At 41.1% G+C, this 72,089-nt stretch overlaps 1 protein-coding gene across 2 annotated transcripts; it reads right to left on the minus strand.

The window, feature by feature from the left end:
- Nucleotides 1–28,385: 28,385 nt before the first annotated feature.
- Nucleotides 28,386–40,136, minus strand: LOC148014322 (Oxidoreductase family protein). 2 transcript variants are annotated; one of them, XM_087666217.1, is made up of 3 exons: nucleotides 34,627–39,946; nucleotides 31,956–32,491; nucleotides 28,386–29,376 (listed from the first exon to the last, which is right to left on the minus strand). In XM_087666217.1, the coding sequence occupies exons 2-3, from the start codon at nucleotides 32,418–32,420 to the stop codon at nucleotides 28,747–28,749; spliced, it is 1,095 nt and encodes a 364-aa protein (XP_087522343.1). In that variant the 5' UTR covers nucleotides 32,421–32,491; nucleotides 34,627–39,946; the 3' UTR covers nucleotides 28,386–28,746. The 2 variants fall into 2 exon arrangements, with proteins under 2 accessions (XP_087522343.1, XP_087522342.1); XM_087666216.1 differs by lacking the exon at nucleotides 34,627–39,946 and adding an exon at nucleotides 39,979–40,136 and having other exon boundaries at nucleotides 28,387–29,376.
- Nucleotides 40,137–72,089: the final 31,953 nt, after the last annotated feature.

Raw genomic sequence — 72,089 nt, forward strand, 5'->3', positions numbered from 1 at the left:
AGTTATTTATTAAAGAAAAATAGAAAAAAAATTGCCCAAAAATGGAAAAAAATGGGTTTAAAAATAGGAAAAAATAGGAAACGGGCTGAGGAAAATTAGGAAAATTTATATCTATGTTTGTGCAATGTATAACGATGGCAAAGCATGAGGTGGGCCTCGGTTTTTTCCCGTTTCTATGTTTTGTGTGCATTTATTGTTATTTTAAAAGGGAAAAATGCATAAAAACCCTATTTAACCGACCAATGATACAAAATGCTAAGAGTTAGATGAGGAGGGGTTGAAACGCTAAAAGATAAAGAAAAGATTTGATTTATGCATTGCACTTGCAATACAGGAAACGGTTTGAATAAAGGGAATGGTAGTATGAGCATATGGCTCGGTGCCTCCTTTCAACGCAGCACGCGCTAGTAAAATTCATGGAAAGAATGCTTTATGCACTATGCACGATGATGTTCTTTCTTTTTTCTGGTCACATAGCCATACATGATTTGCATTAAGCATAATTGGCCCTTTGATGTGCTGCTAAGCATATAACGCAAACGAGCACAAACTCCTCTCAAGATACCAATGATGAGCATGAGAGGTTGTCCTAAGCTGCAGGTTATTCGTTGGGTCCTAAGGGGAAATTGTAGTGAGGAATGGTACATCCTAGAATGTAAAATATTGGTATCTTGAGAGGAGTTTGTGCTCGTTTGCGTTATATGTTTAGCAGCACATCAAAGGGCCAATCCTTGCGATGTAGGAGAGCTGCAGTGGGGCTCCGACTATTAGTCGACTATTAGTCGGTGGAGTGCCTCCCTATGTGCGTGTGACGAGGCATTATGCCTATGTACTTTGGGATCTCCCTCTGAGGAGTTTAAGGGAAACGTTGGACTATAAACTATAAACGCATGAATTAAGCTTTACAGCAGTTTGTCCTTCAGCATTAGATTGACGCTCCTGGTCTGCGAGGCCGTGAGGGTGTTTATGTGTCATGAGCATGAGGTCTGGCTAGTACCATAGCCAGTGGCGGCGCATTTCAGGTCCCATCAGTGGTGCGTCTGCAGGGAGTTACCTATAAGTGGCGGTTTTCGAATCTAGGGTTTCAAGGGACCCTAAATTATCCATAAAATGGGGTTTGTTCAAGGATGGAAAAACTTGGCTTTCCCCATACAAAACTTACTAATGGACTTAGTTAGTTATGTAGAGCATCAGTCCTCTGCAGAAGATAATTTATGTGATGAAAAGAGTAGCCCATTAGTGGTTACCCCATCCTCTAATACGATGGCATGGGCTGAGGTTCGCCTAAGTGTGGTCTCTACACAAGAGAAATCATGTTTAACCATCCATCAACCTAGAGGGCATGAAACAAGCATGTTGGAAACTAGGGTAGTTATGGCATCAACAAGTTATCATGCTAAACCCATGATGCCATGGGAAAGTGCTGATATACGATGGAATATGCTTGTGGTTGAAACATCCCGTGTAATGGGCCACCATGACGACATAGTAGGCATCGCAAGGATGTTAGAAGCCCTAGCTGTCAAGGGAAAATCGTTGCTTAAAAGGCATGGTTCCCAAGTTTTAAGAAGTGGTAATGATAAATCTGCTTTAGATTAGGACCAAAAGCTCTTATATAAAACCGTTATGGACTTTCCTTTTAAAGGGAAAGGTATGGAAGACCCTCTAAGAGGGGATCAAAATGACATGTTGAAACTTATAGGGCTCCCTAGACCACTCAATGAGTTAGCAGAAAGAGATGTCAATGAGGATATTAACCTCCCCACAGCGGAAAGGGTGGGGATGGAAGAGGTTAAAGATCCTAAGAGGCTGGACCCAGATCATGATGAATATGAAGATTTTAATGACTCGGTGTTGATCCCAAAAGGGAGGACTAAATGTCCTCCTCTTTATAGGGATCTCCCAGTGTTTTATGGGTTGCCAAATGAGGATCCGATGATTCATTTAAGAGAATATGACCTAACTTGCACTGCAAGTGGGTTCGATGATATACATCGGATGCTCGTATTCCCAAGTAGCCTAAAGGTAGAGGCAAGGAAATGGTACTAGAGCCTCCCAAGAGGGTCGATCAAATCATTTGAGGAGTCTTGTGATAGATTTCTAGATGAGTATGAAAAGAAGCTCCCTATGATTCACGTCTTAGGGCGGCTTATGCAGTTTAGACAGGAGTCTTATCCTTCTGTTAAAGAGTATGCTAGAGCCTTTGATAGGACTCTTAGGCTTTGGCCAAGAAGAGCCAGTGCACTACCAGATGATGAGCTATGTGAGCTCTTTCTGAATGGCCTAGAGTTTAATACACAAATCCAAGTGGGACTGTGGAATCCTAAGTCGTTAAGGGGAGCAAAAATGTATGCCATTGATTATGAGGATCATATTCAGAGATGTTGGAAAAACTTTTGGAGTTTTCCCCGCTCAGTACAAGTGCATCCTAGCTTCCAACCATTCCTACAAGAAGACAGCTCACTTGTTGATACCAAGGTAGCCTATGAGGGGAACCTTGGTGGCCAAAATTTCAAAGTAGAAAAATGGCCATCATATGAGTAGTAATGACATGCCTATCAATGAAAAGGTTACAAGCCATGTAAGTCCCATTAGGGCTTGCAACACTTCCACGAAAGGTAGTTGTGATGGCAATATGGATCGCACCAATGGGCCTATGAGTGTTGATAAGCATTCTGTGTGTGGTTCTAATTTTGTTGCTAGTAAGGCTCTTGTGAGACCTTTGGTGTTGGAATCATGCTTCCGGGTGGATGTTATTCCCTCTAGTGAAAGCATGGTTCTTATGGAGGAAAATTTGCAGTATGGACGTAAACAAGTAAAGACATCTTTTGTAAAGAGGATGCAAAATGCTAAAAGTCCACCTGTGCTTCACAAAGGTCATAAGGATGTGAGGCCATTTGTCCATAGGGATAAGTTTGCATTGAGTTCGTTAAACCAGTGCAGCAAATTGAGGGAATGCAAGAATATTAAGGGAAATGTGAGTTGGGTTTGGAGACCTAAAATCTCCAAAAGTATGGCAGAAGTGTCAGATGTAAGGCCAAGGATCCCATCTAGATATATTTTGTCGAACCCCCAAGAGGATAAGACTGGATATACATCTGACAATATACACTGCCTTGGGATACACCCATGTGATGTGCCTAGGCTTGAAGCTCTACCTAGTTTGGGTCGCAGCACTGATCTATGTGAAAACCCAAATAGGGGAGCTTCGAATGAGTATAAAGCTATGATTATTTCTGCCAAAGGAGCCACTCAGCCGCTTGAACGACCAGTTTATTCGGATGACAATAAATGTGGGCATGCAAGCCCACTGAGGCCGTTCATTCAGCTCATAGTGCCCAAGAAGGGATCGACCTTATTGATGAGTTATTTTTGGAAAGGCTTGGACTTGTAGCTCTACCAAAAACAAAAAACCAAAAAAAAAATCTAAGATCAAAAAATACAAGATCAAGCTTTTAGCTAACTTGCATGAGTAGCATGGGGTTAGTCGACCTATGATATGCTATCCTTGGCACCTTGGGTAGTCTGATAGGGTGTGATGTATATGCCAAGGACATCAATATTACGTGGACTAAAATGACCTATCTAGTTTTAAGCTAGGAAGGCTAAATGCTTTGGATATTACGTCCAGATTTCGTTAGGCCAAGAGGGCCAGTTGTCTATTTAGTACAGGTGCAGTTAATGATTTCTTGTTTTAGTTCTGTGCTAGACAGGTTCGAAAGAAGAGCTTGGAAGGAGCCTTTTGTTGCGTGGACGCTTCTCGTGGCCCTATCCAAATGATATCTCACCTTTACGAGTAACGTGCTTTCATGCTGTATATGTTTGTCTACTTGTAGGGTTTTTTTTCCTTGTTGGAGACCGGCGTCCAAGGCATGAAGTTCTCGGTTTAGGTTATGTATATCTAAGGGAGGTTTGAGTAGTCGTTGCCTCCTGTAAAGACATTGTCAGACATCGAAAGACCTGTTTTAGAAGGCACTTCTAGTGATCTGTTCTGCTAGCCTGTTAGGCAGCCGTTCTAGGAGTTCTTGTTAGTTGTGAGGCAGTTAGAGAAGCCTGCCAAAAGAAAAATAATGATGATAAGCGAAGAGAAACCCTAAATATCTTAAAAACCCCTAAATATATACAAAGGTGTGTAAAAAGGGGTTCTAACCCCTATCAAAAAATCAAAAAGAAAGGAAAATTTATGAGCAATTGATCATCGCCTTGTGAAGGCCTGGTAGGTTCCTGGGGACGAGTCAGACCCGGGGCTGATGCCTTGTCTTCCTAGGGGTGGCGTCTTGCTGGACAAGAAGAAAGTAAGGAATGTTGGAGCAAAAATAAAAGTGAGCGCTAGAAATGGATTAAGTGTCGCCTTGCGAGGGCTTGGTAGGCTCTTGGGTACCGAGACAGGACCTGAGACCGATGCCCTATTCTCCTTGGGTCACTACGCTCAGCTCCCTCTTTTTTACATGCCCGAGTATAAAAAATAAAAACCTAAAAGAAGCAATGTGTTAAAGAAAATACTTCTTGATCAGGCTATAGGAGTCCTCGCCTAGTAGGAGCTCATGGTTGTGTTGCCCTTAGTTAGGTAGGCAGTTCAGACCACCACTTAGGGCAACCTCTTTGATAGTTCTTTTTAGTCTGGCCATGTTAGAGCAGTCGGTTAGTGACTAGCTGCGGACCTTCTATCCAATTATGCTAGGTCTACTCCTTGTGGATTTCATACCTTGGTTTTGTAAAGGGGTAGGGTGAGCATTATGTTGTGTTTAGTATGTATTTCTTTTATATCAGCTTGATGCTTCCTTTGGTTGTTTTTTTGCAGATCTGTTGTGGGATTCGACGGGCTGAGTCGCCCTATCCTGTGGTCGCCAATGAGAGTGGAGTTTTGAGCTCGGGATGTGCCTAAAATTTACCAAAAAATCCAAAATTTAGGGGAAAAATATTCAGCATCGAAGGCAACGGCTCCAGCTAGGACGATTTTAAGCACAAAGTGAAATACGACTCTTAAAAGGCACCTCAGTGACACTTATTGATTTTTGATAATTTTTCAGACTATTGTGTAAGTTGTTAGGAGTTGCCAGCCAATGCAGGATGTCAAGTCGGACGCCCAAGATTTTTCAGAGCTCGATTTGGAGTCCGAACGGGAAAATGGCCACAAAATGGTCAAGATATGAAAAGGTGGACACTTGGGAGGCCAAAATTGGGCATGCCTTTTGAGTTTGGACCCCCTCCCCCTTCAAAATTTTAAGCATACAAGATAAAAAAACGTGGAGAGAGAATAAGGGATGAAGGTGCCATCTTCACGTCCCATTTTTGTGCCTCCATGGATGGAGATGGAGATGGCAGGATGTGAGTATCCCATACAACCGATCTTGGGGCTGATCTTCTTCCTCTTGGCCGATCTTATCACCTGTCTTCACCCGTACAATGGTGGCCTGAATGAAGAGAGCCAATTTTAGTCTTTCTCTCTCCTCCCTCTCTCTCCCTTAAGGGGCTGTTCTTGTGTGGATGAAGACAATGAAGAATAGTGGAGGAAAGCTTGTCCGGATGAGACCGGATTGCTTCCGGATGGATGAAGACATGAAGAGTGCTGTTCTTGAAGATGCTGAGCATTAAATGCATGCTGGAAATCAGTCCCGTAATCAAGACCAAGAAACCCAGACCTGAAAATAAGTGGTAATGCTATTTTTATAAAGAAAAATGATCTTTTTATGCTATTTGGTTTATGAAACTTTGTTCATATGGGATGAAAGTTCATTATGATATTCTTTGCCATCAGTTTCAACTATTTACAACCTGAAAATCAGAAAATATAAGGCTACATGGCCGGAATTAGTGTTAAAACCCGTAAAACACGCGTTTTAAGGGTAAAATTGGGTTTTTTGCTATATAAATGAGAAATATGATATATCACACCAACTAAATTTGAGTTTTTTTCTGTCAATGAACTTAAGGGTCATAGCCCACAATCAATTTTCATTTTCAGTCATTATTTATTAAAGAAAAATAGGAAAAAATAGGAAACGGACTGAGGAAAATTAGGAAAATTTATATCTATGTTTGTGCAATGTATAACGATGGCAAAGCATGAGGTGGGCCTCGGTTTTTTCCCGTTTCTATGTTTTGTGTGCATTTATTGTTATTTTAAAAGGGAAAAATGCATAAAAACCCTATTTAACCGACCAATGATACAAAATGCTAAGAGTTAGATGAGGAGGGGTTGAAACGCTAAAAGATAAAGAAAAGATTTGATTTATGCATTGCACTTGCAATACAGGAAACGGTTTGAATAAAGGGAATGGTAGTATGAGCATATGGCTCGGTGCCTCCTTTCAACGCAGCACGCGCTAGTAAAATTCATGGAAAGAATGCTTTATGCACTATGCACGATGCTAGTCTTTATTTTGTCTGGTCACATAGCCATACATGATTTGCATTAAGCATAATAATTAAAAGGTATCAGAAAAACCTCCTGGATGCATGGCACATGTCTTCCTTAGGTTGTGACCAACGATGAGCGTGAGAGGATGTCCTAAGCTATAGGTTAGTTGTTGGGTCCTAAGTGAAAATTGTAGTGAGGAATGGTACATCCTAGAATGTAAAATATTGGTACCTTGAGAGGAGTTTGTGCTCGTTTGCGTTATATGTTTAGCAGCGTATCAAAGGGCCAATCCGTGCGATGTAGGAGAGCTGCAGTGGGGCTCCGACTATTAGTCGGTGGAGTACCTCCCTATGTGCGTGTGACAAGGCATTATGCCTATGTACTTTGGGATCTCCCTCTGAGGAGTTTAAGGGAAATGTTGGACTATAAACTATAAACGCATGAATTAAGCTTTAGGGCAGTTTGTCTTTCAGCATTAGATTGACGCTCCTGGTCCGCGAGGCCGTGAGGGTGTTTGTGTGTCATGAGCATGAGGTCGATTGGATAGACTTCTCTTGGCTAGACTGTAAAGGACACGGCTTCCAAAGACGCAATTACGATTCTCGTACTTTACATAAATGCCTCAACTTGTTTAACATTAAAAAGTAATTTTCCATAAATATTTCTTTGGTTTGAAATTTTTATCAAATATTTTTAAACCTCAATCTTAATTTTGGATAGTTTAGAATTTATGTAGGTCTACTTTTATATTTTAAAAATAAAAAGTAGTTAAAAATGATTTAAATGGATTAAAATGGTATAGATAAATTTTTATAAAATATTTGGTTAAATAATTATGATATGTGATATTTTTTTAACAAAGAATGTATTGCTACAAGTATTCAAAAAAAATTCAAAATTTTTGTAAGATGTTTACTATGTCTTAAAAATAAAAAATAATCATTTAGATTAATATTACAGTATTTTTTATAAAAATCATATTTTTAATTCAAAAAAAATAAGATCTTCTATAGAAAACCTAATAATATAGTTTTGAAATGTTCATGGGGTTAGAGAAAACTCAGCTGATTCTTGTTTAATTTTAATAGTTTGAAACAATATCTAAATTCAAACCAAGGTGTACCATGTCTACTTAAACGAATGTCAATAGCATGTATTTTAGTTGCCCATCAAGAAGTAATCAGACTATTGCTGCCCATAACTTATTAGAATAATTGGATATCTATAATCTTGAACTACTTGGGTCTACCTCACACAGGAGAAGCTCCATCTCAACCCCACAAGGATCAACTTTAAAACAAGAACCTGATATAAATATTATAGTCTCATATCATCCATCTAATGTCAACTTCTAAGGTGACTACATTGATATCATCCCTCTGGCTGAAGCAAACCATTGTTGCACTTGGTTCAATGAGAGTGAGAAATGAGGGGGAGTGATATGCATCAACCCCCTAAAACGGTCGTGTTTGGGTTCTAATAATGACACATTGGGATAGTCAACATTTGGCTCTTTTTAGACTCACCATTGTAACACTTAAATTGTAATGGAAGCCTCTCAATGAACTGCCTTTGGCAAGACTCATCAAGCATCTAGCCACCACGTCCCTCTCAGTTTTTCTTTAGTTTTCTAGTTATTCCTAGCATGATTTAAATTGACATATAGTAATCAAATTCCTTAGTTAGCCCATTAAAACAATGTTCCTTCATGTAAATTAGGCACGGATAAAAATACAAAGAAAAATAATCTTTTCAAAAAAATATGCATATATAAATTCAATGTTTTTTTCAATAATCATTCTAGTCCCTGTTTGGACTCCATTCAAAGGCCAAAATAAACCACCAAGTGTACTTGCAGTAGCTAGATCGGGGCCTCTATGAGATCCACCTAAAATTCTCAAGCAATTATAGGTAGAACTCCCTGGCTCCTTGGTGCCTCCTAGCCTATGAGAAATCCCTATGGAGATATCTCTCACATGTGATATTGATCCTAGAAATCCAAAGCAGTAAATCAAGCTCCCTTGGTCCAAAGCTAGCACAACCATGCTTGGGGGAGGCATACTATGCTCAATCATAGATTTAACCTATATTTAAGTATTCTTTTTTTTTTAAATCACAAGCATTTGATCAAACAATATTTTGATGCAACAAGCAAATGCTTTTGTGCATGTGTGTTTATATAAGTCCTAAGTTTACAAACATTGGCTCCATAATCTCATGTCATGAATTTTGGGTCTTATTAATCAAGTTAGTCCCATCTAGGTAACAGTTACTCATTGGTTTAAGTATCAGAAATTATTCCTATAGGATCAATCCCTTAGTTTTTAGCCCTAGCAAGGAGCTTATCTATCCTAAAAATGTTGATTTAATACATCCCATCATTCCCTTTGGAAGTGGCTAGATTATAAACTATATATCCCATAGCCCATCGCTACTAAGGAAAAAAATGAGTTATCCAAACTCATAATTTCTTTCTAGTAAGAAGATATCCCATTTATTTTAAGACTGGATGTGAGGACTAAATGTGCCATCATTGGAGCATAATTCTAATCAAATTTCCTCCTAAGCACCTAGTGTTAGTCCTTTCTACTTGATGTCTTGGGCATCCATAGGATTATTGGACTACCTAGTAGCTTTCGTTACTTAACATAAGTATTCTTCTAACCATATTTTTATTAATAAGACTATTACAAAAAATGAAGGAATAATCTGAACTTGGGGTTGCGAAACAAGGGTGTTGCTCGCACGTGCTACCTTGTGTCCAACTCTTGAACTTCTTCACTTAGGGGCCATATTTGTCTCAACACTTCCCAAATTCCTCTTTCTCCAATCAAACTTGAACTTTGAACCGAGGTTTGTAGAAGCAAGTGTGGGTGGGGTTTAAGATAATAAGAAATTTGCTTTAGTGGGGTGGGTTGAATAATGAGATTATGATGGAACCTTTGAAGGGTTGGGACATATTCCAGAGATAGGGAATATGATAAGAGCAAGGTGATGATGTCAAGGGATAAAGAGGGATGGTAAAGGTAGACAAGTTGCTTCAAGGTAGACAAACTGGGTGACAAGAATGGAAAAGTACTTCGATTGGAGTAGGGGATCTCCGCATGATGAATGTGAACCAACATTCAATCCTTAAGTAGAGAGCAAGATCCTTGAATTTAACACCCAAGGCCCTAACTTTCCCCTTTTCTATATTGTTATTTCCTTTCTCTTAGTTTTCTCTCTCCCTCTCTCTCTCTCACTATCTCCATTGTTTCTCCATCTCTTTTGCTCACACAAGCCAAGTTGTCATTTTTTAGACATGTGTGTACCAAGCGAGGCAGGCAATAGGTCAATTGTGACCAAGCAAGGGAGGCAATAGGTCATTTTTGACCAAGATGACAAGTGAAGGTAGTCAATAGGTTAGTTTTTGACCAAGCGGACCAAGCAAAGCAATAGGTCAGGCATGAGCAGGCGACAACTTTTCAGGCCTACAACAGCAGTCAATCGTAGGCAAGCGATGACCTACTGGCAGCGACGACCTACTAGCAAAGACCACATGACAACAAGCACGCAAAATGCACGATAGGTCAATGGCATCATGTTTCAGTGTTTTTTTCGTTAGATTTTTTATTAATTTCTACAATCTATTTTCCTTTTCACTAATGGGGGTTCGCACATATAAGCATAGTTCTCAAAATTGTGTAGATTTGTGCTTGAAAATTTGGGGGGTTTTCGCACATTTGATGCTATTCATGCATAACAATGACATTAGACCCAAAAATTACAGAAATTATGCACATTGGCCTTGAAAACTTTGGGGCTTTTCATGTATCTGTGAAATTTTTGCTTAATTGAGTCGAATTTACTAACATTGGTGCACACTGAGAAATTTGGGGCTTTTGCAAAATTTTGAAAAATTTTGCTAAATTTGCATATTTTATGCTGTCAAGAACATGTATTAATGCAATTGGGAAAATTTGGTCATTGAAATTTTGGGGCTTCTGCCACAATTTGTGAATTTTGCCAAATTGATGTGCAAAATGCACATTAGGGACATTGCTAAAGTAATCTTGCTACTATAAGAAGTGAAATTCGAGTTTATCATCTCCCACTTGTGAGATTTTGAAGAAGTTGCAGAGAATTTTGGTGTTTTTTGTGTATCAAAAATGCTTTTGGGCACATATGTATGCAGTACACATGTTAGGGAGCTCCTATTAAGTTTATGTATTGTTGAATATTCATGATGCAACAATCTTAGTGATCATCTACATATCTAGGATTGTTGCAAATGTATTTTTTGGTGATATTGCTGAAGTGGGAGTCACCTTGCAGTGGTGTATACATGGAATGTATGCTAAAATCTCAGTTATATTGATGAAAGTCATTCCTCCTACTATTATACATGTATTTGGATCAAATCTTACTCTTATTTCTTGAAATTTTGAGCTAAAATTCAATGACACTAAATCCCTTCTTGAAATCAAGAGGTTTGATGGCACTAGCTTTGATCTTTGGAAGGACAGGATGCAAGGCATTTTGTTTTTCAAGGACTATGATGATGCTCTCTTGGAAATCAAGCATGTAGCTATGACATATGAGGATTAGGCTCTAAACTCAACAAGAAGGCCATTGCATACATTAAAATGGTTGTACCTGATAATGTACTTACAAATATTAAGCATCTTGATACGGCTTACGCCATATGGAAAAAGTTGATGAACACTCATGAAAATACAACTCCAGTAAATCAAGTGCATCTCATGTGCAAGCTTGTGAACATGGAGTTGAATGAGTTTAAGCTAGCATGTGAGCATTTGAGTGCTTTCACAGGGATTTTGAGTCAGTTTTGCAAGACTCTGGTTTGCAGCCATTCAATGATAAACTGAAGGCTATTTTCTTATTGATGACTTTGCTTGATAGTTGAGAGTCTTTGGTTGTTTCACTCAGCAAAAACCCTACTTTAACCTTTGATGGTGTTAGGGGCTCTATTCTCAATGAGGAGATCAAAAGAAAGTCTAGTGGAGAAAGCAGTGGTTCAGCCTATCATCTTAGAGGCAGGTCAAAAAAGAGGGGTAATGCAAGAAATAAAGGCAAAAGTAGAAATAAAAGCAAGGCCAAATAGCAAGATGTTACTTGCTATCTCAGTGTGGGCCTAAAGGGCATTAAAAGCCATTGTCATTACTACAAGAAAGAGTAAGAAAGAAACAAACAACAAGGAAAGAAAAAGAAGGATGACAAAAAAGATGATGACAGCTCTCGCTCAAAAGAAGTTGCAAAGGCAAATTTTGCATCTAGTGTGGTAATTAAAGAGCTCTAGTGTGGTCATTGAAGGCAAATTTTGCATCTAGTGTGGTCATTGAAGAGCTCTCTGACACTAGAGAGATACTTGTTGAAGCCTCGTGTAATAATGTAGATGTTATAGCAGTAGCAGGTGATATGCACATCACCAAAAAGGCAAGTGATTGACGCCTTACTTTTAGCTCATGATGGGCTATCCCAATCATGGATAGTGGACAACGGTGCCTCTTTTCATGTTACTCCCTCTTTAGAGTCATTTTCTAAATACACTGCAAGTTGCCTAGGCAAGATTTACTTGGGCAACAATTATGCATGTGAGATAGAGGGTGTAGGTACCATTCACTTGGCCCTTGAAAATGGCCAAGAGCTTATTTTACAAGATGTCAGATATGTAGCTAGTATAAAGAAAAGTCTATTGCCAGTTGGGTAGCTTGATGCAAGAGGATATTTCACTACCTTTGAAGGTCCACAAGGGATCTATGCTGATTGTTAAAGGCAGCAAAAATGGGACTTTGTACTATTTGCATTGTAAAGCAGTACCTGGCAAGTTTTTGGCTATGGCTGAAGTTCATTCACCATGGAGATGGAACTTTGACATGAAAGACTTGGCCATATAAGCCAAAAAGGCCTTCTGGTTCTCTCCTCTTTAGGGAGATTTAATGTAAAAGGCTCTAGTCTCAACTTTTGCAATGATTGCATATATGGAAAACATGTGAAGTCTCCTTATTACTCTAGTGTCGTTAAGTTCAATGCTATTGATTTTGTACACTCTAATGTGTGCACTATGTCTATTAAATCACATAGGGGTGCAAGGTGCTTTGTCACTTTTATTGATGATTTCAGTAGAAAGTCATGGGTGTATGTGTTAAAGATAAAAAAGGAAGTGTTGGATGCCTTTAAAAGGTTTCATGCTTTTGTTACCACACAAAAAGGGATTAAGTTAAAATCTATAAGAACATATAATGGGGGCGAGTATGTTTCTAATGAGTTTAAAAAAATTTGTTAGATGCATGGCATTAAGAGCGAGTTGACAACCCCTTACAATCTTGCACCAAATGTTGTGGTTGAAAGATATAATCACACACTTTGTGAGAGAGTCAAATGCATGTTGTCCACAACTAATCTCCTGCAATAGTTCTGGAGAGAGACTCTTAAAACTACAGTTCATATATGCAATCACTCTCCCAACCGTGCATTGGAAAATGGCATTCCTGAAGAGGTTTCGTCTGGCAAACCTGCTTCATATGACCACTTGCATGTATTTGGTTGTGATGCCTTTGTGCATGTTCTTGTAAATCAGAGGACTAAACTAGACCTGAAACCCATCAAGAACATCTTCATGGGATATGGAGATGAAAAAGAGATGGGTTATAGAGTTTGGCTTCCTCATGATATGAAGATAGTACACAGCCGAAATGTAGTATTTAATGAGGCAAAGTTGCTTAAAAATGCTACTCAGGGTGACCTTAACAAAAAGAAGGTCAAATTTTAGCATGAATAGCCAGTCATTTAGCAGCCATTAGTAGCTGAAGATTCTGTTCCCTTTGATTCTGAAAATGAGCAACAACCTATATTGTGCTATAGCCAGAAGATAAGGGATGGTGAATAGATGCACAAAATGAAATAGAATAGCAAGAAGAACATGCTAAAAACAGGTTACATCAACAAGAAAATGCTGAAAATCAGTCAACACCAAGAGATGGTGTGCACATACCTGAGGATGTAGGCCCATTTCCTAACAATACATGTCATTGGGTAAGAAGGTCTACACATGTCAAAAGGCAACCATAGAGGTTTCAACCATCTTTGGATTGCATTTTATTGAATGATGAAGGTGAGCCTCTGATATTTAGAGAGGCATGGTCATGTGAAAACAAGAGAAAGTGGGAGCTTGCTATGCAGGAAGAGATGAAGTCTCTATATGTGAATAACACATGGAAGCTTGTACCTTTGCCCAAGGATAGGAAAGCTATCCCTAAAAAATGGGTTTACAAGGAGAAATGTATTAATGGGAAGCCCAATTACAAGGCACGTTTGGTTGCTAAGGGCTATACATAGAAGGAAGGCATAGACTTCCAGGAGGTTTTTTCACCAATGGTGAAGATGACTATGCTCTGTGTATTGTTTGCTCTCATTGCATCCTTGGATTTAGAGTTGGATTAGATGGATGTGAAGATTGCTTTTTTTCATGGTGACCTAGATGAAGAGCTACACATGAAACAACCTGAAGGTTTTGCTATTCCAAGGAAAGAGCATTTGGTTTGTAAACTAAAACATAGCTTATATGGGCTAAAAGAAGCCCCTAGTAGATAGTGGTATAAAAATTTTGATACCCTCATGCTCAATTATGGATTTAAACGCAGTCGTGTAGATCACTGCTTATACACTAAAAAGGCTAATGATGGAAGTATTATTGTCTTGGTCTTGAGTACTTTGAATGCTCTCAAAAGGCAGCTAAGTTTAGCCTTCTCGATAAAGGATTTGGGGGTAGCTAAACACATTTTGGGCATGTGTATTAAAAGAGATAGAGGGTAGTCATTGTTATTTCTCTCACAGGACAAGTACATAAGCAAAGTACTTGATAGATTTAATATGGCTAATGCTAAGCCTCTTGGTGTGCCTTTACCGCCATATACAAAGCTTTGCAAAGTTTATTGCCCAAAGGCTGATGCAGATACTACTGCTATGAAGGGCATATCGCTATATGCATCAGATTGTGGTTCTTTGATGTATGCCATGGTTGCAACTCACCCTGACGTTGCACATGCAGTGGGAGTTGTTAGTAGATTCATGTCTAACCCTAGCAATCCACATTGGGAAGCAGTGATATTTATCTTTAGATACTTAAAAGGTACATAAGAAAGGTGTATATGCTATGGAAAGGGTACACTAGAGTTGCAAGGATTCTATGATTCAGACATGGTGGCAAGAGATCTTGACACTAGAAAGTCTACCATTGGGTATGTCTTTAGTTTGGGCTGGTGGGGCTATTTCTTGGTGTTCAAGGTTGTAGAAAATTATGGCAGTGAGTACTACTATAGAGGTTGAATATACTTCAGCCCCACAGAAGCTTCTACGAGGTTGAATATATTTCAGCCATCACACAAAAGCTTCTAAGGACGCTATTTGGCTTGGTCATTTGGTCAAGGATTTTGGTCTCTCTTCACGTACTCCAATGCTTGGTTGTGATAGCCAAAGTGTTGTATGTCTAGCTAAGAATGCCATGTTTCATGCACTCACCAAACACATAGATGTTTGGTACCACTTCATTTGACAGGCCTTGGATGATAGTCTTGTCACACTGACTAAGGCCAAAACCCAAGATAACCCTGTAGGAGATCACTAAAAGCCTTGCAAAGGCTCGCCATGAGCATTGCATCCAATTAGTGGGAGTTGGCTAGCTTAAAGGTACCACTTTGGGACTTTAAGTGGGAGGTTGTTGGGTGTAAAGTCCCTTAATCTCCATGTGTATAGACATATACGGGTGTGAACACACCCTTATTTTGTATCCTAACATATAAATACACTTTATACTTTGTGTATAGTGACTTTCTGGTATACTTATCTTGGGATTCACTCTCACTCTTAACATTGCTCCTATGCCATTTTTGTCTCACATTCCATTGTGCACTCATTGTTGAGATGTTTGCAATCACACCTACTTCAGTCTCTTTGTAAGGGGCCATGAGGGCTCAGGACTAGAATCCCATATGCACAGTAGGAGAAGTGCTACCATTCAGTTTCCTATAAAGCATTGTACTTGCACTCTTTTTCAATGGAATGATAGTACTCTTTTATTTCCAGTAAAGTGTTTGTGTCACTGTCCACACACAAGATTGTGTTTATGTCTCCAAGTCTCAATCTTGGAACCTAATTCACTTGTGTGACAATTTGTATTGTCAGTGTCAATGTCTTCATGAGTTCATTCTTCCTCTTTCAACCTCCATTTACGGGCCATATCATTAGGAGCTCTCTTCTAGGAGTTTTTTCATTTATTTTTCAGTAAACAATGCACACTCTGCAAAAAACCAGGCCTGGGTCAGAAACCCTAATCCAGACTCCATAGCCAAAGCTCCAAATTGCATCCTTTACACTTTCTCAAGCTCACTAGAGCTCTTGCAACTCAAAGTCTACTGCCTAACCAGGCCAACAGATCAATAAGGAGGGGAGATATTGCAGACTTGAAAGATCTGGAGCAAGCAACAAGACATTTAAGCTCAACATCAAGTTCAAGCATAGTACCTACATAGTGTGTTTTCACACTACCATTGTTTGTGTCATTTGACACATTGGATTTCAACTCTATTGCTGAAAAGTTTCAAATTTTCAAGACTGATTCTCCATGAAAATTATGAAGACTTAGATTTGAAAGATCTTGAAGGATTTTGAATGCTTGAAGATTCAAGGAAGAAGCTACAGACATAGTGTCGATTAACACTCACCTAGTGCTTTTTGGTACTTGTGCTCAACTCTTCTGTTGCTGAAATCTAAGAATTTTGGTGCTGATTTAATGTTGCTCTAGCCATCTAACATGGGAAAAGACTCTCCAATTGCTCGCTTCAAAGGAGTCGGGTTTCACACCTAGCAAACCCGCATCAAACTCATCCTGATGAAGAAGGGCCTCTAGGCCATTATTACCACTGGAAAAGAAAAGAAGCCTTGTGATGCAGACCTTGTAGTCACTTGGCAAAAGAATGATGATAAGGCTCAAGCCATTATCAAACTGGAGCTAGACGACAGCTATATCCACCATGTGGATAAATGTGATACTTCACAAGATACATGGAAGAGACTTGACACCTTGTTTGGTGCACAATCTAAGTCATCAAAGTATGGTCTCTTGATTGAATTTGTTAGGCTTGAAATGAAGTCCAGCACATCACTTGCCACACATCTAAATTACATAGAAGGACTTCTAACCCAACTTGTAGGAATCAACATTAAAATGGAAGAAGATGTTTGCATTGGTGTTCTACTTGAAAGTTTGCCTCCTGAATATAATAATGTATCAACAACTCTAATCAATATGCCAAACCCTAGGCTTGTTGATATCTAGGCATCACTATTAGAGGAGGAAAAGAAGTTAAAAACTAAGGAAGAACAAATTACCTCTAGAGATGAACAAGCATTATATGTTGGCAACATGTACAAAGGCAAGAAGGATCAGCTTTTCTGTGACTTTTGCAAAAGGACTGGACACACTGAGAAGTTCTTCCATGCTAGAAAGAGGTTTCAAAAGGCCTATCTAGTTGCAGTTAAAGAAGAAGAAGACTATGGAGCAAAGGAAGAAGAAAAAGAATAAGACCACTAGGAGAAGGACAAACCTCATTAGTCCTTCTATTCAGATAGACTCTTTTAGTCTTGTATTGCCTAGCCCTAATGCTTTGGACATAAACTTTAAACTCCTCATGTAGCCTTATATTACAGCCTCTGTACACTTTGTGAGGACCCTATTACAGCCTCTGTATGTCCATCATGTTTATGGTACCCACATTTAGCCTTTTCTGTGATAGCCTCTTGTTTTTTGCCATGTTTATGGTGTGCCCACACTTTGCAGGTGTTGTTTTCACTAAAGCCTCTATATGCTTTGTAATTATGGTTGTGATTGAGGAGGGGTGTTGAGATGTTTGCAATCACACATGCTTCATTCTCTTTGTAAGGAGCAATGAGGGCTTAGGATTAGAATCCCATATGCACAGTAGGAGAAGTGCTACTGTTTAGTTTCCTATAAAGCATTGTACTTGCACTCTTTTTCAATGGAATGATAATGCTCTTTTCTTTCCAATAAAGTGTATGTGTCACTGTCCACACACAAGATTGTGTTTATGAGTCCAAGTCTCAATCTTGGAACCTAATTCACTTGTGTGACAATTTGTCTTGTCAGTGTCAATGTCTTCATGAGTTCATTCTTCCTCTTTCAACCTCCATAGCTTCTGTCATAGCCATGTCCTAGATCCGAGTTTTCACACTCATCCCAACACACACACACACACACACACACACACTCTCTCTCTCTCTCTCTCTCTCTCTCTCTCTCTCTCTCTCTCTCTCTCTCTCTCTCTCTCTCTCTCTCTCTCTCTCTCTCTCTCTCTCTCTCTCTCTCTCTCTCTCTCTCTCTCTCTCTCTCTCTCTCTCTCTCTCTCTCTCTCTCTCTCTCTCTCTCTCTCAAAAAAGTCATACAACAAATCCTTTCCCTCCTCTTCTCTATGGTGCATGGTTGAGGCTTTTATAGCCTACGTTCCCCTCCATCTCACGAGCTTTGAGGTGCCGTGTGCTGGTTTTTCTAAGACGACTAATTCATGTGTTGATTTAGTTATAGATTTTTTGGTTGAGATTAGGATGGCGTAGTTTTCAGTCTACACATTGAGCAAAGGATCAAACCGGCATACTTTGTGTCATGAACGTAATGATGACCATGGAGGATGATGTTCTAGATGATGATGCCAATGTTTTTTGGTTTTGTTTACATTACAAAGTGCCTTAAAGGAAATGAAGAATGCCCAAAAATTAATACATAATTCTATCCCATGTGCTTCTTTTATTAGCCTTATCAAAGAAATCGATGGTAAGTGGGAGCTTTATGCTTGGAATATAAGTGCTCTACATAATATTTGCAAGGATGCAAAGGGATTCTTGATTGTTTTTCTCCAGTGGAAAAACATTCGTGTTCCCCATTGCACACAAAGTTACCTTACAAGACAATGCATCAAAAGGATTGGTTTCATATAGGTTTGATATGCTCCTCGTTTCAACAACCACAACTAACTACAAGGTTTATGACATTCTAAACATCACTCCATCAAGGGTTGAGAATGATCCTAGTGTAAAAGTTCAAGATTCATATTGAAGAGGTAAAAAAAAATGTAAAACATTTAAAAAGGAAGCTCTTGAGAGGATTAAAGAGAAGTAAAAGCTTAAAGATTTGTAAGCACTTGAGGAAGAGAACCAAGATAGACTTGATCAAATTCTTGACAAATATTACTACTTTTGGTTAACAAAACTACTTGGTTTAGATGAAGGAATTGAATGATACAAAAAATTGTATCCTCCTACAATCATTCCTATGCTATTTGTTATTTCTCTTTACTTTCATGTGTTTGATGCTTCATCTAGCTAAGAAGATGCTTTGTTATAGGTGTTTGGTTGGTTCTCTTCCTAAAGAAAAATCTAAGAGTATTTGTTATGATCATTTTAATTTGTTCTTGTAATGAGAGAGAAACAAGACAGTAGAAAAGGAAAGGTCCTATGATCCATAGCCTTCTCCTATTTTGATTGTATTGAAGACAGTCTCTATATACACAAAGTCGTTTTCTTGTTTAAAAAATTATGATTTTCATATTACTTGGATAAGTTACAAATTATGGCATTGGAAAATAATAATTATGAAGACTAAATTTAATACCAAATAATAAAATGAGAATGAAGTGAGCAAAAGTAGATCCAACACTTTTTCTTATTATTAGTTCCAAATCATTATGGTTTCTATTTGAGAGCTCTCAATACAATGAATGGTCTTTTCCACCTATTTCCTAACAACACCCCATCGAACTTGAAATAAAACTAGTTGTATCATCTAGTAGGAGCTCAAGAGTCTTAATAATATCTTCAAAGCTCCATTTCATGGCCACATAGATAAACTAAGTCATATATTGATAGAATCATGTTAGTACTAGGCTAGAAAATTTGCCACAAGACATTTTATGGCCCAGGCCCTATTTGACTTTTTCAAAATCGCATGTATATGAAGTCAAAATTTGATAGAGATTTACTAATTTTATTAGATGGTAGAATCAAAGGTTTAGAATGATTTTCAAAAAAAATCACTATCTACGAATTCTAGATTTTCAAAAGTGCATCAGAGTCGATCAAATAAATAGCTAATAGTGCTATTTGGAGCTATTGAAAAAGTTGTCAATTTTCATCAAAGTGCACTTATATTAATATAAACTAGGTGCTCCTCTGCACCTAAATTCTCCTGGCATTTAAGAAATTTCATGCAAGTGCTTTGCATCTTGGGGTTCATGAGAGGCTAATATAATGAACATAGTCCAATCTTTGAAAGCTTTGGCAACTTAGACTAATTCAATGGTAAATGCATGAAAATGTTATATCTGAGGATGTGGCACTTGCTAATATATAGGGGGTGCAAGATCAATGTCAAAAAAATCAAACCTTGACTATATCTTTAGAGAATCCTTAGAACCATTTTTCAAAGTTTCTTAAAGACAAACACATTTAATGGTGATTTCTATTCACATGGAGGCTATCATGGCATGTTTATTATCCACACACATTGAGCCTATAATATTACATGCATTTGACAACCCATAAACTATATAGAGTCTCTCTCTCTCTCTCTCTCTCTCTCTCTCTCTCTCTCTCTCTCTCTCTCTCTCTCTCTCTCTCTCTCTCTCTCTCTCTCTCTCTCTCTCTCTCTCTCTCTCTCTCTCTCTCTCTCTCTCTCTCTCTCTCTCTCTCTCTCTCTCTCTCTCTCTCTCATATTAGCCATTGGAATCAAAGCCATTGGAAACAAAGCCATAGATTGTTTTAAATTTACCAACAATTCTCTATGGTATTTGATTATGGCTCAAGATTTTCCATCGATATTTGTACCTACAAAGTAAAACCTCATGTGCAATCACTTCCTAGGGGGGAGAGTGCTAGTTTACTATTTGTGCACAAAACATAGAATATTATTGGTTTGGGAGATGGGTTGAACTCCATGCAAGCCCAAAGTGTTGTCCCATACATGCAGACCCAAAACTGTGAATAGGTTATGGTGCAAATATTATGTGAGTATATATGCCTACATAGTCTAATACTTTGTTAGATGATGGCTCCAAGGGTTCATCTATTGATGATGGGCTGATAAATAAATCTTTACACTAGTGAAGATGGGAAAAAGTAGCATGTTTGAGGGAAAAGGAAGTTGTGGATGATGAAGATATTGGAGACACACTAGTGGTGAGATGGACAATAGGTGAAGTCAAATCCAATAAGCTCTTGAAGGACAAGGTGCTTTGCTAGATCAAATAGAAGTGGTAGTTAATGGAATTGGTCCCTTTTCACTTGAAGTACCATTTCCTTCTTTCTTTAAAGCTGATTGTCTAGCACTAGGATGAATGAAGTGGAAAGGGAAAAAGTGCAAGTGACTCAGGGAGACAAGAGGCGAGTCCAAACTCCCTGAGTATGTCTTGACCTTAATGTGCCCTAGGTAAATGTGGGGGGACATGGGAAAAGGACTAGGGGTTTAGAGATGGAGCCGACCAACCAAGGTCATTGGATGCATCCAACTTAAGGACCCCTAGGTGCGGTGCAGTGCATGTAAGTGCATATGTCTTTTTCTTTTCTTTTCTTTTCTTAACTTTTTGTTTCCTCTCATGTTTTTTCTTTCTTTCTTTCTTTCTTTTTGTGTCTCTTTTTTTCCCCTTTTCTTTTCACTGCTCTTTTTCTTGTGAGCAATGACATGTTCATACAACTAGGCATGTAGCCTTATGAAGATAAATGGAAGTAGGAAATATCTAAATGTAGACTACATATAAAAACCTAACTGAAAAGAATGGAGTTGTGCACCAAAGTGTACACATAGAAATGGAAGACTAAGCCTTAAAACTTGAAAGCACATTACATTGTTGTTGATGAAGTGATTACTAAATATGAACATGTCCTTGTTGATGAAGAATTGTGTGCTCATTGATGAAACAAGTTGCAACTACCCCTCAAGAAATAAATGGTGATTAGATGTTGCATTCAATGTATGCTATTGATGAAGAGCCTAGATGTCATGGTCAATGGTGCTTGGATCTCTTTATCTTTAGTTAGAGTCACGCAGATGATTTTGTTGGCATGAGGTTACTAGAGCTTTGAATCTTCAAAGAATGCTTTTATTGCCAATGATGTTGTCTTTATGTGCTGTAGCTTGAATCTAGAGGGATCTACTATTTTCCATGATGTTGTTGTCAAGTCTTGAATATGCAATGCTTTGCTTTGTCACATGTCATTTTTATGCATTCACTTGGTCAAGTTTTGAGAATACCATGTAGTAGATTCAAAGTCAAAAGATAGAAAGAAGTACAAAAAACTTTTCAACATTTCACCATCGTACCTTGAGCAAAAATTGTGATCTTGTAACTTTGATCTTGCACTCACCTAAGATGTAGCATTTTCCATAATTTGAAGGGATTTGGCTCTTGTTAGTGCAACAAAAGTAAAATATATACAAGGAAACTAAGGCTAGTTATATACAAGGGTTAATATTGTGTAGTTTTTGGAATCCACCAACCATAGATATTTAGATTGTAATCCAATTTAGCAAAAGCATCTAGACTAGTTGGTTTTGTAGCTAGCCCACAAATGTAAGTAATTAGATCGCTAAAAGCAAGGATGGTCTTGCAAAGCAACTGGAAATGTGTAACTCCTTCTGTAGTTAGAATCTTATCAAGCAATGGGTAATATTTCAATGTTTGTGGCAACACTAGATTTTGAGAGAGGATGATAGAGCACAAGGAAGTAGTCTCGTAGTAAGTTGGATCTAATTGAAGTGTGCTAATTGTATGACACTACTCAACCGTGTCATAAGACAACTTCCATTGCAAGCAATCTCAAGTCAATGAGAATACCACTTTTGCAAGAATGGACTCAAGGAATTGCAATTCTACTCAAGCTCATCAAGTATTGACTAGTTATTTATTTTAGCCACAAAAGCATAAGAAGAATAAGTCAGCATTATTACAATTGCTTATGAGGGAGAGTCTTCATATATTCATCTTGAACCAAGAGACTCTTGTGGTAGAGACGTTCACTCTCTTCCCAAGTGGGACACCAATTGGAAGCAACGTGAACTGCCTCATCATCAGCAAGGCCTAATCAATGATTGTGAACAGTTTGGCGTAGGTAGCGAATATGGATAGTGGTTCATCTAGTTCCCTAGAACTCGTAACCTTGGATTGATCCTGTTGTTGCCCTGTATTTTCTAAAGCAATATCAATGTCAACTTAGATTTTTCTACCATGAGAATGATAAAATAGCATCATTGCATTGTATATGTTCTATATTTGTTTAGAGGCAAGAGAATTAAGTATTTGGTACATGATTAAGTTCATGCAAATGTCAAGTCACAGGATCTAGCATTTTAGGTGTGGAAGGGTTAGAATTGATGGGCCATGAGAGCTTCAATTGTTGGTCTAAGAGAAGGATTAGTATTTTAGGGAGCTAGGGTTTGGGTCTGGTTTAGCATTTCAAGGGCTAGGGGGTCACGACTTGAGTTTTGGTGGCATAGGGGAGAGGGCATCAAAACTTAGGGAGATTAGTCTTTTTAAGTTGGGAGTTAAGCTTGGTGGGGGGTCACACACACCACATATAAGGTTAAGCTAATGTGTATGTGTAATATCTAAGGTTAAAGCTAATATGTTGATAATAATATATTTGTATAATATATATTATAATGTGTCATTGTGTGTGTGTGTGTGTGTGTGTGTGTGTGTGTGTGTGTGTGTGTGTGTGTGTGTGTGTGTGTGTGTGTGTGTGTGTGTGTGTGTGTGTGTGTGTGTGTGTGTGTGTGTGTGTGTGTGTGTGTGTGTGTGTGTGTGTGTGTGTGTGTGTGTGTGTGTGTGTGTGTGTGTGTGTGTGTGTGTGTGTGTGTGTGTGTGTGTGTGTGTGTGTGTGTGTGTGTGTGTGTGTGTGTAAAATGTAATGCATAAATTTATTTTTATATTAATATTATATGTATATATAATATATATAATTTAATATATAAGTGTATTATACATATTGATATTATACTTATATACATGCTAATACATATATGCATAATATCAATATTATACTTATATACGCTAATATGTCTATATTTAAGCATATTAGATATATTGATATTGTACTTACATACACACTTATACACTTCTTTCCCCCATCTCACCCTTTCTTCTTCTTCTTCTTCTTCTTCTTCTCTCTCTCTCTCTCTCTCTCTCTCTCTCTCTCTCTCTCTCTCTCTCTCTCTCTCTCTCTCTCTCTCTCTCTCTCTCTCTCTCTCTCTCTCTCTCTCTCTCTCTCTCTCTCTCTCTCAAAAGTCATACAACAAATCCTTTCCCTCCTTCTCTTCTCTATGGCGCATGTTTGAGGCTTTATAGCCTATGATCCCTTCCATCTCACGAGCTTCGAGATGCCATGTGCTAGTTTTTCTAAGATGACTAATTCGTGTGCTGATTTAGTGATGGCTTTTTTGGATGAGATTAGGATGGCATAGTTTTCAGCCTACACATCGAGCAGAGGATCAAACCAATGTACTTTTTGTGTCATGAACATGATGATAACCGGGGGGATGATGTTCTAGATGATGATGGTAGCATTTTTTGGTTTTCTTTTTTTAATTTAAGGATGTTACAAAGTCCCCTAAAGGAAATGAAGAATGACCAAAAAGTAATACATAATTCTATCCCATGTGCTTCTTTTATTAGCCTTATCAAAGAAATTGATGGTAAGTGGGAGCTTTAGGCTTGGAATATAAGTGCTCTAGATTATATTTGCAAGGATGCAAAGGGATTCTTGATTGATTTTCTCCAATGGAAAAAACTTTTTTGTTCACCATTGCACATAGAGTTACCTTTCAAGACAATGCATCAAAAGGATTGGTTTGATCATATAGGTTTGATATGCTCATTGTTCCAACAGCCACCTCTAACTACAAGGTTTATGACATTCTAAGCATTGCTCCATCAAGGGTTGAGAAGGATTCTAGTGTAAAAGTTCAAGATTCATAGAGAAGAGGTGAAAAAAATGTAAAACATTAAGTAACGAAACTCTTGAGAGGATTAAAGAGAAGTAAAAACTTAAAGAGTTGAAAGTACTTGAGGAAGAAAACCAATATATACTTGATCAAATTCTTGATAAATGTTGCTACTTTTGGTTAACGAAACTACTTGGTTTAGATGAAGGAATTGAATGATACAAAAATTTGTATCCTCCTATGGTAATTCCTATGTTAGTTGTTATTTCTCTTTACTTTCATGTGTCCAATCCTTCATCTAGCTAAGAAGATGCTTATTATGGGTGTTTGGTTGGTTCTCTTGCTAAAGAAAAATCTAAGAGTGTTTGTTATGAGCATTTTAATTTGTATCTCTAGGGAGAGAGAAACAAGATTTGATCACCTTTTATAAAACATTGGATTCCATCTATCCTTGACTTTAAAATGACAATAGCATCTAGTTGTATAGTTTGCCTTTGCAACTAGATATTCTACTTGTGGTTGGAGAATGATTGCAAATCATGGATGTTTATAGAAGCCAAGTTCATGCTCATAAAAAAGAGAACAATTATAAGTAGCAATCCCTTTAGGCTTGGTTTATTCAAGTTGTTTTGTTCTTAGACTTACGCTCTAAATTATGAAGACTAAATTTAATCCCAAAGAATAAAATTCGAATGAAGTGAGCAAAAGTAGATCCAGCTCTTTAATCATTATGGTTGCTATTTGAGAGCTCTCAATACAATGAAAAGTCTTTTCCACCTATTTCTTAACAACACCCCATAGAACTTGAAATAAAACTAGTTGTGTCATTTAGTAGGGGCTCAAGAGTCTCAATAATATCTTTGAAGCTTCATTTCATGGTCATGTAGACAAACTAAGTCATCTATTGATAGGATCATGTTAGTACTAGACTAGAAAATTTGCCACAAAAGCCATTTTATGGCTCATGCCCTATTTGACTTTTACAAAATCATGTGTATATGAAGTCAAAATTTAATAGAGATTTACTAATAGTAGTAGATGGTAGAACCAAAGGTTTAGAATGATTTTCAAAAATATTCACTATCTACGAATTCTAGATTTTCAAAAGTGCATCAAAATTGATCAAAGAAATAGCTAATAGTGCTACTTGAGCTATTGAAAGAATTGTTAATTTTCATAAAGTGCACTTATATTAATATAACCCACATGCTCCGCACCTAGATTCTCCCAGCAATTAAGTATTTTTTTTACCAATGCTTTACGCGAGGGGTCATAAGAGGTTGATATAAGCAACATAATCCAAGCTTTGAAAGCTTTTGCAACCTAGACTAATCCAATGGTAAATGCATGAAAATGCTATATATGAGGATGTGGCACTTGCTAATATATAGGGGGTGCAAGATCAACATCAGCATAATCAAGCCTTAACTATACCTTTAGAGAATCCTTATAACCATTTCTCAAAGTTTCTTAAAGGTAAACACATTTAATGGTGATTTCCATTCTCATGGAGCCTACCGTGTCATGTTTATTATCCACACACATTGAGCCTATAACATTACATGCATTTGACAACCCATAAACTATATAGAGAGTTACTTCTTTTTCTTCCTCCTCCTCTTTCTCTCTCTCTCTCTCTCACCCACACACATACACTTAGCCATCAGCCATTGGAAATAAAACCATAGGTATTTGTTAGTTCACCAACAATTCTCTATGGTATTTGATTGCAATATGAATGTCGACTTAGATATTTCTACCATGAGAATGATTAAGTACCATCATTACACTTTACATATTCTATTATTTTTTCGAGGTCAAGAGCATTGAGTATTTGCTACATGATTAAGTTCATGCAAAGGTCAAGTAAGGGGGTCTAGCATTTTAGGGGTTGAAGGGTTAGAATTGATGGGCCATGAAAGCTAGGGTTGTTAGATGGGATAGCTAGGTCTAAGAGAAGGATTAGCATTTTGGGGAGAGGTAGGGTTCGTGTTTGGTTTGGCATTTTTGAGGGCTAGGGAGTCACAACTTGAGTTTTGGTGGCACAAGAGAGAGGGCATCAACACTGAGGAAGATTAGCACGAAGGTGCCCCATGGCGCCCCCCCCCCCCCCCCCAAAAACATGAAAAGCTTTCATTAATAGATGTGGAAGATACAACTTGTATATATCAAAGTATTTTTCATGGAAGTTTCAACCTAATAAAAATATCTTTGACATTATTTTGATTAGGAGCATTAAAATTTTCATGCTTTTTTTTTTAATATATCAAAGGTGGCCATTGAGATATGCACTTTCTAGTTTGTTCTATTCCCTTCTATTTTGTTCAAGTGCTATTTTATGTTAAACTTTCTTTAAAGTAAATTCTTTTTAGACTTTTATCATTAAAGAGAAAATGATTTATTTGTAGAGGGTCCAAATAGCCATGAAAGTGACTTTTTTTTCTTCAAGACTAGTGTTGAGCTCTTATTGTTGCATATTGTACTACTTGCATAAGGGAATACTTCTATCTTCTAGGAGAGCCACATGGTTTTGATTATATGCATATTTGTTCCTTGGAGCATGTAACAAAACATGAAGAGTAAACCAAAACAATGTCTTTTTATAATTCTATTTTCATGGCTTTCTGAAAAGATGGAGTTAGAGGAAAAGAGCTACAAAAGTATGTTTGACCACTTTGGATTTCTAACTAGCTATTATTTGCATCTCCAAATGCCCACATTTGCAAGAGAATCTAGAGTTGATATCTATCAAGGTAGCAAATCAAAGATTCATCAAAGAGGCAGTGCTCATAGAGATGTACTCTGCTAGATCAATGCTTACCATCCAAGTGCATCTCCTTGTGTGCATTATGTGCGAGGTGGTTCTCATAGGCACAATTCATTTTGATGATGACACATAAGTAGTTTCTAGTGTATCACATGCAGCAAACTCAAAGGTCTCAAAGAAAAGAGAATAGAGAAATGTGTATTGACTACGTGACTCCATACCTATGGCCAAAACCTAGGCACCACTCAGTACAATGACAACTCAAAGCTTGAGAGAGATTCTCAATCTATCCACTCCAAAACAAGGTAGTGCTTCTCACATCGAGGTATTAACACATATAGCAACAAATTATAACCAAGTCCATCGGAGAAGATGATGGTAGAGGATCCAATAATTTTGTTGGCATGTCTATCATAATCACATCTTGAGGCTTGAGTTCCACACAAGCAAAAAGGGCTTCATATCTAAAGGAACATTAAACACATCTCCATCAGTTTAAATTGTACAGAGCTCACACCTCGAGAGAAAAAACATGTGCAGGCCTTTTGATAATCCTTACATCACTTGTTAATGACGAGCTTTTAGTAAGGAATAGGCCAAAAATCTGTTGCCTACATACGAAAGGATAAAGACAATGCCAATGGATGAACATCAAGAGTCAACTGACTCCGTTGGTTCATTCATTTGATCGTCGAAGTCCCACTTACTAAGGTTAAGTCTCATAAGCATGAATTACCTGGCTAAATCAAGACTAAATCCTAAAGCACCTTCTGATTACAGCAGTGACAACCAGTATGCTTCAAGCATCGACCTCGATGCTGACGGAAAGCCTACTCAAGCCCTCTGCTTTGTATTAAGATGCATAAATTTCAACTTGTGTTGACTGGATGGTGAAGGCTGTAGATATGCACTTGGCCACTTGACCATTTTATGTGTTTTAGAGTAATAGGACTGCTCGAGTATGTTATAGCATACTGAAAGAACTATTGGATCAAAGTTTGTGGATATGTACCACGGCCAATTGAACTGTTTGGAGTACTAGGACTGCTTCGGCATATAGTAAATTATTGGATGAAAGGTTTACTAAGGACCATTGGAAAGTGCCACAATGAGTTGGGTTTAGAATGACACTGATCTAAATGGTGTATATAATTCAGTTTCTTATCCATGGACAGCCTTACAAAACACATTCCCAGAAAATAGGAAAAATAATAAGCAAGATCGGAAACATCCCTCAGAAATATCAACTCTGAATACTGATTATTAATACATGGAGACAGACAACATGAACCTTCTCACCTTCAATCCAAGTCTACCTAAAAGAAAGCTTCTAATTCGTGAATTGCAGTAAGCATTCGAATAGCAGACAAGTTAACCCACAGAGACCTGTTTGCTTCAATATTAGGTTGTTCAAATTAGGTGTCTGGTTTTTATTTTCTTATTTTGAACTGTTGGATAGCACATGTTTGTGAACCCCTCCGATTCTCCATCCGCATCCACTGTAAGCTAATGCCTAAAATCACTAATCCCTAATTCAATAAGGCATAAGAACCGATTCCTGAATGTGTTAACAACTCATGGAGTGAACTATTACTGCTATGAGAATGTTCAGTTTCATGGTGTTAATGCGACTGTTGTGCAACCCTTTTCAATGGAAAGCTTCACAGCATTAAGTACTTGCTGAGTCTTTCTGGTGATCGTGGGCCAGAATGGATCGTGTGCCCCACTTCCATCCTTCACACCTTTTATCAAGCTTGAGAACTTTTGGAGCATCAAGACTTCTTGAGGTTGTTTTGTATCCACTAGATGAGTTTCAATGGGTCTACTCCAGCTTGTATCCAAGGGTCCAAATGTGCCAAGCCTGTGAAAGTTAAATTGGCAGACATCCTCCTTATAGGGTATGACAAAGTCGTCAACTGCCAACGTACCTCTTGTCCCGTACACCAACAATTGCATTGCCATGTTTGCCATAAATGAGCAATGGAAGGTGGCTGTTTTTGCATCTTTCCAAACTAAACGAGCACCACAGCTCAGTATCACTCCATCTTTGTTAAACTGTGCTCCAGGGAGAGCAGTGACAGTTGCAGGAAGCTCATAGTCGGTGGCCCAAAGAATTGCCCTCGCACAATACCATCCTAGATCACCAAGAGCCCCAAGTGCATCAAGCTCTGGTTTTATACGTATATTGTCTGTGAAAAATCCAGGCATGTACTCTTTCATTGGAACCAAGAAATGGGTATGAATCTAGAACCAGAATGAAGCAATTCGTTAGTCCCAAATAACACTAGCATCATAATAATTTTCTGCAAATCAGAGCGCTACCTGTAGGCCCCTATTTCTTATAGCCTTCTACAGATGTTATATTCAAATCTATCCATCTCAACCATACATCTTTTTAAATAAAATGGTATGCACAATTATATTCTCAAAACCAAAAAACTACAGGGTCTCAACAGCACAGCTGGAGCTAATAGTTACACCAAAATATATCTACACCATTCAAGGGACTCCGGAGTCTGGGAGCAATAGGAGGCAGAAGCCAAGGAAGGCATGTATATCAACATCAGGGGTGACCATCCCATAACATGAAAATTGTGTGAGTGCACAATATGGAAGCAAAACAAAAAACGCGCACGTGCGCATACACAAAGTGAGAGAAGAATGCAGATGATGATGATGGAATCAAACTCTAATCTGCAAAAGCAAGAATAGCTGCATAAAATCGGCCCTGCACACGTGGACTGACCACATCAGTGAGGGCGCCTGACTGCAAGGCAGAATGAAGAAGATGCAGGTGATGATGAGGCAATGATGAGGAAGAAGATGATCATGCTGGTCAAGGAGGCACACTAGCAGCAACCACCTAATACTGCCACACATGCAAAAACTGGCCTCCCAGCATGAGAAATAACTGCCCAGCTGCCCAGTGCAAATGTGCCCCTGTCTACCTGGAAATGCAGAGATGAAACTGACTGGACATGCCAAACATGACTGCCCACACAAATGCATGAGATCGACAGAATGCCAAAGCTCCTACTCCATCACACTAATGGCGCTCACAACTAGGAGATGACAGAAGAAACATGTAAAATGCTAACACCCCTCTCAGATCCTGAGAGTGGCTAAAGGCCATGATGATGCATGTGGTGGAGACAAAATGCAATGGAAGGGCCTTCATGAAGATCTCTACAGCATTGTCTTGCATCAGACAGTGGACCAGCTCCAGCTCACCATCAAAGCTCACTCTCAAACACAATGGTACTAGACCTCAATGTATTTCATGTAAGCATGAAACACCACATTCTTTGCAATGGTGAGAGCACTTCGGTTGTTGACCCCAAAGAAGAGTAGACCCCACTTGTAGAGAGTGGACAAAACTGAGAGCTTCACCTAATGTGCTTAGGATGGAAACAGATGTAATCCACAAAGGATTTACAGATAGAGAGAGTACCAAAGCTCCTGATGTCCGTGCCAAACTCCAGGCATAGGCTCACAACTGAAAGATGGCCACAAAATAAGACAAGAAATAACATGTCTGCTAACACCTCTTAGATCCTTGGTGTGGCCAAAGGCCAAAGTGGAGAAGATGGAACAGCTAAGGGAAACAGCTTGCAGAAGAGGAAACTCAAATGTCATGAACAACCTCCAAAGAAAGCTTCAAGGGTCTAAAATGGATTTTGGGATAGCAGTAAATCCAATGGAAGGTATGAACGTGTCAATGTTGATACTATCCATCAAAGATGAAATCCAGACAAGTAGCATGACCTCCTCTACAAATGACAACATGAAGAAACAAGTGGGCTACATGTGAATGGGAGCGGAGAGGCCTTAAATAGGTCACACAAAAGGTCTCCAATTGAGAATGGATGGGCCAAATCCCTAGCAGGACCAAATCACAATAGCACGGAGCTATCGCAAGTGCTGAAGAGCAAACTTGCATGGGACATGGACTGGACATGCTAGTAGAAAAAAAGGATGGCTCGAAGAACAAGAAAATTAGCCATTGCATAATGAAGAGTCCCTATGAAAATGAAAAACCCTAAAAGAGCTCCTCACAATCTTGGTTATTTCCCTCTGCAACCAAATGACGGGCCACGGAATCCACAGCAATATCGCTGATATTGATATCCCCTGCTAAAAGGGATAGCAGGTCCAAGGAAACCACAATAGATTTAGTAGCAAATAGCATATCACACTCACAACAATTCTCAAGAAGGATTGCACTCAAGGACAATTTGCTATGTCAATGAAGAGTGTGGCACACCTACATTGCACACATTTGGCTTCTAAAGCAGATTTTGTATTTTTCAGAATTACTCTTAGTGTCCTTCTGGTCAACCTGATTGTATATAAAGTCCAACCTCCTTAAGTGATTAAACTGGGCTCAACCTAATTCCTCACATGGTTTCACTTGGTCAAAGGATCTACTCATATATCATCCATGTGTGAATCGTTCAGCCTCAGTATTCTACACTTAGGCACAGGCCTCTCACCCTCAATCTCCACCTCACAACTACGTGAATTACTTATAAGACTAAATTGAGGCATTGGATCCACATTGTTGCCACATGGGCAGAGGGTTACATAAAAGAAAGGCTATAGCAGGATGAGGACATCATTGCAGTAGTTTGTTTACATGGCACCTCTTTCCAGTTTATCAAGCCACTTACTGGTATGTGTGGCCTTGTTTGATATATCACATTTAGATACCCTGTTGACATGCCAGTTTTTTATGAAGTGCTGGGAATATCTTCATATACAACAACAAACGCAAAATTTTGAAAAACTCTTCTAACCCTGCATGTACTCTAGTTTGAATTTACCTCAGTAAGTTCACCAAATGCTTCTTCATCTTTGAGAAACTTTTGCATTTGAGCTGTTCGAGGGTTATGCATCCACATCGTGCAATCCATTAATTGTACACCTTGTTTCTCACAAGCCGATATCATTGTGTCAAGATCTTCAACTGTTAATGCTGGGGGTTTCTCCAGTAACACATGTTTCTTTCTATCTACAGCTTTCATCACCCACTCTATGTGCAATGCTGTAGGGAGAGGAATATAAACCGCATCCACTGCTTCATCATTTAGGACACTTTCATAACTTCCGTAGATTTTTACATCAGGTGACAGATTATTTTCCTTTGCAAAATTCAGAGCCTTTTCTAGAGACCTGCTCCCAATAGCATGGAGGCATACACCTGGTGTCATTGAAATTGCCCTTGATAACTTCTTAGCAATGTAGGCACACCCCAGGATCCCAAATCGGACAGGGCCACCATCCATCATTCTGATTTAGCCTTTAAAAGATGCAGCCCTAATAACTTCACTAAAGACTTGCAGAGACAGGTAGCAAGGAGCTGCATAACAAGATCATGCAGTCAAAATTTTCATTGTTAGAAAGAAATGTTTTTTTAGGATACATTTACGAAACAAGCTAATGTATCAAACACAATGTACTTCCATCTACAAATAGAATTTTGTGCAGGAAAGGGCCAGTTATTTGTATTAGAGAAAACGTACAAGCATCAGACAGCTAGAGGCTGCTATAATGCATAAGAATAATGGTGAAAGAGCAATACATGCAGACACGTTGCTGTGGCACATGCTAGTCTTTTTCTTTCCAAGTAACACTTCCAGGTCATACCTAAAATTTCTATAAACCCACATGTTAAAGGCCACAGTTGCATCTGGTAGTCAATACCTCGATACATTTTCCCAGTCACTATGCCAATCTATTGCATAGGTCATTCTACACCTATATGCATTTTCCTAGTCAATCACTATGCCAATCTCTTTACATTACCTTCAACTAGAGCAGAAAGACCAATAAAAAATAGAGTTGTTTTCCCACTGTTTCTGATTGTATTTCTTACAAAGATCTCCCATTAGAAAAGTAATGAAACATGATTTTACCAAACATACTGACAGATCAATACATGTGATGCCAATGGCACATGCAATCATCTGAAGCCTCATAGGATATATAGCACTTGAGAAATTTTGTGAAAAAAACCAAGAATGTAAGGCTTGCTTAGTCCATCCACCCAACACTAAATCATCCAACTCTCCCTTACCATACCCCCACTCCTTGCCAAACCTTGATTCCAAAACCTCTTGCTGCTTGTGTTGTCTCTTTATTCAGTATCCCCCCTTTTTCTCCCCTTCTTTCCATTGCTCTCCTTGCTTCAACACCTCTACTAATAAAGCCCACATTTACTGTGGATCATTGATTTGGTTTGAGGAGTTTACTTTTGAAGGACTCGTATCCAGTCTTGTGTAGACACACCTCAGCCTCAGAGAGTTAAAGAGTTCCGAACACTGTATGCCTCTGATAGAATAATATGTTGGAGTCCCATGTATGAAGAAAAGCATCTCGCTTTCTCCTCGTGCTCAGTATCACCTCCTAATCTCTTCAAACTCCCACAGAGCATATGGATCATCTCTATCCATATCCTAGAAAAAGTCTATGTTGTAGGTGTGCCTTGTAGATTAGCAGTATGATCATGCCACAATCAATGATACAGAGCAAAATAAAATCTGATAAAGACAATCTCCATTAGTCTACTCTACCTCCAATGAGTTGACATCCTCCATAGATGACACCTCTAAACCTTAAAATAGAGAACTGAGTCTAAAATAAGGCCTCAAATGGTGAAGAAACTTGATGAATACAAAACTAAGTCAGCCTCAACTAGGAAACGAAGCCAGTAGAACCTTCCCTGATGCAAACACAACTACAGAAGACAATCCAACTGTGCAAAATGAGTTGCAGTGCTCCCTCCGCCAGATGTAGATGAACAGTGCAAACTTTCAAAACAGTGGCAATGGCAGCAAGTGAGCTTGCTAAAAGCAGCCTTGCCTGATCAAAAGGATGGCATAAGCTTTCTCGTGGCATTTGGCCTAGTATGGATCACAACAGCCCTTTGATCCCTTAAGTAATGACACCCAGCGCTTTGTTCTACCTTTCAGCTATTGCATTTAAGAGCTCACTAAAAGATTTGGGCTTTCTTTTTTAACTTTAATTTTGCAGGCAAGTCCTAAACAATGTCACATTCAAAAAGTAACTACATTTCTAGAGTCTTATGACTGGGGCATTTCTATCCTAAACTTCAAGTTTCGAGAATATTGAGCAGTGCACTTTTTGGATTTGCCATTTATCAAGTTTACAAGTTTATTTTATAAAAGTGAAAAAAAATGTTTGAGTGGATACTCAGCAGCCGAAAAATCCAAAGATACCAACTCACATATCAATTCTGGTGTATGCATCATTCATGATTACAATTTTTGCTTGATCCTAACCAGAAACCTTGATTTTGCATAGTCATGAGAGGTTCCGCAATGTCTATATCTCAAAAATAGCAGGCACAGTAAAAGGTCAAACATGTCTCACAAGAATGTATATGAATGAATGTACCATGCAATTTAGAATCTCCACTTCAACATCAGGTTTCTTCTCATGACTTGGAGCCAACCTAATAACATCACTTCATACCTTTAGATCCAACCTGAATCTAGTATCCTGAAGTCCAACTTGAATACCATCACTCAAGTCCAACTTGAATATAGATATTCTAGGCCATCCAATGAGCTGCATCTTAGAAATAGTCCATCATTGAAATGCTAGGGTTGTTAAGCCACTAAAATTAAGGCATCAATTAACCTCAAATTTGCATGCACTATGCCTAATTTAGACTCTTTAAAACAGCCCCAAAAGCAGTTAAATGTATTTCTGTAAATAGAAAGCTTTACTTTAAACAAAAAGGTTGCCAAAAAGTTATTTATGCAAGAGTATGTTGTGAGCATCTCACTCTATCTTGATTCATTCAACCATGAGAAATCTCCACTACTACCCACACTCCTAGACCGCACAGTTGGAACAAGTGCCACCCTTGCTAGCGCTGGATATTGCCACACTGCTCCTAAAGAACATGGCCAACCTGAGATGATCATCACCAGCCCCTATCTGCTGCTGCCCAACAGGTTAATATCATCGAACTGATCTGCTGAATGTGTTTACCATACAGCAGGCTGTGCTTTGCTGCTGTAACCAGCTGCCAACTGATGCCATCATTGTCTTCATCCCCTAGTGCGTGTGGAGCTGCCATCTCTGCCAGCATACCAACATATTTGCTGCTCAGATTCTCCTACGGCATCCTACTACCCAAAGAACTGTGTTCCACTCCCTCCACTTCTGCCCACAACATCATCATTGCTTGCAACTGCTGTTGCAGCACTTTGGGATCTGTCACAAGTACAACACACTCTGACACCTTTCTTCACTAACCTCTACCTTGTTCCTTGAAACATGGAGGTTCCAGGCCCCTCATTGTATCATTCACATTCTCATACACTGAACTTTCATTGAGCATTCTACAAATCATGTTCATCGTATTGTGGTACATTCTGCATTTCTCTATGCTGGCCCTAGCATTTCTTTACAAGAGTTGCTTGTCTCTAAGCAAGTCATCTCTAACAACTCATCCCACCTAAATTGCCAAATGTCCTCAATTGTACCTACAACTAAAAAAGCTTCCTTGAAGTATGCAGAAAAAGACATTACATTGAAACCCTCCTCATCTCACTAGAGAAATACTCTCTTGAACTTCACCATGTACCTTCTAAACATCTTGCATTTCACAAGTTCTCTCTCTTTATGATATACGATCGATAGTGGTCCAAGACTGGGCAAAATAGCAAAGCAATGGTGGACAGAAGCACTAATGCACCTCACATATTAAGATGCTGATCAGAGCAAGGTAGAAGCAAGCTGCTCACGTAAGAAGCTGATTTAGAATGTGATCCTTTTATCAATGCTACATTGATGGGGCATGCCACATTACAAAAGTCTTTTCTGCTGATCCTTCTATTGAAGCAGCAGTGCTCAGAACTTTTAAGCATCCTCAAGTTGAAGTGCAGCATTTGAAAGGGTTCATGATTAGTCCAAGAAATGACAATACGGTTCACAGCATGGGAGACTGCACTATATGTGTTCAAGGTCATCTAGAAACACCAAAGGATAAGTCTCCAAAACATGAGACAGTAGAGACTCTATTTTTCTATTCGTGTGGTAGTAAAGGTGAGCAACTCAACTATACTACCATTTTTCCTAGATAGATTTGAAGTATGGGTACCATCAAGTTTATGTCTTTGAGCCGAACTTTGTGTGAGTGGTTGGTCAATGGGCATAAATTGGATAAGTGGTCCACACCAGCACAAGCTAGGTCAAGGGGGGGTGGCTGAACAGGCTATAGCCCATGCCAATGATGGGCAAATGAAAGCACAAAAGAGTGGGTTCCAAGAATAGCAAGCTTGGATCTACATAAGACTATGGTTGGGTGGAGAGCTCAACTTTTGCTCTCATTTTTCTTACATGTTATGCCAGCATGAGTTTGTGGTGCCACTTTGCCTCACCAACTTGCATGCAACTTTCAACAAAAGGATGAGAGGGTATTTCTGACAGCAATCATGTGTGTCACATATGGTCATCTCTTGCATGTGAGCCTCGATCTGAGGTAGATGAAGACACTAGGAGCTCTAACAGTGCATCTGTTCGTCAGTTTATTTGTCCTAAACATTTTAAGTGGAGATTTGTCATGCAACATCAACCACATGTTGGGCTACCATTCAGACTGTTGATTCATCATCCTTGGAATATTTGGCAGCTGTGTTGACAGCAGGGCAGCCATTCTCTGAGCTAACATGATCTGATTCAACCTCCTACAGGCTGCATTTTCTATCCCGCTACCTTCTCCACCTATGATTCACAAATATGCACCCTATTAAGCTAAAAAAGGTGGGTTTCCATTTAAACCTTATTTAGCTCGTTTTACACACCCCCAAAACTCAAACTGCTACAAAGCTTCTATGTCCCATAATCAAGCCCACAAACTTTGGTTGGTTCCTCATCTATAAATAGGCGGTCTGCATTATCATCAACCATCCTTGTTTTCCAGATTTACTCCCTCCATCAGCTGGTGCCCTGTTTCCACTGCTATACACACCCCATACAGTGGATATCTAATTCATGGAGTGCTGTCCATCCTGCATCAGCTGAGGCGCCCTGTTTTGCTCCTGCTACCCTTAACATCTAGCTGCATTTTGGAGCTATTGTCCATCATTTGCATCAATTCTCAGCCTGTGCAGCTGCCACCCAGCCTGTATGGAGCTTCCAGCAGCCTGCCATGCCAGCTTTTGCTGTGTTTTCAGTCAACAACTGCCCCCCAGTCATTTCTCATCATCCAAGAGTTATCACCCTGCTTGGGACGGCTGCATCCTGCAGCAAATCAGTGCATTGTGCAGGCCGCCCTGCTGCTACTACCAATTTCAGCCTGTCTAGACTCTTATGTCTGCATTTACAGCAGCTGATCACTTCCAAAGGTTGCCTACTATGTTTCAAGATCTCTTCAACTCATTTGTACCCTGGTCTAGCCAAGACACAAAGGTTTGAGGTTCATTGTATTCACATTGTGTTATTTCCATACACTTTGGGTTTATCTTCTTTGTTCAGGTATTTCTTTACATGGTATTAGAGCTAGGTTCACTCTAAAGATACCTGAGCCTTGATCTAAAAACTTGACATCAAAGAGAAGCACACATAGAAGGGAAACTGCCTTCAACCAATTCATCACTAAAGCAATCTTCTTCAAAATCTATGCCGAGAGCCGAATAAGAGTGGTACTCATAACTATCTCCTATTGAGGCTATGACAAAAGGAGATATGACAAATTCTTTTGGCCAATCCAAAATGCACAAGATTACTCGAAAAAATTAGAAGCTGATTCTTATGCATCAGATATAAGACAATCAATTGGAGAAAGTTCAAACAATCCCAATCAATACTTTTAGCTTATGTGCACAAACCAGAGGACCTTGCATGACCGTCAACGTCATATTGAGTTGAATCCTCCAATTGGACAAGGACACATTGAATACATCCACTTCCAATTTCAACTCAATCAATGAAAGGCAAAAAAGTTTCATTTGCTAGTCTTTCTTCTATTGCTTCTTGTGTATTGCAAAATATTAGGTAAGTTATCAAGAAGATCCTTATCTGTGAGGAAACTCTAAAAGAGGTGATTAGAAGAAAAAGTCAAGTATAACTTCTTCATCTCATACTTCCTCTAGTCAATTTGCTTTCAATGTTTTATCATCTAATTTACAAAATTCATCTTCACATTTTCAATTCAATCGTTTCACCTAATTTACAGACCTTTTCTAGTGCATAAACTTCAATTGCATCCACAACTCACTTTCAAATCCCACCCATCCCAACCTTTCCTTCTACTACACCTTCCTTTATGCATACATCCTTAGCACCACACACCACATCTAAGAGACTGCCATCTTTAGACACATCTCATCCTTCTAGACCCTCTACTCATGTGCAACCAAGTGGTGGAGGTGCACTAGTGGTGGGGGTTTATCCCTCAAACCAAGCACCTTCAAGGATTTATTTGCACTTAATTTGTGCACGTGTGAGATTAAGTTAGATGCATGTCACAATGGCAAACAATCCTAGCTTTGGCAATGGGGAACATGACAGAAGTTGTGCCCATGAAGTTGTGATGGCCAGATGCCAATGGGGTACTTGAGTCAAATCTTGGTTAAGGACATTGAATTTCCCCTTGAAAATGATATTTGATGTCGTGGGGGATAGAGATACTAAATGATTTAATGTCCTAGATTAAGGTTTGTGGAAAGTTTCAACACTTTCAAGTTTGAAGAGGTTAGGAAGTTAAAATTGAGGTTGGCAAGCCTTCAATGTTATTTTAATGAGGGAAGGCCAAATGGCTTGGCAGCTCGTTTTTGCATGTGGTCTAATTACTGCAGTAAGTAGGGTCTATTAGCTGTCTCAAGAAGTGTACCATTCATTGAATCTTAGCCAAACAAGAAGGAGATCTGCTGCAACTCTGAGTAATTACAGCAGATCTATCAAAGATTGCCCATCTGCAGCTGTAGTGACTCACATGCAAGAGGAGATTCAATTTGTGCTTGGAGTAGAGGGACAATTTGGGAACGAGTGCTGATGGTCATTATCGCAAGGGCTGGAAATCAGAATTTTCTCTTCCTTGTTCATTCTCCCTCATCTATATCAAATGCATGCCGAATCTAGCAATGAAAATGGAAGATTCAAGCCTCAAAATTTCTAGTGCAGATCGTATCAAGAATCATTGTTTTGCATTTCCGGGCTACTTCCGTGAACATAAAGATTGTCCATAGAACAAGAAGAACCACCAAGGCGACTCACACTACAGATCGTATCAAGATTTGTAGTTTTGTGTTCACCGAACGGGCTGCTTCCATGGAGACAAAGATTGTCCGTAGAACAAGGAAGCAAAGATTGAACCACCAGGTAAAACAGCTAAGTATACCACATGTCAATATCCTTACATCATCAAAGTCACTTTACAGCATGGTGTTGTGTACATAAGGGCAATGGCTCTGCAATTAGCAGCTTTAGCTCAAATATTTGCATGACCTCCTTGCACTTGACATTGCAAAGGAGCCGCACCCTTTCCCATTGGAACAAAGATAAATGATCTCTCCCTCACTTGCACTAAGGATGATGTTTTTCATGTTTCTGAGAGAAAGGTGTACTTTAAGCTAGGGAGGCCTTGAACGACCAATCATGGTCTTGTGAATCCTGCGAGGTAAAACATGCATAGGGAGTTCTTAGAAGAGTCGACGGCAGACTATTTTTGAAAGCCAGGAAGCCATGGCCAACAGCTTATCATCTCAAGCTGCTTGTGTTTGCCAGCTACATCAAACTCACTCTGTGCAGAAGCTGGATGATTGAAACCCTTCCGAGACACTGGAGAACCTTGCGAAGGATCAGAGAGCGTACCTGAGATAGCCTGCTTCGACGGCGGCCTCACGTAGAGATAACCAAGCTATATCGCTAACTTGAAGGGTTGTAGTTACGTCTTAATACAAAACATCACTCTCAGTCCTAATACAAACATCACTCTCACATTGGGTTTTCCGCGGGGAGGAGAAACAATTCTTGCTAGTAAAGTGAACACTAGGCGCTCTGCGCCTAGACTCGCCCCGGCGCGAAGGGGGCGGGCGCGATTTTTGCGGGTGGGGGCGGGTGCTGAACGCATGGCACCTGCCCCCGCATTCTCTTCTTTTTCTTGTGGGAGAGGTGGGGGGCTGCCACGGGGCACCCGTCCCCCACCTCTCGTTAACTAATAGTATAGATGGTGTGACATGTCTTTTTGCATCCTTGCTAAACATATAACCACCTTAGTCACCTTCACTTTCAACAAGACTCTAGGTGTGACACTATCCTTAGAGTCATCGAATTCATCTCGTACTTACTAGCCAGGAAATGGGCTACCAACTTATCGCCTATGTACTCCTTTAGCAGTTTTTACACCTGCCAATTTATTAGTAGTATCGAAATGAGGTGTGCCATGTCTCTCCCTAGCCCAGATTTCCCAGCGGTATCAATGGAGATATCCAATCTCGAAGGTTATTTAAAAACTCCTTCCTTACTTTGTGTGGTTGAGCTTTCAGCTTCTCTAGTATTCACAATGCACACTAAAAGGCCACATGGATTATATAACTAGCACAACTGGCAAAACATGATTGTTCGAATATATCAAAGTTTTTTGTAAAATGTCCCACATACAAACACATCCACACCATTACTTTGTGAAAACATATACAATCATCAATTAAACATACAAAGGAGGCATGAGAGACACAAGTCAACATGAATGAAAGAGACTTCAAGATGAGAGATCCTATTAAATGGGTATGTATGTGTGAACATCTGTGCATGGGTGGATAAATGTATCATGGTTTTACTTTAACTTTTCTTTATTTTTCTTTGTAAAATACAAACAAAAACACGTCCAATCGTCATCTACAAAAAGATTGACATTGTTCTATAGAAGAATTCCCTTCCAAAACATCAATATGGCAAATGTACACTTTATGCATGACTTAGAACCAAACACAAAGTTGTAGCATATGTAATACAACAATGTTATAAACTCTGTAATGATAGATCGTGCACAAACATGAACATCACATGGGCTAAGAATCCCAAAGCCTAGACCTTTGCCTCTTAGGATCTCTTTGTAATCTCTTGATTGATGTTAAATTACTTTTTAAAGAGAATACACATCATCTTCCCCATATGTCAATGAAGGTGTTATTTCATTTGATATGTGCATTTAAAATCAATCACGTGTGCATAGATTTTTGCTCTATAGTTTTTATGATTCCTATGTCCAAGCATACATGTGAAGACGAATATATCATTCCACACTTTTATGGTTCAATGCTATTTTCAAATACTTGAAATTGCTTCACCTATGCATGTAATGGTAGATATAAAATATAGCTCTTTTAGGATGACATAGTAATGTGTTTTCTTTTTGTGTATTTTGGTAGTAAGGCATTTGTTGTAATTAACTCTCCACATAGTATTGTAGGAAATCTTTAAAGTTTCTCTCTTTTTTGTGATCAAAGCTAAGGTATGGGGATAATTATCCAAGAAATTGGTACACCCTATAAAATGTATGCCACTTGTAAGGCATAGTCATTTCATTGGAAATGAAAAGTAAACCATCTCAAGCATGCATTCAAACCATACCTAGGGCATAAAGAATGAAAAGTTGCTCATTTGTATCTCAAGGTGGAACCCAATGAACTTCATCTCTACCAAGTCCACTCCCTAGTCACTAATCATCTCCTTGCTTCTTCAACACAAAATCTTCGTGTAGGAAGACTAGATCTTAAGAGAGATCATATTTGAAGAAGAGGTAGAAATGCTACAGTGAGGATGCTCTTGTACACAGTCAACTAACATTGCTCATCCATTAGATTTTCAAGACCCATTATGTTGAATTATTTTTCCTTTGAATCTTATGCGAAAAGCTTGGATCTAGTATTCATAAAACCCCAAGATTTCATATCAAATGAATTATTAAATTGAAAAACAACTTTGAATTTTTGAAGAGAATGATCTTTACTTTTGAAGAGAATTTTGAACAAAACACATTGCACAACTTGTGGATCTCAAGGACTTTTACTTCTAATAAATCTCTTCTTTTTTGAAACCATGGGATTCTTCATTTGCGTACTCTTCCAATGTTAAACACATGGAATGTTCTTCCATTTCATTTTCAATCCCATGACAATCAAAACTCGGTGTTATTGTTAAGGATTTCAATTCAACTCCCTAATACTACTAAGGATTTACAAACTTGAACCATTGATGTCAAGTTCTACACTATTTCTCATTAATGACTTAGCCCTTCAAAATTTTAGAATTATAAGAGTACATTGAGGAGTCCATGATCTTATGGAGTTTACTTCTACTTCATTTTCCAAAGCATAATAATTATTACATGTTTGTAATGCATTGAAATTTTCTACCTTTTGTAGATCACCTTTCTCCAATGTTATCGTTTTGAACTTTATTGTTTATATATTTTTTTGCTAAGGGTGAATTGTCATAAGTAGTGAGCTTAGATTTAGTTTTAAAAATCGATTTGATTAGTTTAACTTAAAATTTGAGATACACATAATGGTCAATTGATCAAGGAAACCTTGAGATTAGGGAGAATAATATATATACATGTGTGTGCACGTGCATGTAGTAATGATATAATAACAACTAAGAATTTGTCAAGGTATACATGCTCTTGGGTCTCAAAAAAACCCCTTGATAGTTTTAGAACAACGTGTTAGAATTTTCCAATTCTATGGGCAACGCCCAATGTAATTGTGTGGTGTGGACACTTATTAAAGTGTCAATGTAAGGTGTGTACACCTAGTGTCTTAGAAACTTAAAGTAGTGACACCATGCTCTAGAGTAAAATAAACCTAACTCTAGTTAGTTGGTGGAAGGCTGGTTAGGTCAACCCTTGACCTAAACATAAGTTGTACTTTCACTCTATCTTTCATTCTAGTAAGTACACTCTACTCTTTTTGATTTAGCTTACTCTCTTGCTGTCATTGTCTCTCCTCTCTCTCTCAATAGATGGCTGCCATTTTTCAACATTTGGTGTCAGAGCAGCTCGTACGCGTGGATTCTGTTCAGCCACCATCAGTCAGTGCCATCCCACCCAAGATCCTACTACTATACCAACTTGGTTCTCAGCTCGAGGAAGAGTTTTCAACTGCTGTGAGGTGCTACTAAAGTGGAGGAGGAGCCTTAGCTGAGCCTTTTCTTGTCTACTCCAAATCTGTCCAATTCAACCATCAACTGCAAATCTATCCATTTGCTCCAGATCTGTCCAGCTCTATCATCTGCTCTAGATCTATTGTTTTCAGCCTACATGCAGCCTTGCATGCAATCCAATGCGCAGCCTTGCATGTAGTCCAATGCACAGTCCCACATGCAGCCCGAGGAGCTGCTGTTTTGGAAGAGTTGCTGTTGTTTTTAGCTCTGCTCGCCATTTTCTCAACTCTACCTGCCATTTTCTCAGTCCTACCCGCTAATTTCTGCAAACCCTAAAAAGTGTAAAAACCCTAATTTTCAGATTTGGGGTTTTCTCAAAATTTCCTAGAATTTCCAATCTATTTTAGCCATCTCTTCTCGAATCTCAGCTCGTGTTGCCCAAAAATTTGGGGCTTTTGCTAATTTTTGCTCTCGGAGTTCGAATTGATAACCAATTCGAAGAAATTTCTCAATTCTTGGATATTTCCACCAAAAATTTAGGGCTTTTGTCCGATTGGAGACCCTTTGCGTAAATTGTTACCAAACTCATATACATATTGTAATTTCTTCCACATTGGCTAAAGAAATTTTGGGGCTTTTCAGTTTTTTGGATCTGGCACGCATCATGAGATAGATTTTAGCTATTATTCACTGTTAACACACATCCCGAGGCGATATTTTTGTAGAAATTCTAACTGTAAGCTACAAATTTCTTCAATTTCTTTGAAAATTTAGAAAGAAATTTAGGGCTTTTGCTCAACACGCACTCCAAGGCAAGCAACAAGCAATACAACAGCATTCAATTGCTGTTACAATCAAACTGGGTATAAAATTTTGGAAAATTTTAGTAAATTTTGGTAAGAATCAGCATTAAGTAGTTGTATTTTGTACTTTTGTGGACACACATTTCGAGGCAGGTGTGGTACAGCAGTATAGTGCTATAATTTACTTGTTGAGTACTGATTTGGGTGGCATCATGCACACTTTGGCATTTGAGTGACAGTTTGGTACTTGTTTCTTAATCCTGTGGGGGATTTTGGTACTCTAAGGAGTATACTCTATACTTTAGCATTGAAGTATTTGGCTGCAGATTTTTGTCTATCATCGACAACATGGCACATCAGGGGAATAATGATCAGAGCAACATCCTTGGTGTCCTCACTCAGGAGGACAAACGTGATGGCTCAAACTACCCACTGTGGAGCTTTATGGTCTGTAACCTTCTTACAAAGGACTTGTGGACTATGTTACAGGTGATTTGCAGTGACTAGGAGGTCTTGCACCTCAGACACCTTAGCGTAACGGTTGAGGACAGGTTGTTGGTACTGCTAGTGGTGGTATTGGTGCTGCTACTACTGCTGCCCCTTCTCTCCCTCCTACCAAGGATCAAAGGAAATGGGACTCAAAAGATGCACATGCACTTTCTTTGATTGGCTTGTCAATAAAAAGGGCTATTATTCCGCACATTCGGTCTTGTAAGAGCTCAAAATCAGCATGGGATGTACTTGAGTGTATGTTTGCAGCACGCAATGAGGCCATGATATCCTATCTCCATAGAAAGTTGGCCAATGTGACCATGGATGAAGGTGATAGCATAACAGAGCACCTTACTCACATATAGGATTTGCGTGACCAGCTACTCTATGTTGATGAGGTCATCATTCAGGATGCTGAATTGGTAAACATCACATTGAACTCTCTTCTAGAGTCATATCTTGGTTTCCACATCTCTTTGATGTCGTCTTTGGGGGGGGCAGCAGCCCCTTACATTTGTGGAATTGGAAGGCCTCTTACTGCAAGAGGAACATACTCGGAAAAACGTGGCATTGCGTTCAGGTGATGTGGCTATGCTTTCCAAGTTCAAACGCAAAGGAAAAGTCAAGTAAAATGTAAAAAGTCAACAAAAGGGTGATGATGGACAGCCACCAAATAAGGTTGTCCTCCAAGACAGAAAATACTAAAAAGAAGGAGAAATGCCATTATTGCAAGAAGCCCTGTCACTATATCGATGAATGCAGAAAGAGATTGGCCAAAGAGAAGAAAAACAACTATGGTTTGGCTGTCCAAGAAACATCAGCCAACAAATCTACTGATGATGATACTTCATCGAACTTTGTAGAGGAGGATTATGCATTTCTCACATGCAGTTATGATTCTTCAATGGTTGATTCAACATTTAATGCTGTTGAAATGCATCAAACATGGTATTTTGACAGTGGGGCGTCAAAACACATCACTTCTAGGAAGTGTTTGTTTACCTCTTTGCATTCAGCCCCTACCGAGAAGCATGTCACATGTGCGAACAGCAACAGTTATGATGTATGTGGCATTGCGACAATCACTATTACTGTTGCAGATGGTTGTGATTTCATGCTTCTAGATGTCTTGTTTGTACCTGGCATTACAAAGAACTTGTTGTCTATCTCTGCTTTTAATAAGCATGGCTTTCTGGTCATCTTTGAGGATGACAAATGCATTGTTAGAGATAGAGAGAAGGATTATGCACTTAGGTTGTCCAGCACCCTACATAAGGGTCTATTTTTGTTGGTTTCATATGACAGACAATCTCATGATGCTTTAGCAGTCACTGCTATTTTGCCCGCTATGCAAAATGCAAAGCTATGGCATGCCCGCTATGGACACATGAGCTTTGGGAGTTTGATGACCCTTCAGAGGTGCCATATGGTAGATGCATTGCCTCCAGTGAAGACTCCACCTCCTCATGCATGTGAGGGATGTATTTTGGGCAAGATGCATAGCTTTGCCTTAAAAAAGGATGGTGCAGTGCGTGATGTCCGCAAAATGTAGCTTATTCACTTTGACATTTGTGGTCCCATGAGGACACGTGCACTTGGAGGTCATTAGTACTTTGTTACATTTATTGATGACTACTCTCGGTATACATGGGTGTATGGACTGAAGGCAAAATCCAATGTGTTCATGCATTTCAAACATCTTGTTGCAAAGCTTGAAGCTGAAACTGACTTAAAAGTGTAGACACTTCTCACAGATAGAGGGGGAGAGTACATGTCTCGTGCTTTTGAGACATATTTGCTTGATCATGGCATTACACCTCAAGCCAGTGTTAGAATGACTCCTAAGCAAAATGGTGTTGTTGAAAGAAGAATCAGACTCATATGGAGATGACTCGTTGTATGCTAAAAAGCAAGGGGCTACCTCATAAATTTTTGCTAGAAGGCCTTTAGTGTGCAAATCATGTGTTGAATCGTGCACCCACTAAGGCACCGAAGACAATCACACCGTTCATGGCAAGAAACCCAAAGTAGACTACTTTCGGGTGTTTGGTTGCGTAGTCTATGCACATGTTTTGAAAGAGCTTCGTGGAAAGCTTGATGACAAGGTTGTAAAATGCATATTTATTGGCTATAGTTCGGAGAGCAAGGGCTATCACTTGTATGACCCACGCATGAAGAAAGTATTTGTTAGTAAGGATGTCCTATTTGCTGAAAATGATGCATTTTCACATGATCAGTTTCAAATGCCATCCACCCATGACATCGATGATGTGTTTGAGGGTCTTTTTCCACTTACTTTGGAGTCCGTGCTTGTTATAAATGGCAGGACAGACTTAATATAACAAGCTATTGCTACACCATATGCTCCCAAACAACAGGGTATCGATGATGGTTTGCCACATGCAATGGAAGAAGCAGTATAGCATGAAAGGGCTGCTATAAATGCAACCAAAACAGTCCCAAGATGGCTGTTATAGACTCTCCAGGAGAGTAAAATGGATGCTCCTATACCTCAACGCACTAGAAGGGTTGCCAGAAATGTAGCAAATGATGTAGGGGGCACATTTGATTGATTTTAAGGAAGTAGATGATTGTGATGAGCATGTGTTTATGAGCTCACTATTGGATGATGATGAGTCTACTTCCATGGACAAAGCTTAGCAAGATGTACATTGGACGCAGGCCATGTAGGATGGTTAGACATTATTGCCACTAACTCTACATGGGATCTTGTGGATTTACCACCTGGCAAGAAGGCCATTGGCACAAAATGGGTTTTTAAACTCAAACGCAAGGCTGATGGTACAATTGATAGGTACAAAGCACGGTTGGTACCAAAAGGCTATGCACAGAAGAAGGGCATAGATTATGAAGAAACTTTTGCTCCTACATCTTGTATGAGTACGGTGAGATGTGTGATTGCTATGGCTGCAAATTATGGCTGGAAAGCACATTAGTTGGACATTAAGATAACATTCTTGAATGGGGATTTTCATGAGGATGTTTATGTGTCACAACCTCCAAGGTTTATGGTTAAAGGGAAAGAGCACATGGTATGCAAGTTGCATAAAGCTCTTTACGGTCTCAAATAGGCTCCTCATGCATGGTACTCCAAAATTGATGCTTATTTGGCTAGCAAAGAGTTCAAAAATAGTCCAACTGCTCCCACTCTATACATTAAGAATGAAGGGGAGGGAACTTGCTAATTATCATTCTTTATGTAGATGGCATGCTGCTCACTGGACCTACAGAAGAAAAAATTGCAGATTTTAAGGTTGAATTCAAACATGCATTTGCTATGTTAGATATGGGTTGCCTGCACTATTATTTGGGGATTCAATTCACCCAAAATTAGCACGGTATCATCATGTCACAGCCACAATATGTGGATAAGCTGGTTTAGTATATGTAAGATTGCAAACCTATGTCACTCCTATGGAGCCAAGCTTAAAGCTGTCTATGCATGATGGTAAAGAGATGTCTGATGTTGCAATTTACAGCCAGGCTGTTGACTGTCTTATTTATCTTTGCAACGCACACCTTGACATTCAAAATGCAGTATCTCAGGTGAGCAGCTATATGCATAGCCCATGGACCATACATTGGCAAGCTGTTAAGCGGATCTTCAGATATTTGCAAGGTACTCAGTCACATGCATTATCATTTCCTAGGGAGAGACTTGCACTTACAGGCTTACAATGATTCAAATTGGGCTAGTGATGCAGACACTAGGTAGTCTACTAGTGGACATTGTTTCTTTCTAGGTTGTTCATGCATTTCATGGCTAAGCAAGAAATAGCCTATAGTGGCTACCTCATCTTGTGAGTTTGAGTACATGGCAGCCTTCATAGCAATAGTGGAATGTGTATGGTTGCGCAGATTGTTGGTTGATCTACATTTACCATTGGAGGGTCCTACACCCATTCTTTCTGATAGTCAGAGTGCTATTGCAGTAGCACGAAATCATGTGTTTCATGCTTGCACGAAACACATAGAGGTGCATTACCATTAGGTCAGAAAGAGATGCTATGTAGGAGAGATCAGCTTGATGTATATACCCACACAGAAAAATGTTGTAGGCATTTTCACCAAGGCACTACCACGCGAGAAGTTTGAGGCTTTTTGAAAGTCCTTAAACTTGTTGCCCTTTGGTGATTGATCATCCTTGTACTTCATGACATTGGCACCACAGGGGGTGTTAGAATTTGCCGATTCTATGGGCAGCGCCCAATGTAATTTGTGTGGTGTGGACACTTATTAAAGTGTCAATGTAAGGTGTGTACACCTAGTGTCTTAGAAACTTAAAGTAGTGACACTAGGCTCTAGAGTAAAATAAACCTAACTCTAGTTATTTGGTGGAAGGCTAGTTAGGTCAACCCTTGACCTAAACATAAGTTGTACTTTCACTCTATCTTTCATTTTAGCAAGTACACTCTACTCTTTTTGCTTCAGCTCACTCTCTTACTATCATTGTCTCTCCTCTCTGTCTCCAAAGTTGGCTGCCATTTTCCAACAAAATACTATAAGAGCACACCTTTAAGATTATCTTAGTCTACATCCTTGACATGTAAATCCCCATTTAAGGCACTATTTATATGTAATGCATGAAAGTACCTTTAAAGATAATTTTCATGGAAGTACCCCTTTTACTTTGGACTTAAGATAAACTAGGAATTAGATTAAGGGAGACAAAACTCATAAATCTCCCGTAGCGCATTATCACTACATAAGACCACTAAATTCTTAAGGATATGCAAAAATCATCATGGATCCTCAAATTACGAGCACATAAACCCTCACATCATAGGAGCCCCTTTTTGTTATATTGAAAAAAAAGAGAGGAAAAGTGGCACTACTTTTGTAATAGTTTTTATCACCTAGATGCGATTAGTGTCCTTTTGAGCACCTGTGTGGTACGCTTCAATCTTTGCTTGTCGAATTTGGTCCTTTGGCACTCATCATTGAAGGTAACATGATGTAGCATGCATTGTAGACATGAAATGATTGGGACAATTATGAGGTAGTCCTTTGGAGAAGTAATACTTGTTGCCAGTGAAGATGAAGAATGCTTCTTGTTGGTAATGGTATGTGATAGGCATTGATTGGAGTTGTTATTGGTGACAAGGCTTGTAGATGATGGCATAAATGATGCTGATACATTTGACTAATGGTCCCTTATTGTTGGATAGAGCTTGAATGGGCATGGGGAATGGATTAGAGGTAGTAAAATTTGGGTGATTTGTTTTTGAAGTAGAGATAATGGTTCAGGGTTCTCCACAAACTTCAATACCTATAAAGTAAAATCTTGTGTGCATTCTCTTCCTAATTGAGTGCTAGTCTTCTTTTTCATGCACCCAACAATATGTGTTGTTGGATTGGGAGATGGATTGAAATGCTAAAGCAATCCTAGAGTATTGTGCCACACTTAAGGACCCAAACCATGTATAGGTTATGGTGCAATTACTAGGTGAATACACATGCTTACATAGGCTACTACGTAGTTAGAAGACAACTGCATGGGGTTCTCTAGTTGATGGGAGTTGATGAAGCAAGGATACTAGGTTTAATGAACATGAATAAGATTATCAAGGCCAAAGAAAAGGGATGGTTGAAGAATATCATAGAGAGAGTCGAAGGGTATGATGGACAAACTTTGAGTTAGACCAAGTAGATCTTGAAAGGCAAGGTTCTCTACTAGATCAACAAGTAGTGGTAGTTGAAGTAATTGGTCTCCTTTTGTTGAAGTGCCTTTTCCACCTTACATTCACAATGGATGTATTGGCATTGGGTGAAAGGGATGAAGTCCAAGTGACTTAGGGAGGCATGTCTAACCATAGGTAAGTTGATGCTCCCTCATTGTGTTCTTCTCTTGATGGGCCTTGAGTGAATGTGGGGAAAGTTGGAAAGTGGGGCTAGGAGATAGAGCCTACCAACCAAGGCCACTAGGCATACCTAACTTAAGGACCCTTAGGTGCTATGCAATGCTTAAGGGTGCATAATTTTTTTTCATTTTCTTCTTTAAAAAAATATATAGTGATGTGCTTGCCTTAGTTGCTAAACAAGATATGGACCTTATGTAGTAGCATGTAAACATAGAATTCTTACATGGTGAATTTCAAGGTGAGATCTATATGCAACAATCTGAGGGCTTTGCGGAAAATAGCAAAAAAAAAAGCTTGTTGCAAGCTAAAAGAGAGTCATTATGGCTTGAAGTAGGGCCCACATGAATGCTATAACAAGTTTAATGCATTTATGTAGTCTCATGGATACAAAAGAAGTGAGACAAATTACTATTTATACAATAGAAAAGCTAAGGATGGAAGCTTGATAGTGTTGAATATGTGGATGATATGCTAATTGTTTGGACAAATTGATATGAGACTAATGCCTTAAAGAAAAGGTTAATGCAAACTTTTGAAATGAATGATTTAAAAGATGCTAGTCACATTCTTGATATGCACATAATTAAGGATAGAACAAAGAGATTGCTCTATTTGTCCCAAATGATTATGTGAGTAAAGTTTTCAAACATTTTAATATGGAGGGGGGGAAGGCAATAACTCCATTGCCTCCATATGTGAAACTCAATGTTGATGATTGCTCCAACATTGATGTGGAAAAAATGAAATGGCCATGGTTCCTTATGTCATGCATGGGGAATCTCATGCACAATCACAACTACTACTTGCTTGGACATTACATTTACAGTGGGAGTAGATACATGTTGACTCTTGGTAAGAAACACTGGGAAGTAGTGAAAGACATCTCGAGGTACTTGAGTGATACAAAAGATATGTGCATGTGTTTTTGGAGAAGCATTAGTAGTGTACTTGGATACACAAATGCAAACTGTACATGGACCATTGACAATAGAAAGTCAACCATAAGATATGTGCTTACCTTATATGGTGGTGCAATCTCACGGATGTCTCATTTAGAAAAATGTGAAGCATTATCTACCATTGAGGTTGAGTATATAGAAACCATAGAGGGTTGCAAAAAAGCTATTTGGCATACTTGTCTAGTGGGAGATTTTGGCTTTGGAGAGGACATACCCCTGTTATAGCTAGTGTGCCATTATGCTGATGAATGCTTCAACCGTCTCTCCTTCAGCAAACTTCTTCGCTGCTAGTTGATTCTCCAAGTTTTGAATCCTTGTTTGGTTTCGTGTTTCATACTAACTCCTTAGTACATTCCAAGCCTCTGACGCTTTGGTTGTATGCTGAATCAAAGTCAAAACACTGTCAGAACAGCTTGTAACTAAGGCACACAATGCATCTGCATTCCTTCATTTCCAAGCTCGTAGAAGATCTACATTCGAAGGAATCATCACACTAGGATTTGATGGGTCGGGGGTAGGCTGTGGTTCTGCGTCAGTCCCCAGCACAGTCTCCAGAAGCTCATAAGAATCAAGGATAGTTGTAATTTTGAACTTCCACAAGGTGTAGTTTGTACCATCTAACTTACCTTCGCTGAAGGTTGGTGGACGAATCCTCAGTGTTTGAATAGCTGGTACAGCAACACCACCTCCTGCACCGCTTCTGGAAGCCGACATAGTTTCTCTTTGCTGTTGAAGCCTTTGCCTCTTGCACGCTCTCCGATCTCTAGAGCCCCCTGGGCTCTGATACCATGTAAAATATTACACAGTGCAGCGAACAGAATCTGAGAAAGAGATAGAGAGTACACAATAGATAAGAGGAGAATCAGTAAATTCTTTAACTTCAAACAACTGATACAAAGATAGCTCTGTCCACCCGTGCGCTTCCACCGTGTGAAGCTTAGATGGCGATCTAGACAGAAGATAGGTGAAGAGCTTAAGGCTAGCTGGAACAACAACTCTGACTGGGTGAAAGATGAGTGTGAGATGGCTGCGAAGGGGTTTAGCTAGATGGCTGCGAAGGGGTTTAGCTTTTATAGCCCGCGAAGGTCATTAGGTCGGCTTGCTGGGGCACTGCCCCCGGACCCCCGCCAGGGGGGCCGCTGGCCCCCCTGGGACCCCCTAGCCTACCAGCTTAACCACTCTGTCTAACCCAAAGATTAGACCCACAACAGTCACTTTTTGCCATCCGGTCACATAGACCTCATCTGATATACAAGTCAGGACTCAACCAATGTCCGGGCTCACATTTGGCTTCTCCTCATAATGGGGGCCTTACAACTTTGAGCACCATGGATCATTGGTAGCACCTAATGAGGGTGGGGCATTGATAATATCTAACAATGATACCCTTCACGGCATCCCAATGCTTCTTGCCAGGTGTAGCTATATAGCATGCCACAACACCAACTGCAAAGGCAATATCTGGATGAGTGGCTATCATGGCATATATAAGACTACCCATTGCGGATGCATAGGAAATCTTGGCCATCTTGGCCCTCTACTCATTTGTCTGTGGACAATCAGCCTATGATACCTTCACATAAGAAGGCAATGGACAGCCAATAGGCTTTACGTCCTGCATGCGAGTGGAAGTGCTCAAGGACTTTATGAATGTACTCCCTCTGTGACAACTAGAGGAGTCCCTGATACCTGTCGCGTCTAATGCACATACCAAGTATGTGAGCGGCATGTCCCAAATCTTTCATCTCAAAGCTCTTCTTGAGCTGAGCCTTAAGAGCATCTAGCTCATCATGAGCTTTCCTTGCTATCAACATATCATCCACATAGAGTACCAAAATCAATAAAGAACCAACATGGGCTTTCTTCGTATAAAGACATGGATCCATAGCACTCCTGCTGTAGCCCTGTGACTGCATGAAGGCATCAAACTTATGATACCACTCCCTAGGTGCTTGCTTCAAGCCATAAAGACTTTTTTTCAATTTGCACACTAGGTGCTCCTTGCCAGATTCTGCAAAGCCCTTAGGCTACTCCATATAAATCTCATCATGCAAGTCCCAATGTAAGAAAGTCGTCTTGACATCCATCTAGTATAAATCCAAGTCAAGTTGAGCAACCAAAGCCAAGACTAAGCGCAGGGTGGTCATCTTAACCACAGGAGAAAAGACCTCATCAAAGTCCACACCATGCTCCTGCTTAAAACCCTTTGCTACCAATCTAGCCTTGTATGCCGGCTTGGGGTGTCCAGGGGTACTTTTCAGCTTGTACACCCACTTGCATGTCAAAGCCTTTTTGCCCGTAGGCAAGGAAACCAAATCCCAAGTGTCATTCTTATGCAAGAAGTCTATCTTAGACTGAATAGCCCTCTCCTAGGAGTGACTATCACCCCTGCGTATAGCCTCATCGTAAGTGAAAGGCTCTCCTGCATTTGTAAGCAGGACATAATGCATCGAGGGCTGAAATCTATAGGTGGACGCCTGTCTCTAGTAGATCGTCTCATGGCAGGCTCTGCTGCCTGCCCAATTGCCTGTCCACACCCTGACCATGAGCATTTGCTGCAGCTGTAGGTTGTCCAACTGGCTGTGTGGGAGCTCTCGGCTTCTCCTGAAATATGACCCTGTGGATCTCAACAACTCTCTCACACTGCTGACAAGAGAAGGAGAAGAAGAGAAGAAGAAGAAGAAGAAGAAGAAGAAGAAGAGGGAGAGAGAGAAGGAGAAGAAGAGAAGAAGAAGAGAGAGAAGGAGAAGAAGAGAAGAAGAAGGAGAAGGGGGGAGGGAGAGAGAGAGAGAGAGAGAGAGAGAGAGAGAAGAGAGAGAGAGAGAGAGAGAAGGAGAAGGAGAAGAAGAAGAAGAAGAAGAAGAAGAGAGAAGAAAAAGGAGAAGAAGAAGAAGAAGAAGAAGAAGAGGAGAGAGAGAGAAGAAGAAGAAGAGTAGAAGAAGAAGAAGAAGAGGAAGGGAGAGAGAGAAGGAGAAGAAGAGAGGAAGAAGAAGAAGAAGAAGAAGAAGAAGAAGAAGAGAGAGAGAGGAGAAGAAGAGAAGAAGAAGAAGAAGAATTCCTGAAAATACGCTCCTCCCCCTTCATTATTTTGTTTCCCCACTCAAGGAGAGGTGGTGAGAATTTTGCTAGGAGAGTGCGAGAACCCCATCACTCGTACACGTGTCTTCGAGTATGGCCCTGAAGCGTAGCCCCATAAAGATGGCTAGAAACCTTGCAAGCGTGGATGGAGGTTCGAAACAAGGTGGCACTGCAATCGCGAACGGTTCACAGGCATCAATACCACTGGAATTATGGCTTCACTCCAAACCCAGGTATGAACATAGTTGTGATGTATGTAACGAACAAGATAATCTTCGTTGTAGGATGACATGGTAATAGGTGAAATTGATTAGAAACTGCATCGTAAATTACCAAAAATTCTTGCATAAAGTGCATTACTCCTTGCATAAGTTCTTGGTTAAAATGCATTTCAGAGAACATTGAAAGAAACAAAGTGCATATTCATGTCGCAAGATGGATTCTAAGGTACATGTAACAATCTGTAGAAAAGATTAAAGTGCAGCTAGACTCATACAATAATAACATAAAGTTAGATCATTCAAGAAGGTTATAGATCGTGTGAATAGTTACATAGAGGATAATGTTAAGATTGCATGCACAGAAAGTACCTTTGCATGTGTGGCTTAAAATAACGTATGGACTATAGCAAAATTGTAAGCATTGAAATGAAGGCATGGCATTACGTTGCGTGCATTAAAGTTGTTGGGAAAATTCAACGTTGCTTGTGATTTACCAAATGGCACTAAGATCCACGAATCCCATGACAAAGTCCTTGGTGACTTCAAGAGGGATAGGTAAAAGCTTAAGCGCCTATGAGCATTATTCAGAGGGCTTAAGAAGATTATACTTAAGATAGAGTAGGAGCTGTAATGTGGACTTTACATATCTCAATATGCGTCTGACTGCATCCAAATGTGGCTTTCTAGGTACTTGCATAAACTGACTCACAAGACCAACAACGTAGCTCAAGTCTGGCCTTGTAATGGTCATGTAGATCAAACTCCCCACTATCCTCCTGAACATAGTAGGGTCTTCTATCTCATCCCCAACATCAGCACTCAGCTTTACATTCTGCTCCAACGGGACTGAAAGTGGTTTGCATGCAGTCATACCATACTTGGACAACATATCCAAGCCATACTGTCTTTGGGACAGCCATATACCATCATCACATCTGATCACCTCAATGCCAAGGAAGTACCTTAGCTCACCTAAATCCTTCATCTCAAACTTCATCTTCAAACAGCCCTTGACTTCAGCAATCCCACTATCACTATCACCTGTAATAATCAAGTCATCCACATAGATGACTATGATGACCAAACCTGCATCTCCCTTTCTCACATAAAGTGAGTGATCAGCATCAGAAACATAAAAGCCAATATTGACAAGATACTCTCTAATCTTGTCAGACCATGCTCTAGGTGCTTGCTTGAGCCCATAGAGTGCCTTCTTCAACCTGCACACATACGTGGGATGCTCTAAATCTTCATAACCTGCTGGCTGATCCATATACACTTCTTCCTGCAAATCACCATGCAAGAAAGCATTCTTTACATCCATTTGCTGCAACCTCCAACCTTTGGCTGCTGCCAAAGCAATCACACATCTGACAGTTGCCATCCTAGCAACTGGACTGAAGGTTTCATCATAATCTATGCCATATGTCTGGGCATAGCCTTTTGCAACCAGCCTAGCTTTGTACCTGGTAATAGAACCATCTGCATTGTGCTTAATCTTATAAACCCACTTACATCCAATAGCTTTCTTTCCCTTCTGCAATGATACTAGATCCCAAGTCTTATTGGCCTCTAATGCAGCCATTTCCTCATCCATTGCTGCATCCCAATGAGCATGACCAACAGCCTCCTCAAAACATGTGGGCTCAACATCCTCAACTAGTTTCACCATATAAGCATAATGGTGAGCTGCATAACCTTCAAAACCAAATCTTTTAACAGGGTATCTCACCCTGCTAGACCTGCGTACCACTGGATCACTCAATGGAGTCTTTGCATTAACGTGTGCTCTCTGCACACCTGGAGTCCTCACTGAAGGAATGCCAAGCTCATCATCCAAGCTCTCTGAGCCACTGGAGTCTCCATCAAGAACTACATCAATGCCTTCTGACACTTTACTCTTTCCTTTGTCTTTACCTGTAGTGCTACTAGATGCACCTGAAGATGTAGAGCTACTCCTTAGTCTCCCAGACCAAGGACTACCAGATGATGTCTCTGGTCCGCTAAGAGTTCGTGATTCTTGCTTTTCAGCTTGCACATGAGTGTCATGATCATCATCATCATCCAATGCATCACCACTAGATGCATACCAACTGCTCATTTCATCAAAGATGACATCTCTGCTCACTCTGAACTTACATGTGACAGGGTTGTAACAGCGATACCCTTTCTGCTCTAAAGAGTATCCAATAAAGACACACATTTTAGCCTTTGGATCCAGTTTCTTCCGCAACTCATCAGGCACATGAACATACGCAATGCAGCCAAACACTTTCAAGTGTGAAACATTAGGCTTCTTACCTGTAAAACATTCTTCGGGGGTCATACCATGAACTGCAGCTGTGGGAGTTCTGTTCATAATATAAACAACAGTATGAACAGCCTCAGACCAAAAATGCTTAGGCATATTCTTTTCAGCCATCAAGGCACGTGCAACTTCTGCAATATGCCTGTTTTTCCTTTCTGCAACCCCATTTTGCTGTGGGGTATACCTGCATGTGAACTGTCTCTTTATCCCATGAGACCTCAGAAAATCACTGAACTCATTGGAGAGGTACTCTCCCCCTCCATCTAACCTCAAGCACTTTATTTTCAAGCCTATTTCTCTTTCAATTGCAGCCTTGAAAGTTCTAAAGTGCTCAAATGCTTCACTCTTTTCCTTCATAAAATATACCCACAGCTTTCTAGAACAATCATCAATGAATGTGACAAAGTATGAACTGCCTCCAAGAGATACATTTTGTGTAGGCCCCCAAATGTCTGTATGCACAACATCAAGGATATTTCTGCTTACATCTCTGTCATGTGAAAAGGGTTGTCTTGCCTGCTTACCAAACTGACATGCTTCACATACCTTCTGAAATTCTGCAACTTTAAAAGTAGGCAAACCTGTAACCAACCCTTTGGACTGCATTAATTTCAGCCTTTGTACATTTGCATGTCCAATGCGTTTGTGCCAAATTTCAATGTCTGCAACAACTCCTTTTCCTTTGGCATACATAGCAGCATTCATAGTAGGAATTCCAGCGTCCAGAGTAAACATACGTCCAACTCTACTTCCCTTTGCTACCAACCTGCACTTGTCATTGAAATCTTCTACAAAGCAGCCCTTTGCATTAAATCTGACTTGCAGCCCTTGCTCTACCATTTGACCGACTGACACCAAGTTCTTTGTAATAGATGGCACATGTAATACATCTGAAAGACTCTTTGTCTTACCATCATGCAAGGACAAGGGAACTTTTCCAATGTGTGAAATTGGGTGGCATGAGTCATCACCCGTCTGCACATAACCTGCATTCTGCAAATCCTGCATCTCTCCAAACCATTCTGCATGGCTGGTCATATGATTGGATGCACCTAAATCAACATACCAAACATCTTCATATGTTCCCTTTCCTGCAACAGCATTCAGCATATGCTGCATAACGAACAAACGTTCATTTTTGTCTTCATTCTGTTGTGAAGACAATGCATAGTTTCCTTGCTGCAACTTACCACTGCGGATATCATCTCTCTTAGCATAACATTGGGCTGCAATATGACCTGTTTTGCCACAGTAGTGGCACACAATACCAGAGTTGTTAGAACCTCTGTTCTGCCATCCACCTCTTCCTCTAAAGCTCCCCCTGCCTCTAAAATTACCACGACCTCCTGAAACCTACATATCGCCAAATTGCTGATTCAATCTATTTTGCTAGTTATCACTACCACGTCCTGTACCACGGCCTCTTGAAGAGAACCTACCACGTCCCCTTCCTGAATTGGAGTAGAAAGCCTGGACTTGTTCACCACTTCTTTCAGATGTCTCACTTTGCATGTTGATTTCTTCAGTGATCATTAGAGAGACCAACTCATCGAAATTTGGAAATGGCTTTCTGACATATACGGAAGTTACAAAAGACTTCCAAGCCTTTTCATTGTTAAGTCCACCCAAGGTAGACGACACCAAATCATCATCGTCGGGCATTGCATCAATCGCTGCCAATGCATCTGCAATGCTTCTTACCTTCAGTGCATACTCATTGATAGACATCTTCCCTTTCTTTAATGTATTCAACTCTTGCTTGAGTTGAATCTTTCGTGCCTTTGTATTTACAGAAAACATACTTTCAAGTATGGTCCAAGCTGCATATGGATTCTCTGCATTTCTAATGTGTCCCAGCATATTATTGTCAATTACTGCAGACAACCAATACATGACCTTTTTATCCTTTGCATTTCATTCTTTCCGTGCCTTTGTCTCTTCTGCAGTTGGAGGATCACTCATCTCCGGCTCCTTTTCTTCACCTGAAACGAACTCGTAGAGGCCTTTTCCAATAAGAAAGTTCGTGACACGGAACTTCCATGAAGGGTAGTTGTTCTTGTTGAGCTTATCAATGATGGGGCTTTCACTATTCTCTGCCATTATCAGAAGAATAATACCAAACAGCAAGCAAATCTTCTGCAACCCTCGACCTGTAGTGCACAGCAATACACCAGACAGCCTTTTTCACTGTCTGCTCAACAATACATGCAATCTGCAACCAGTTTGCAGATAAACCTTGTGTTTACTCACTGCTAAACACCTTTGATCTTACAGATTTGAAATCTGTAACCTGCGTACCCACTTTCGATCGATACAGCCGAAGTCACAGCGTACCCTGAAACTGCTGTCCGCAATCTTGCGGCTCTAAAACAGGCCTTGAAACGGCCCCAAATGCCCAAAATAACTGCGGAAAGGCCTAAAGGGCTTATCTGTAGAATATACAGCGCTCTTCGTGCACAGCAAATCTCACTGCAATCTGAGATTTTTGCTCTGCCCTGCTTCCGGTGCCTCCACAGGCACTATCCAAGAGAAAGAGTGGAAGGATGGGAGAGCTTCTTACCCGTGGCTTGCTTGCTCGAACCTTGCTTCTTCTCCTTTGCTTCAACCTTCAAAATCAGCCTCTCTCAGTGGTGCGGCTCTGATACCATGTCAAGAATCGCGTGGTGGAGGGGGTTGCTCAAGATGTTGCGCCGAACACACACAGAATGCACAAGGAGAAGCTCACTCAAGAGACAAGAAGAGAGATGGAGGCCAAAACGTTTTCTTGCTGATTTCTTCTTCTTCTTCCACACACTTTACAATGTACACAAAGTATAGATAAGATACAACATAAAAGGAAAGTGGCCTACTAAGTCAAACATGCATAACCGACTACACTAGTCGACTGGCGCTATAACTATGCCAGCTGTAAATAGGTGTAACAACCTAAATATAATAAGTAATGAGTCAGTGGCCATGTGAGATGCATAATGACCACCGACGTGCTAAGTGTAGACGTGTGGACCCATCTAACTAGGCGGTCCATCATCCATGTCCACATGTGTTGAGCTTGCCATCTCAACAAGTGGTAGCTAATCTGGAAGAAGAGAGAAGAGCTATCAAGAGAGCGCTGGAAGGCATAATTGCCTACAATCATGAGCAAAGGGCTAGAAGGCTGCAGCAAGACGTGGATATGTACGAGGCTAGACGAGTACTAGACCTGACTGGGGCAGCCAAGTCTAGACTGAACGTAGAGAGGGAACGGGCAGCCAAGTCCGGACCGAACGTAGAGAGGGAACATGCACCACAGGCTGGCATGACATTGAGTAAACTAGTGGCAAAGCGACTCATGGACAATACATTCGTGGAACAGAGTGCTACTGCCCTAGCCACCGCGCTACTGTCAGGATTGGGAGTCACACAAGGGGCTAAAGGGCAGGCTAGAATCCCCATAGTGGCAAAACAACTAGCTCGATACAAACCTAGCAATGACCCGTACAGCTTCATGGAGCAGTTCGAGCAAGTATGTGAGGCTAACGGTCTTACTGACCCTGTGCAACAGCGAGCTCAAGCCTTCGGTCTGTGCTTAGGCGACAAGGGGAGGACCTCGTATTCTAGTCTGGATGATGCAGAACATACAAACTTTGCTCGCCTTAAGGGCCTCTCCATCAAGAGGTTTTCGGAGGTGGGGTATTCAGATAACCTCATTGTTAGGTTGATGAATATCAGTCAAAGGGAGAAGGAGGACGTTAGGGATTACGTCACTCAGGTGCGCAGCCTCTACAAGAGAATCCGTGCCAATGAGCGACCTACCGAGAGGGCAGTGTCTACAGTGTTCATGAACGAGATTCGGAGTGAGGATCTCTACAAGGCTTTGGCCAGTAACTCCACCTTACAGCGAGACATGCTAGCTCGAGTCTTCAAGGAGCCAATATGCGTAGATGATCAACTCAGGGAATGTAGCATGAGGACTACCAACTGAGATAGTGCAAGCCAGAGGGACCCTGAGAGATCAACCACCTTGGGGGAAAAAGTAACTGCTAGCCTGCAGGATAAGGGAAAGAGTGTAGACCATGACCAAGGGATGGCAGAGATGAGAATGGAGATTGCACTGTTGCAAGAGCTTGTGAGAAAGCCTGTGAGATCGCATGTACAATGTGTGTGTGTACTACGGTGGCAATCACCTCCCAGTTGAGTGCCAAGATCCTAGATCTCGGCCGTGCTCAAATTGCGATAGATTCGAGCATGATGCAATGCATTGCAGAATGCCGAGGAGATTCCCATACACGTAGTAGTACAACCCTCCATACTTAGGTAATAGGCCACCTAATTTCTTTGGTAGGGGAGCCCAGTTAGCTCTTCCAGCACCAACTGACTCAAGACCTGCCGTGCCTAGGATGAAGATGAACCCAACTGGTATACCCAGGCCACTAGGGCCTTTTGTGACTCACCCATCTAGCGATGCTCCTATTCACTTTGTGGAAGAGCCTAATGAGGAAGAGACATATGTCAACCCGTACATATCCTATGACGAGGAGGGCAACCCGGTCCTGATGGACTATCAGCCACCAGTGCCAGTGATGGCTTTAGGAAGAGGAAAAGGTAGAGGCTTTGGAGGGCCCAGTCACATGCTGGACTTGCGGCCACCCAGGTCACATTTCATCACGCTGCCCAGAGCGAGAACAAGCTAACAAGGACAAAGCGGATCTCAGATGTGTAGAGTGTGGAATCACACATCTGTTTCCTGACTATCCTAGGTGGAAGCCATCAACCAGCTCTGCCAACATGCCATCGGTACCTTTGGGGCTCTTTGGAGTGGAAACTTTTGGTAGTGAGGATACATCCATCCCACTACATGCTATGACATGAGCTCAAACAAAACAAGCAGGCATCTCCTTGCTAGGGCCAAGTAACCTTGATGCAACCTCAATGGGGAAGAAAAGCCAGAGGAGATGGAAAAAGATAACCGATGCAAATATAACCCTTAAAACCGAGGAAACGACTATGCTAGTAACGGGAAAGAAGGTCACAGACGCAGAGGCAGAGACCTCGGCTCCTAAGATAGTAGAGCTAGGGAGTGCCAAGGTAGGGGAATATCCCCACCCCAAACGGCAACTCAAGGCTATAGCCAAGGTCAAGGAATGGGTCAAGGACGCCCAAAAGCACCTCGAGGATGCTGAACCCATATTGGAAGACCCTATGGACAACTTCTCCAGCGTTAGCACACCAGTCTCACCCTCAAAACCACAGGCTGGGAGTAGACCTGTACCACTAGGAGCAACTCAGTAGCAAGGCCGGGGGGAAACTTACCAGGGCAGACAGAATGCATGGCCTAGAACTGCTAGCCTCAGAGGAAGGTAAGGGTCCAGTAGCCTCCTCACAACCTTGCTGTCCACTCCAGTAACTCTAAGCTTGGAGAATCTGCTTAGGCAAAATCACTCCTTGTGGCAAGAGTTAAAAGACTTGATCAAGGGACACGCAGGACTTGCGGGCACTGATCCGCAAGATCATGATGCAGTTACACGTATCCCAAGTCTAACTCTACACTCAAATCCTAAGTCTTTGCACATCAATGCTTTTTGGGAAGGCACTGAAATGCACGCAGTTTTGCCCGTCCTAGCCTTAGGAGACATGACTCGAAAATGAATTATAGACACAGGTGCCGGTGTCAGTGTGCTAAACCATGCAGTCCTAGAGGCATGGGGAAACCCTCCTGTGGAGACCGCTAGGTTCAATGTCATGCTCGCAAATGGAACGAGGGTAAGACCATTTGGGGTCTTAAAGAATTGGCCGGTAAAGATTACCGGTGTGCAATTTCGGTGAACTTCATTGTCATGAAGGGAGTGGATTATCACATACTATTATGCCGACCTTGGATGAGGAATGCACGAGTCATAGAGGACTGGGGCAATGGATTGATTTCCTAGGGAACAGAACTAGTGCAGTAAGGGTAGAGATGGACACTTGGACGACGACACCTGTTGACCTAACTGCCATCTCTGCTATGTTAAAAGGCGATACTCAAACGACCAAACCCTATGGATCGCTCACTAGATATATTCCTTGCCCCGAGGATGAGAGGGATTGGATGCACGTTTTGGCAACCATTGACCTACCATTCTCGGATGAGGAAGGACCACATCAGTAGGCTACTAAAGCCGCAACCATGCCAACTGAGGAGCCAGTCGTGCCACTTTGCATGATGGCAGGAAGCCCACTCAACCCTAGCAAATCGGCCTTGTCCCACATCCCCAACAACAAATTAGAGCTTCAAGAAATCGTAGAGTATCTGACTAATAAATTGGACGGCAATTTGACTGCTAGCTTAAAATCTCTACGTGACCTTTTAGCTAAACCAGAATGGAAATGGACCAAGGTCCACGACCTGAATTTGTTATATAACTGGGCTTTAGTTACTAACGACAAGGAGATTGAAGAGGGAAGCTTAGGGGATGATGAGCAATCAGAAGGACAGGACTCGGATGATGAGGAGTATGAGGACTGTCACTCTATGAGAGAAGAGAGTGAAGAAGAGATAGACACAATAGAGTACGTCACGGAGGGAAAAGCGATAGAACAAATCAGGGCAGACTTGAGGCCTAGGAAAGAAGGGATTAATCGGAACGAAAAAGGAGTCATGCGAATGGAGTGTGACAGATCCTGGCTAGAGCGCATAGGAGCCGTGGATTACAAGCAAGCCGGAGTAGCACAACTATGGGTAATCCCAGTGCTCAAGACAGATGCACCTACAGAACTACGACCCCCTGGGGAAACACCTTCCTCAAGTGAGGGATGCGAGTTTAACTCAGAGTCGGAAGTTAGCACTGAAAGTGATCTCGAGATACCGCAACCCTCTAAGGTCAAACACACCAAGGGAGACTTGCCAGTCCACTTGAGGTGCAGGAGGCTAAAGGAGGAGGCCAGAAAGCAAGCAAGGGACTCAGAAGCGGAAAGGCAGACGAAACCACAGGATTTGCCCAAACGGTTTACAAAATTTAAAAAGCGTGACAGAGTGGTGATACTGTTAGGTGCAAAAAGACAAGGTCAGACTAGTGAACCGATCGAGGGACCTGCCAAAGTCAAAGAGGTTAACTTGGCTGGGGAAGGTGAAAAACCAAGACCGGTATTCGTTGCCAATGACTTGGTGAAGGATGAAGAGACCAAACTCGTTGCGCTCGTGCAAGAGTACATTGATGTATTTGCCTGAACTTAAGGGAGTCGACCCTAGGGTTGTGACTCATAACATCCCAATGGTCCCAGATGCAGTGCCAATGAAACAACTACCTTACCCCATGAATCCCAAGCACACCCATGCAGTAAAAGAGGAGATTGTGAGGGCAGGTTTCATATATGAGATCGAGCACACGGACTGGGTATCACCTATCATGATTGTCATGAAAAAAAATGGAAAAATCCGAGTGTGCGTGAACTACAAAAAAGTGAATGCCGCCACGAAGAGGGATAACTATCCTTTACCTTACACCGAGCACATGCTTGAGAGGGTAGCAAGAAAGGAAGCCTACAGTTTTCTGGATGGTTTCTCGGGCTACAATCAAGTGCAAGTGCACCCTAACGACAAGCGCAAAACTGCCTTTGCCACAGAATGGGGCATGTTCGCCTACATTGTCATGCCTTTTGGGCTAATGAACGCACCTGCAACTTTCCAACGCCTAATGTGCACTATCTTTAAGGACATGCTTAGGCGCGAACTAGAAGTGTTCGTAGACGACCTATGTTTACACTCTAGTTGGGCCGACCATTTGCAGAAATTGAGAACTGTCTTTGAAAGGTGTAGGCTGTACCACCTCTCGTTGAACCCCTTAAAGTGCCAGTTCTGGGTAAAGCACGGATGCATCTTAGGGCATGTAGTGTCAAGGAACGGCATTGCTACTGACTTTTCCAAAGTCAGAGTCATTGTTGACTTACCGCCACCCGATAACTACAAGGGAGTTCAGTGATTCTTGGGACACACTGGATATTATCGACGATTTGTACTAAATTACGCACTAATAGCTAGACCATTGTACAAGCTATTGATAGTGTTTGAGTGGACGGAGGAATGCCAGCGCGCATATGAGGAGTTGAAAAAGGCTCTTACGACTGCACCAATCTTATGAGCCCCAGACTAGAACGTAACGTTTCATGTACACATAGACGCCTCTAAGTTCGCTATTGGAGCTGTGCTATGCCAGCCTGGTGAACATAACTTGGATTACCCAGTGGTTTTTGCCAGCACGCAGCTCACAGAGACCGAGATGAACTATTCCACGACAGAAAGGGAGGGGTTGGCCATGGTATTTGCAGTAAAGAAATTTAGGCATTACCTATTGGCCACTCCCTTTGTCTTCTTTGTTGACCACCATCAAGCCTTGTTGTATCTTGTGAACAAGCCTTGCGCTACGGGGCGTATAGCTAGATGGTTACTCCTCTTACTGGAGTTTGAATTCTCTGTGGTTGTACGCAAAGGAAAGCAGCATTACATGGCTGACCACATGTCTCGCATACCCACAGGAGAAGCCGCTGGACAAGGTGTGCGTGACGATTTGTCGGATGCCCATCTCTTTAACCTGTCTAGTGAGAGAGAATTATTTAAAGGTGATCTGATGCCGTATTGGGCCGATGACATAGTGCAAGTGCTAGAAAATGGACTACTAGAGCAACCCATTGAGAAGGCCAGGCTGAAGAGACTTATCTTGAAAATTTAGCCATACCAACTGATAGCTGGTCAACTCTACAGGTTGTGACAAGATGGTTTATTATGCAGATGCGTATGTGAGCACGAGATACACAACGCATTGAACGAAGCACATGGCGGAATCGCTGGAGGACACTTTAGCGGGGACACGACAGCCCGAAAAGTGCTACAATCCCAGCTATGGTGGCCCACCCTCTTCCGCGATGCAGCTAAATTTGTAAAGCATTGCAATGAGTGCCAAATGACCAAAGTGCTTGTGCGAAAGGACAAGATGGAGTTGACCCCTGTCATAGCCTGACAACCCTTTGAAAAATGGGGCATCGATTTTATTGGACCTATTAGTCCTACAGCACAATATTCCCAAGCTCGCTACATCATAATGGCGACCGACTATCTAACAAAATGGGCAGAGGCATGAGCCACGAGGAAGAATGATGCTAGGACCACTGAAAAGTTCTTGTGGGAGCAGGTCATTTCACGGTTTAGCTGTCCAATCAAACTTGTAAGCGACCAAGGCACACACTTCATTAATGAAGTGATTGCCCACTTGCTCTCTACTTTCCTAATAATTCATCGGAAGTCCTCTCCCTATTACCCTCAGGCTAATGGCCAAGCCGAATCCACAAATAAAATCTTAGTCAACGTGCTTACAAAAGTCGTGTCTGCTTCAAGAAGTGATTGGGACAACAAGCTAATGGCGGCCTTGTGGGCCTATCGCACAGCTTATAAAACGACTGTAGGACAGATGCCTTTTAGGCTGACGTACGGAATTGAAGCCATTTTACCCTTTGAGTTCTTCATCCCTAGCTTGAGGCTAGCAGTCCAGGAGCGTTGGGAGGGAAGAGAGGCTTGGACCAACCGCTTGGTGGAGCTAGAGCGCTTAACGGAGACCCGACTCCTTGCCACTCACTCTTTGATTTGTGAAAAGGCTAGACAAAAGATGTGGTTTGACAAGCATGTCAAGCAGCGAGACTTCAAACAAGGGGACCTTGTTCTACTATACTCAGTAAAAGGACATAAACAGAAGATGAAGTTTCGGGGGCTAGGGCCTTTCAGAGTACGCATGATTGGTAGGACCGGGAATGTCGAGTTGGAGACACTTGACGGTGAAGGAATAGGCTTTTTTAACGGCAGCCGCATTAAGAAGTACTATCCTCCTTCCCATCCATTACATGAGCCACCCATGCTAGAACCTCCATTGAACGTCTGCATGGCTACTGTAACTGACCTTATAGATCAGGACGAAGAAGCAGTGGCACCGGCATATCTACGAATCACAGTCGCAGCAACAACAATGTATTCTTTCGAGGCCTTGATTGATGAAGGCGCCGACTATAACATCTTGACGCATGACCATTGGACACGCATTGGTCAACCGAAACTACAGCCCACTAACGCTAAAGTCACCCCGTTTGGGGGTACCGCTTATTCACTCCTAGGGAGGTGCAAGGTGGTCGTTTCCATCGAGTTTGAAAGTTTACCAGCCTTCTTCCATGTGTTACCTGACACTAAAGGAGCCGATAATGTGTCACTATTGGGTCGTACTTTCAAGAAGCAAACAAACTGTAATGTGGATTACAACCTAAACCACATACATCTTGCTATCAGCAATGTGCGTATAGTGACGACCTTCAGCAAGGACTGCCTTAATTCCCCCGCCTTTACAAAGCCACTGGTAGAAACCCCTACGACCATGCTTCAGCCCGAGTCTGAACAGAAGGAAGCTACGGCCTCGTGTCGGGCTCTCGACCCCAGGCCCAAACCCACCAAGAGCGCTCACAAGGCCAAAGAGTCCAAGTTTCTATGGGTGCCAAAACGGCAAAAACCAAATCCGGGTAGACCACCCAAGTGTGATCCTAAACGCCAAAATCATCGACCATCACGGCCTAAGAGGCCGTCTAAATGATATCAACGTAGACACACAATCACGTCGCGTTGGATCCCCAAAGATCTTTTGTGAGCACAAGGATACTACGAGGGCAATCCCTGGATTTGGGTGCCTAAAAAGGACCAACTAAAAAGCTCACCTACAAGCAATCTCACCCTAGTGAGGGAGGCTTGCACAAGTGGTGTCCAGAACATAGTCAGCAGGCCATGGCCAGCTGTGGCTAGTAAGTCTCAACTCATCTATCAACCAAAGAAAATGCCACAGGCCTTAAACCCACCTAATCCAGAGAACTTAAAAACCACTATGACTGCTCACTCAGAACCTAGCACAACCCCTAGGCCCCCGGAGCTTCCTACAGCACCTCAAAGTGCTTCAGAGTGCAAGGCCCAACCTGTGCCACCGATGAGGGAGTCACCACTATGCAGTCCAGTTGCACCATCCCCACCAGCAGGTCTTAAACCTTCATACGCGATACGACCTTTCCTCTCCTTGGCTAAGGACCTTGCCGCGACTTCTGGGGATGACTTAATAGCCTGCATTAAGATGTTGGACGAAACTTTCACTACATTCGCTAGAAGTTATGAGCGGCTAGACCTAGGTCTTCTTGACAAAACGCTTGCTTCAGATGTTCGTGCATTACCATGCACTTGGGAAGAATACGAACTTATGACCACTAAATTCCCCAAAATTGTTGCCGAACTGATAGCAAACAACGAAATCTCAAAGGAACAAGCTGCCCTCAGAAGACTCATTACTTCGTATCGTAAGCCTCCTCGTTTTGCTCCTGAACAGGAGTTGCAAGAGTTCACGCAGATGGCAAGTTCGCCTTCCACATTCTTGTAGCAGTGGTTTATGCTAAGGATCCAATGGGAGAAAAAAGGTTGCCGAATAATGACCAATGCTGAGAAACGCATGGCAGTTAAAACCATCGAATATGACCCCACTTATGTGGCACCTATCTCGTTTAGGGTCTTGGCCATCACCCGCAATCAGCATTTGGACGACCATGTGCTCGCCCACCCCTACATTGACCAATTCCTCACCGCAGAGGAATTACATATTGCCAATCGCCTCAATACTGGAGATCTCTTCCACAATGTCTTGACCTACATTTCCCAAGTCTCCATCCAACCATCTACTCTTGATTGTCATGCCCAACTCGAATACAATCCAAGATTCTATGATTGGTTATTGGCCAAGAAAGTCGACCCATGCAAAATAGCATTTACCTCGTCCTTCTTGTGCTAATCCTAGGAAGGATTCCTTGAAAGATCCCCGACGGAAGGGGGAGCAATGTGAGCAAGAGCAGAGCAAAAATGAAAGTTATGCTATCTAGCTAGCAGATTGTTATAATTAAGTAGGTTTCTATGGAAGAATACTGCAAAGGAAAACAATAGCAATGGTCAAGCCTCTAAGCAAGTATACCCATTTTGGGCACATACATTTTTCTCTCAAATTGAGTTTTGATTAGAAATAAGCCGATTGTTAGGCATTAATGTTGGCATGGTGTGTTGACAGGTCACCACTATGGAAGGACAAGACAAAGGGGGCAAACTCCCATTCTCTGAAGAAGAGATGACCAAATTCGGCATCAGCATCGAGACGCGAGGATTCAGTCAATTCGCTTTCAAGCACACACTGAATCTGGACGAGGCCATCCTGGAGGAACCTGCGATCAAAGACTTGGTGGACAGATGCCACCTCCACAAGTATGTGGAAAAGGTGGGGTAGGCCGTGGATTACAGCATGTGTGCGGATTTCCTGAGGAACTTTGACAAGGGCAAGAACTGTGGCATTGTCACAGTAAGGACAGGGGAGCAGGAAAGAAGAATCGAAGTGTCCCTCAATGCAACAATCATAGAAAAGACCTTGGGGCTTGTGCCCAAGAAAGAGAGATGGCTGAGATGGGATGTTTACGCCATGCTGGGGGTAAAGAAAGAAGCGCTGCACACCGTGGATGGAATCAGCTTGGTTGACATCCCAGACCCAGTAGTGAAATTACAAGCGAAGATGATCCATACCCTCTTCTCGGGCCAATGGTACAATGCATTGATGAACAGGATTAGGGTCCTGCTGTTGGAAAGCATCGCAGTAGGAGTCCCTGAAGAGATAGACTGGAATGGGTTCGTACAGAAAACCATTCAAAGTTCAGCTGCCCTCCTCACTTCAGTGGAAGCACCAGTAGGAGGAGAATCCCATGCCTCAACCGCGCGCTCCGCAAGGAAGAAACTTGCATCAAAGGCAGCTACAATCAGATACGGTGGTATCCTGACAGCCATCATAGATGAAGCAATAAAGGATGCGGGCGTCATGGAGGAGCAAGCTACACATCAAAGACCACCTCACCATGAAGGAGGGGAATCAAGCGAAATAACAATAAGTGACCAGGGAGAGCAGGAGATGCCACCTACACGAGCGAGAAAACCCGAAGAATAAAAGAAAAGTGACAGGAGACAGAAGGAGAAGAAAGAGAAATTAAGTAAGGAAGAACGGGCTGACATCAAAAGGGCTCAAAGAGAGTCTCGAAGGGCTGAGGAAGAAAGGAGGAGGAGGGTCTTGCGAGGATAAGAGAGGAGTCAAAGAAGGCAGAAGAGGACAGGAAAAGAAGGGCGGGAGAAGAAGCCGAAGAGCATCAACTGAAGGAACTGGCTGAATTGGCAGAAGCTACACGAAGATCTATGGAAGAGACCCATAGGGGCGGAGAACTCGAACCTGTAAGCCCCCACCATAAAGCCGAAGCCAGTGCAAGTGTGGAAGCAACTCCAGTGGCCTAGGCAAGGGCAAGTCCCTACTACATCCACATCCTTCCTCCTTTGTGCCGACAACGGCTGAAACCACGACTGCAACCACCGCACAACCCACACCTCCCCTTGACACGGCACAGCTCATGACCATGGTGCAGATACTAGTGAGTAAGGTGGCCGAAATCGTGCCTAAAACTAGATTGAAAAGGCCCACCGCCGCAGATGCAGAGTCACGGCAAGACCCTAAACGACAAAGGCTAGAGGCATCGACCACCACACCCCATACTCCCATGCCTGCCGACACTGACTATGACGCATATGTGGCCGAGCTACTGACACAACTAGACAAGGCAAAACAAGAGAAGAAAATGGCCTTGCTGGAGCTAGAGAAAGAAAAAGAGGCGTCAGCGGCCCTCAGGCTAGAAGTCTCAAGGCAAGAAGCCGACAGACGGAGAGAAATAAAGTCCCTATAGGACTAGCTAGCAGAAAAAACGAAGGAAGCCCAAAATAATGAAAGCTGCCTTAGACAAAGGCTGGAGGATGAGGAGCAGAGCCTGGTGGTAGAATAAAGGAGCCTAAAGCTACTGATGCAGCAATACAGTGATCTACAGCAAAGGGTCGCTCAAGTGGAAATGCTCTACCAAGGGGTTCAGGAAGGTGAAGCCACTGTTCCACAAGAACATGCCACGGAACCCCAGTCGTGGAGGGAGCTAGAAGAACAGAACAGGTTAATAAGCGAAATCGAATTCCTGAAGAGTGAAGGGCCAGGAGTCTCAGCAGGATGAAGCAAAACGGCTACAGGATGAAGTGCAAAGATTACAAGATGCGTTGGAGACCTCCCAAGAAGACGTAGAAGCCCTCATGGCCATGGGTTTCAATAAAAAAAGGCTATTCCTCACTGAAATCCAAAGCCAAGAGTAGCTGGTACAGGGAAAATTAGAAATCCTGGCCGAGGTGCACCAAAGGCTTAGCATTGTCGATCAAGCCAGAGGGATTGTTGAAGAATAGCTAGCTTAGAAATTAAGAGAAAGAAACCAGTTATGGTTTTTATCAAATGAGCAGCAAACAGGTAGTAACCACTCTGGCGAGCCAACTGGAGGAAGAAAGGAAAAGAATGGAGGAGAGAGCCATGGAATGGGAAAGGAAAAATTTTGACAAGGTAAGGGACTTAACCGAATGTCTGGCAGTGGCAGAATGCGAAAGAATCCTTGCAGAAGCTAGGGTTGAGGCTACAGAAATAACCACTAAGACCCAGCGGCAGGCCTTCCTCAACATGGTGCTCCACGTGACGCAAGCTGAGGGCGATGATCCAGTGGAAAAGGTGAAAAGAAAGTTGGAGCTAACCACCCGAGCTCTAAGATACGGTCTTCAAGAGTGGGAGCTTCCAACAACTACAGGAATCACTAAAGAGCAACAATTCTACTACCTACGCTGTACGGGCCTTTCCACCACTGCTGAGCTCAAGGAGTTAGGTTTTCAGGAGCAGGAGCAGCCACCACCACTAGCACCACCAGCACCACCAGTCATTCCCCCTGTGGTTGAGCAAAATGTCGAAGAGGGTCCGGATTTTGAGCAAGATGATGACGAAGAGCCACAAAGGATGCCGAGTCCGCCTCAACCCGATATCCCACAGGAGGAACTTGCAGATGCCGATCTACCTAAGCATATAGTTGCAGCAAGGAGAAGGAGACAAGAGTTAGCTGAGGAGGCCCAACGCTGAGCACGCACACTTCCACGACAATTCCCTGAGGAGCCCATGCCACTGAGG

Source organism: Lygodium microphyllum, chromosome 25 (assembly GCF_053477565.2).
Source record: "Lygodium microphyllum isolate KBCC chromosome 25, Lygodium_microphyllum_v1.1.10, whole genome shotgun sequence".
NCBI classification, from domain to species: Eukaryota; Viridiplantae; Streptophyta; class Polypodiopsida; order Schizaeales; family Lygodiaceae; genus Lygodium; species Lygodium microphyllum.

Coding starts and splice junctions, on each gene's coding strand:
- LOC148014322 (XM_087666217.1), bottom strand. CDS start 32,420: ATGATGGATGGTGGCCCTGTCCGATTTGGGATCCTGGGGTGTGCCTAC. Junction 29,377..31,955: donor CATTTGGTGAACTTACTGAG/GTAAATTCAAAC, acceptor TTCTGGTTCTAG/ATTCATACCCATTTCTTGGT.